The sequence below is a fragment of the Aethalodelphis obliquidens genome, unplaced genomic scaffold, assembly GCF_003676395.1.
Source record: "Aethalodelphis obliquidens isolate GAN/ISIS:26980383/991018 unplaced genomic scaffold, ASM367639v1 scaffold102, whole genome shotgun sequence".
In the NCBI taxonomy this organism is placed as follows: Eukaryota; Metazoa; Chordata; class Mammalia; order Artiodactyla; family Delphinidae; genus Aethalodelphis; species Aethalodelphis obliquidens.
In genome coordinates this window covers 49181-119981 of record NW_020838046.1, presented here as the reverse complement: position 1 = coordinate 119981, position 70801 = coordinate 49181, and the positions used below count along the sequence as shown (strand labels likewise).

The following is a 70801-nucleotide window of genomic DNA, read 5'->3' as shown; positions in this document are numbered from 1 at the left end:
GAGGAACTTCCTAACTGCTTTTCCAGAGGGCCTGGACTGTTTTCCAGAGGACCTGGACGGCTATATAAATATAGCAATGTATGAGGCTTCCAATTTTTCCACACCCTCACCAACACTTGTTATTTCTTGTTTTTTTTTTCTATTGTAGCCATCCTAATGTCTATGAAATGGTATTTTATTATAGTTTTAATTTGCATATCCCTAATGACTGGTGGCAAACATCATCTTTTCATGTTCTTATTGGCCATTTCTTTATCTTCTTTGGATAAATTTCTGTTTAAGTCCTTTGCACATTTTTAATTGGATTGTTTGTTTTTTGTTGTTGTTGTGAGTCTTAGAGTTCTTTATATTGATCAATTTTGATTGGTCACTGATCAATTTTAATTTTTTCTTTATTGGGCCGAGCTGCACAGCATGCAGAACTGCCCTGACCAGGGATCGAAACTGTGCCCCCGGCATTGGAAGCCTTAACCACTGGACCGCCAGGGATGTCTCATCACTGATCATTATTGAGTTAATGTTTTTTAATTTAATTTAATTTTATTTTTATAAGCAGGTTCTTATTATTTATTTTATACATATTAGTGTATATATGTCAATCCCAATATCCCAGTTCATCCCACCACCAGCACCAACACCAACACCCCTTCCCCACATTGGTGTCCCTACATTTGTTCTCTACATCTGTGTCTCTATTTCTGCCTTGCAAACCAGTTCATCTGCACCATTTTTCTAGATTCCACATATATGCATTAATATACGATATTTGTTTTTCTCTTTCTGACTTACTTCACTTTGTATGACAGTCTCTAGGTCCTTCCACATCTCTACAGATGACCCAATTTCATTCCATTTTATGTCTCAGTAATATTGCATTGTATGTCTGTATCAGATCTTCTTTATCCATTTGTCTGTCGATGGGCCTTTAGGTTATTCTGTGATCTGGCTATTGTAAATAGTGCTGCAATGAACATTGGGGTGCATGTGTCTTTTTGAATTATGGTTTTCTCTGGCTATATGATCAGTAGTGGGATTGCTGGGTCATATGGTAATTCTATTTTTAGGTTTTTAAGGAACCTCCATAATGTGCTCCATAGTGGCTGTATCAATGTACATTCCCACCAACAGTGCAAGAGGGTTCCCTTTTCTCCACAACCTCTCCAGCATGTTGTTTGTGGATTTTCTGATGATGCCCATTCTAACGGGTCTGGGGTGATAACTTACTGTAGTTTTGATTTGCATTTCTCTAATGATTAGTGATGTTGAGCAGCTTTTCATGTGCCTCTTGGCCATCTGTATGTCTTCTTTGAAGAAATGTCTATTTAGGTCTTCTGCCCATTTTTTGATTGGGTTGTTAGTTTTTTTAATATTGAGCTGAATGAAATGTTTATATATTTTGGAGATTAATCCTTTACCCATTGATTCATTTGCAAATATTTTCCCCCATTCTGAGGGTTGTCTTTTCATCTTGTTTATAGTTTCCTTTGCTGTGCAAAAGATTTTAAGTTTCATTAGGTCCTATTTGTTTATTTTTATTTCCATTACTCTAGGAGATGGGTCAAAAAAGATCTTGCTGTGATTTATGTCAAAGAGTGTTCTTCCTATGTTTTCCTCTAAGAGTTTTACAGTGTCTGGCCTTACATTTAGGTCTTTAATCCATTTTGAGTTTATCTTTATGTATGGTGCTGGGGAGTGTTCTAATTTCATTCTTTTACATGTAGCTGTCCAGTTTTCCCAGCACCACTTATCAAAGAGACTGCCTTTTCTCCACTGTATATTCTTGCCTCCTTTTTCATAGATTAGGTGACCATAGGTGCATGTGTTTATCGCTGGGCTTCCTATCCTGTTCCATTGATCTGTATTTCTGTTTTCCTGCCAGTACCATGATGTCTTGGAATACTGTAGCTTTGTAGTATAGTCTGAAGTCAGGGAGCCTGATTCCTCCAGCTCCGTTTTTCTTTCTCAAGATTGCTTTGGCTATTTGGGGTCTTTTGTGTTTCCATACAAATTGTAAATTTTTTTTTTCTCATGCTGTGGAAAATGCCATTGGTAATTTGTTAGGGATTGTATTGAATCTGTAGATTGCTTTGGGTAGTATAGTCATTTTCTCAATATTGATTCTTCCAATCCAAGAACATGGTATATCTCTCCATCTGTTTGTGTCATCTTTGATTTCTTTCATCAGTGTCTGATAGTTTTCTGAGTACAGGTCTTTTACCTCCTTAGGTAGGTTTATTTCTAGGTATTTTATTCTTTTTTTTGCAATGGTGATTGGATTGTTTCCTTAATTTCTCTTTCTGATCTTTTGTTGTTAGTGTATAGGAATGCAAGAGATTTCTGTGCATTAATTTTGTATCCTGCAACTTTATCAAATTCATTGATTAGCTCTAGTAGTTTTCTAGTGGCATCTTTAGGATTCTCTATGTATAGTATCATGTCATCTGCAAACAGTGACAGTTTTACTTTTTTTCAATTTGTGTTCCTTTTATTTCTTTTTCTTCTCTGATTTCCATGGCTAGTACTTCCATGACTATGTTGAATAATAGTGGCGAGAGTGGACATCCTTGTCTTGTTCCTGATCTTAGAGGAAATGCTTTCAATTTTTCACCAATGAAAATGAAAATTTTGCTGTGGGTTTGTTGTATATGGCCTTTATTATGTTGAGGTAGGTTCCCTCTATGGCCACTTTCTGGAGAGTTTTTATCATAAATTGGTGTTGAATTTTGTCAAAAGCTTTTTCTGCCTCTATTGAGGTGATCATATGGTTTTTATTCTTCAGTTTGTTAGTATGGTGTATCACATTGATTGATTTGTGTATACTGTAGAATTCTTGCATCACTGGGATAAATCCCACTTGATTATGGTGTATGATCCTTTTACTGTGTTGGTGGATTCTGTTTGCTAGTATTTTGTGGAGGATTTTTGCACCTATATTCATCAGAGATATTGGTCTGTAATTTTGTTTTTTGGGGTTTTTTTGTATTATCTTTGTCTGGTTTTGGTATCAGGGTGATGGTGACCTTGTAGAATGAGTTTGGGAGTGTTCCTTCCTCTGCAATTTTTGCAAGAGTTTGAGAAAGATGATGTTAGTTCTTGAAGTGTTTGATAGAATTCTCCTGTGAAACCACCTGGTCCTGGACTTTGTTGGAAGATTTTCAATTGCAGTTTCAATTTCATTACTTGTGATTGGTCTGTTCATATTTTTGTTTCTTCCTGGTTCAGTCTTGGAAGGTTATACTTTTCTAAGAATTTGTCCATTTCTTCCAGGTTGTCCATTTTATTGGCATAGAGTTGCTTGTAGTAGTCTCTTAGGATGCTTTGTTTTTCTGCAGTGTCCATTATAACTTCTCCTTTTTCATTTCTAATTTTATTGATTTGAATCCTCTCCCTCTTTTCTTGATGAGTCTGGCTAAAAGTTTGTCAATTTTGTTTATCTTCTCAAAGAACAAGCTTTTAGTTTTATTGATCTTTGTTATTGTTTTCTTTGTTTCTCTTTTATTTATTTCTGCTCTGATCTTTATGATTTCTTTCCTTCTACTAACTTTTGGTTTTGCTTGCTCTTCTTTCTCTAGCTCCTTTAGGTGCAAGTTTAGATTGTTTATTTGAGATTTTTCTTCTTTCTTGAGGAAGGATTGTATTGTTATGAACTTCCCTCTTAGAACTGCTTTTGCTGCATCCCATATGTTTTGGGTCATCGTGTTTTTGTTGTCATTTGTCTCTAGGTAGTTTTTGATGTCCTCCTTGATTTCGTCAATGATCTCTTGGTTATTTAGTAACGCATTGTTTAGCTTCCACGTGTTTGTGTCCTTTATGGTTTTTTCCCTGTTATTGATTTCTAATCTCATAGCGTTGTGGTTGGAAAAGATGTTGATATGATTTCAATTTTCTTAAATTTACCGAGGCTTGATTTGTGACATAAGATGTGATCTATTCTGGAGAATGTTACATGTGCACTTGAGAAGAAAGTGTAGTCTGCTGTTTACAGGTGGAATGTCCTATAAATATCAATTAAATATATCTGGTCTATTGTGTCATTTAAAGATTGTGTTTATTTATTAATTTTCTGTCTGGATTATCTGTCCATTGGTGTAAGTGAGGTTTTAAAGTCCCCCACTATTATTGTCTTACTGTCAATTTCCTGTTTTATAGTTGTTAGGATTTGCCTTATGTATTGAGGTGGTCCTATGTTGGTGTATATATATTTATAATTGTTATATCTTCTTCTTGGATTGCTCTTGTAACATTATTTATTTTAAAGTCTATTTTATCTGATATGAGTATTGCTACTCCAGCTTTCTTTTGATTTCCATTTGCATGGAAAATCTTTTTCCATCCCCTCACTTTCAGTCTGTATGTGTCCCTAGGTCTGAAGTGGGTCTCTTGTAGACAGTGGGTCTTGTTTTTGTATCCATTCAGTGAGTCTGTGTCTTTTGGTTGGAGTATTTAATCCATTCACACTTAAGGTAATTATCGATATGTATGTTCCTATTACCATTTTCTTAATTGTTTTGGTTATTATTTTAAATAAATTTATTTATTTTATTTATTCACTTTTGGCTGCATTGGGTCTTCATTGCTGCACGGGCTTTCTCTAGTTGTGGAGAGTAGGGGCTACTCTTCGTTGCAGTGCATGGGCTACTCATTGCAGTGGCTTCTCTTGTTGTGGAGCATGGGCTCTAGGCACATGAGTTTCAGTAGTTGTATCAAGTGGCTCAGGAGGTGTAGCTGGGGCTCCAGAGCACAGGCTCAGTAGTTGTGGTGCATGGGCTTAGTTGCTCTGTGGCATGTGGAATCTTCCTGGACCAGGGCTCGAACCCGTGTCTCCTGCATTGGCAGGTGGATTCTTAACCACTGTGCCACCAGGGAAGCCCTGGGTTTGTTTTTGTAGGTCCTTTTCTTCTCTTGTGTTTCCCACTTAGAGAAGTTTCTTTTTTTTGTTTTTTTTTTTACTTCTAAAAGAGTGTTTTTATTTTTTTATTTTTTTACATCTTTATTGGAATATAATTGCTTTACACTGGGGTGCTAGTTTCTGCTTTATAACAAAGTGAATCAGTTATACATATACATATGTTCCCATATCCCTTTCCTCTAGCGTCTCCCTCCCTCCCACCCTCCCTATCCCACCCCTCCAGGCGGTCACAAAGCACCGAGCTGATCTCCCTGTGCTATGCGGCTGCTTCCCACTAGTTATCTACCTTACGTTTGGTACTGTATATATGTCCATGCCTCTCTCTCGCTTTGTCACAGCTTACCCTTCCCCCTCCCCATATCCTCAAGTCCATTCTCTAGTAGGTCTGTGTCTTTATTCCTGTCTTTCCCCTAGGTTCTTCATGACATTTTTTTTCTTAAATTCCATATATATGTGTTAGCATACGGTATTTGTCTTTCTCTTTCTGACTTACTTCACTCTGTAGGACAGACTCTAGGTCTACCCACCTCATTACAAATAGCTCAATTTCGTTTCTTTTTATGGCTGAGTAATATTCCATTGTATATATGTGCCACATCTTCTTTATCCATTCATCCAATGATGGACATTTAGGTTGTTTCCATCTCCGGGCTATTGTAAATAGAGCTGCAATGAACATTTTGGTACATGACTCTTTTTGAATTATGGTTTTCTAAGGGTATATGCCCAGTAGTGGGATTGCTGGGTCATAAGATAGTTCTATTTGTAGTTTTTTAAGGAACCTCCATACTGTTCTCCACAGTGGCTGTATCAATTTACATTCCCACCAACAGTGCAAGAGGGTTCCCTTTTCTCCACACCCTCTCCAGCATTTATTGTTTCTAGATTTTTTGATGATGGCCATTCTGACTGGTGTAGTTTTGATTTGCATTTCTCTAATGATTAATGATGTTGAGCATTCTTTCATCTGTTTGTTGGCAGTCTGTATATCTTCTTTGGAGAAATGTCTATTTAGGTCTTCTGCCCATTTTTGGATTGGGTTGTTTGTTTTTTTGTTATTGAACTGCATGAGCTGCTTATAAATTTTGGAGATTAATCCTTTGTCAGTTGCTTCATTTGCAAATATTTTCTCCCATTCTGAGGGTTGTCTTTTAGTCTTGTTTATGGTTTCCTTTGCTGTGCAAAAGCTTTGAAGTTTCACTAGGTCCCATTTGTTTATTTTTGGTTTTATTTCCATTTTTCTAGGAGGTGGGTCAAAAAGAATCTTGCTGTGATTTATGTCATAGAGTGTTCTGCCTATGTTTTCCTCTAAGAGTTTGATAGTTTCTGGCCTTACATTTAGGTCTTTAATCCATTTTGAGCTTATTTTTGTGTATGGTGTTAGGGAGTGATCTAATCTCATACTTTTACATGTACCTGTCCAGTTTTCCCAACACCACTTATTGAAGAGGCTGTCCTTTCTCCACTGTACATTCCTGCCTCCTTTATCAAAGATAAGGTGACCATATGTGCGTGGGTTTATCTCTGGCCTTTCTATCCTGTTCCATTGATCTATCTTTCTGTTTTTGTGCCAGTACCATACTGTCTTGATTACTGTAGCTTTGTAGTATAGTCTGAAGTCAGGGAGCCTGATTCCTCCAGCTCCATTTTTTGTTTAGAGAAGTTTCTTTAGCATTTGTTTTAGAGCTGGTTTGATGTTGCTGAATTCTCTTAGATTTTGCTTGTCTGTAAAGCTTTTGATTTCTCCATCAAATCTGAATGAGATCCTTGCCGGGTAGAGTAATGTTGGTTGTAGGTTCTTCCCTTTCATCACTTTAAATATATCCTGTCACTCCCTTCTGGCTTGTAGAGTTTCTGCTGAGAAATCAGCTGTTCACCTTATGGGAATGCCCTTGTATGTTGTCATTTTTCCCTTGTTGCTTTTAATAATTTTTCTTTGTCTTTAATTTTTGTCAATTTGATTACTGTCTTGGCGTGTTTCTCCTTGGGTTTATCCTGCCTGGGACTCTCTGCACTTCCTGGACTTGGGTGGCTATTTCCTTTCCCATATTTGGGAAGTTTTCAACTATTATCTCTTCTTCAAATATTTTCTCGGTCCTTTCTCTCTCTCTTCTCCTTATGGGACCCCTCTAATGTGAATGTTGGTGCACTTAATGTTCCAGAGGTCTCTTAGGTTGTCTTCATTTCTTTTCATTCTTTTTTCTTTATTCTGTTCTGTTGCAGTGAATTCCACCATTCTGTCCTCCAGGTCACTTATCCGTTCTTCTGCCTCAGTTATTCTTCTATTGATTCCTTCTAGTGTATTTTTCATTTTAGTTATTTGTATTGTTCATCTCTGTTTGTTCTTTAGTTCTTCTAGGTGTTTGTTCTTTGATTCTTCTAGATCTTTGTTAAACATTTCTTGCATCTTCTCGATTTTTGCCTCCATTCTTTTTCCGACGTCCTGGATTATCTTCACTATCATCACTCTGAATTCTTTTTCTGGAAGTTTGCCCATCTCCACTTCATTTAATTGTTTTTCTGGTGATTTATCTTGTTCCTTCATCTGGTACATAGTCTTCTGTCTTTTCACTTTGTCTATCTTTCTGTGAATGTGGTTTTCACTGCACTCGCTGCAGGATTATAGTTCTTGCTTCTGTTGTCTGCCCTCTGGTGGATGAGGCTCTCTAAGAGGCTTGTGCCAGGTTCCTGATGGGAGGGACTGGTGGTGGGTAGAGCTGGGTGGTGCTCTGGTGGACAGAGCTCAGTAAAACTTTAATCCACTTGTTTGCTGATGAGTGGGGCTGAGTTCCCTTACTGTTGGTTGTTTTGCCTGAAGCGACCCAGCACTGGAGCCTACAGGCTCTTTGGTAGGGCTAATGGCAGACTCTGGGAGGGCTCATGTCAAGGAGTACTTCCCAGAACTTCTGCTGCCAGTGTCCTTGTCCCCATGGTGAGCCACAGCCACCCCCCACCTCTGCAGAAGACCCTCTAACACTAGCTGGTAGGTCTGGTTCAGTCTCCTACAGGGTCACTGCTCCTTCACCCTGGCTCCCAATGTGCACACTACTTTGTGTTTGCCCTCCAGGAATGGAGTCTCTGTTTCCCCCAGTCCTGTTGAAGTCCTGCAATCAAATCTGGCTAGCCTTCAAAGTCTGATTCTCTGGGAATTCCTCCTCCTGTGCTGGACCCCCAGGTTGGGAAGCCTGATGTGGGACTCAGAACCTTCACTCCAGTGGGTGGACTTCAGTGGTATAATTGTTCTCCAGTTTGTGAGGCACCCACCCAGTAGTTATGGGATTTGATTTTATTCTCATTGTGCCCCTCATATCATCTCATTGCAGCTTCTCCATTGTCTTTGGAGGTGGGGTATCTTTTTTGGTGAGTTCCAGTGTCTTCCTGTCAATTATCATTCAGCAGTTAGTTGTGATTCTGGTGCTCTCGCAAGAGAGAGTGAGCACACGTCCGTATGTGTCCAACTTCATTCTTTTGCATGTGTATAATCAGTTCAGTTGAAGAGACCTCTATCCACTTTTTATCTTTCAAGAATTTGTTGGCATGTTTTGTCACTGTTTTATCTCCAATTTTCTTTGCCCTTGTGGATTTACAACTTAAAACAATTATTGTTAAGTCCATTTTCTGTAGAAATTTGGGAGAGAGTAAAGTGAATACATGTGTTGAATTTACTATGCTTAATGGGAAATGACAAGAATTAAATTTGAAAATGTCTCTGGTGTCTCCCTAGCAGCTCCATTCTCCTGCTCTCCTCACACTGATGGGAGCAAAGCTTTTCACTTCTAATGACCACTGTCAAATCAAGCACAGATAAAGCAAGACCCACGTTTTCCCAAACAAGTAATGACTAAAGTTGTTCTGAAATTTTCAATGATTTATTGATAGAAGACAAGAGAAGACTTTAGGGGAAAAAATTGCCAGTGTTTACAAAGGCCTGCAGACAATAGAAATCCCTCTTGAGATTTGAAGAGACCTCAGGGATCTAGACTCTTCAAATTCGGACCTCATTACTCTCCCTCTGTGCAAATCTAATTCAAGAAATTAGTCCTACAAATATAAGCAGACATGCCAACAAAAATACCCTATGGGAACGTCCATGACAATTTTTTTTAATTCATTTATTTTTATTTATTTTTGGCTGTGTTGGGTCTTCGCTGCTGCACGTGGGCTTTCTCTAGTTGTGGCGATTGGGGGCTACTCTTCATTGCGATGCATGGGCTTCTCATTGTGGTTGCCTCTTTTGTTGCAGAGCAACAGGAGCTCTAGGTGCATGGGCTTCAGTAGTTGTGGCACACAGGCTTCAGTAGTTGTGGCTCATGGGCTCTAGAGCACAGGTTCAGTAGTTGTGGCGCACTGGCTTAGTTGCTCCATGGCATGTGGGATCTTCCAGGACCAGGGCTTGAACTTGTGTCCCCTGCATTGGCAGGTGGATTCTTAACTACTGCACCACCAGGGAAGCCCCCGTGACAATTACTTATAAGAGGAGGAAGGCCTGCATTGTGCCTTTTGTGGGCCCCGGGCACTTTTGCCTTAGTAAGTGGGTGTCTTCCTCCATAAAAACTGTTTAAAAAATACAGTTTATGACTGTGTTAGCATAAAGATGAATATAATCCAGGATGATTGTGGAAAACAGTATGAAGTTTCCTCAGAAAACTAAAAATAGAATTGCCATATGATCCAGCAATCCCACTCCTGGGCATATATCTGGGCAAAACTATAATTCAAAAAGATATATGAACCCCTATGTTCATAGCAGCACTATTCACAATAACCAAGACATGGAAACAACATAAATGTCCATCTACAGATGAATGGATAAAGAAGATGTGGTACATATATACAATGGAATACTACTCAGCCATAAAAAAGAGTGAAATAATGCCATTTACAGCAACATGGATAGACATAGAGATTATCATACTAAGTGAGGTCAGAAAGAAAAAGACAGATACCATATGTTATCACTTATATGTGGAATCTAAAATATGACATAAATGAACCTGTCTATGAAATAGAAACAGAATCACAGACATAGAGAACAGACTTGTGGTTGCCAAGGGGAAGGGGATTGGGGGAGGGATGGAGTGGGAGGTTGGGGTTAGCAGATGTCAGCTTTTATATATAGAGTGGATAAGCAACAAGTTTCTACTGTATACCTCAGAGAACTGTATTCAATATCCTATGATAAACCATAATGGAAAAGAATATTTGAAAAATAACGTATATATATGTATAACTGAATCACTTTGCTATACAGCAGTAATTAGCACAGCATTGTAAATCAACTGTGCTTCAATTAAAAAAATATAATCCAGGCTGGATCCATTATTTTATATACATGTATTCATTACTCTGACATTTTTTTGATTTAAAGAGAAATTAAAATGAAAACCTTTCCATGGTCCTAAGTACATCGCTGGTCCTCAGCTCTGGGCCTCATGTATCTCACAGAGAAGCCATCAACCCTGAGTAGAAGTAACTGGAGAACACCTAGCACATTGTCACAGAGGCTCTATGGGCCTCTCCCAGCTTCTGGTGGCTGCCAGCATTCCTTGGCTTGTGGCCACACCACTCCAATCTCTGCCTCATGGTCACATTGCCTCCTCCTTTTATATGTGTGTGTGTGAAATCTCTGCCTCCCTCTTATAAGATTTCGTGTGATTGCATTCAGGGTTCACTGGATAATCCAGGATAATCTCCTCATCTCAAGCTAATTAACTTCAGCACATCTGCTAAGACTATCTTTCCATATAAGGTAACATTCAAAGGTTCAGGAATTAAGAGCTGGATAGTTTGAGGGTACTTCTCAAGCCACCACATCCTCCAAGATCTGCATGACTTCCTCCCCTCCAGGTCAGTAGAGGGTGCCCAGAGGGATGTTGGAGCCCACTTGGCCCAGGGCGAGGGTGCAGAGGCGAGCAGAAGCCAGCAGCATCTGCCTGGGCCTCCCCTGTGGCTCTGACTTCAGCAAACACCTGGGGAGGGTGTCTGGCAGTTGTTGCTGTGCTGTGCCACAGGCAGCAAGGCCAGCAGCCCCTTCACATTGGGCTGGGGCCACCTTGCAAGGCACCCACTTCCCGTGAGGTCCCAGGAGCTCTCTTATTCTCTTCTCATTCTCTTTCTGCCAGACCAGCATCTGTGTTTCTGAGCCCTGTCTGAGAACCTGGCTAAGTAAATTATTAAGAAAAATGGAAAGGACTGTGGGCACCAATTCCACCTCTCAGTGAGGAGTATGGACACTCTGGGTCGGCGGACCCAGCTGCGCCTTTCACACCAGTGGGCAGCTGGTGCCTTGGTTAGTGCACATCGTTGGAGGGTCTTTAATGCCCACTTTTTTTTTTTTTACGATAACTCACTATGGTGTACTCTCCTTGTACCTGTGATATTCCTCAAGTATAAACTTCTCCTCTGTCAATATCTGAAGCCAGTGCACACACAAGCCTGGAAACAGCCCTCATGGTGCCCTTCCTCATTCCTCTGTGCTCCTTTCCCACGGAGGCTGGGCATGGATGGGCAGTCCTCAGGGGCTTCCCAGGATCCTGGGGCCCCTTTGCCATAGCCTGGTCTCAGAGACTCCCCCTGCCCATATGGCCACCCTGTCCCCTCCCAGAGAAGTCCTCCTGGGCCAGGACTGCCACACCAACCAACCAGGAGACCCCTCCCTCTCCTGTTCTGAGCAGTCACCATGACTCAGGTCGACATATCCAGGGCTCTCCTGGGAGCCCAGATGAGGCCATCCCAGCAAGGTTTTGGGGCTTTCTCTTATACAAGTTGGAATTGCTGAAGATAAGAAGGCTGGGGGCAGGGCCAGAGCAGGAGGGTTGTGGGGCTCAGAGCTGTGGTGTCCTGCCCATGGTCATGCCATGAATCTATCCCAATAACCCACTGTGGGCTCCTTTCTCTTCCTCATAGCTCAGTCATCTGGGCCCTGGTGCTCTGAACTGTGTTACCAACATGTCTATTCCTGTCTCCATGGGCAGCTTCCCTTGGGTCAATACTGATCGGGCTCCCTCAACTACTTCCTTCTTCCTCTTTCCTGTCCACGGCACTCCTCCCCGCAAAACCCTGCTGTGGGTAGGGTGGACAGGGTCAGCTGCCATCCACATGGTTTTGCTGTGTGGGTTCCCGGCATTGGTGAAAGTGATGGCTTAAGCAAAGACTGAAATTCTGGTTTTTCAGATAGGTGTCTCCCCTGGGGTGACAAGCTGGCAGCCAGCAGTACCAAACCTCAGACACTGTTTCAGGCTTGGGGGACAAGCCACTATCCCCAGAGATCTCCCATGAGGTTCCTCCAGGTTGCACTGCTCTAAGTGGCTGTGCTGACTGCAGTGGCTGTGGCCAAGTTGTGTCCTGTATAATTAAGTCCAGTCCACCTGTTTCAGCCTGGGCTAGAGTGAGGCCCTACAATCCATGGACTGAAGGTGTAGCCAGCAGTCATTCCTTAAATGGAATGGTATCACCCTTACGAGTCAGAAGAAAGGCAGCTCAGAGAAAGTCAGTGACCTGCCAGGGGTCCCCAGGCCAGTTCCAGGTGTGTCTGCACACCTGGCTCTCTTCCCATGCCTTCTACTGCCCCTCAGGACTGGAAGGTCCCCCACTGACCAGCACCTTGTGCTGCCTCCACACACTGGGACTGGGAGCAGCTGCCTGCCAGGTGAGGAATGGGAGCTTGTGGATCAAACCCCAGGGGATGTCCCAGCCCAGACTGCAGATCAAAGCCCAACCCACAGACAGAAATGTTCCCTGCCATCCCAAAGTGAGGACTCTTTGAAGCTGATTCAACAGGTTAAAACCCAAGGGTTTAATAGCAATCCCTTCTGTTACTCCCATCTCTCCAGGCCATGGAGGAAACCATGATACCTATCTGTGCCCAAGGGGGCCAGGCCTTCCATTCTGGGGAGAGGGAGCAGCCTCCTTCCAGGTGGTCCACACCTGGCTGTCTTGCTGCATGCAAACCAGCTCTGATGGACTTCTGGCAGTAGCCCAGAGCAGCCCAGAGATATCACCCTGGGAGCCATTCTGACCTGCCTAACTGGACCCCGTGTCCCATGGAGGGTGACCGAGGCCTTCAAAGATGCTGCCCCACCACCTTCCAAAGCCCTCAATTCTCTCTCCCCAACTTCTCTGTGTTCCTCCCTCAGCCCCTCCATTATCCCTCCTGCCCCCCACATTTGGCTTATGACAAACTTTGCCGCCTATGGCTCCAGCTGGGAAGTAAAGAGGTTTCTATCTGGCTTTGAAGAGACAGAGGTGCACCCACTCCACTGCGGTCCAGGACAGGAACGACTCACTTGCCCTGCAGTGGTACCTGCAGCCAGTTGCTCCAGCAGATCCTCAGAGGCTGCTCACTGACTTCTTGAACTCCCCAGTTTGGTCTCATACAAGGGATACATTTTCTTCTTTTAACAACAGGTTGACCCTAATCCTTCTAAAAACAGGCTTTCCACCTCCCCTGTCTGTTCTCCTCACTGAAGCCCTCACTGATTAGCTGAGAATCGCTCTGTCCCCATCCTCCCTGGCCGAAGCCCCAAAAGGTCTCTGGGATTCCTGAAAGCGGCATTTGTGGGTGGGTTGAGTTCCCGTTTATTCAGCCACAGATGAATGGATGGGTGGGGAAATGGATGGATGTATGGATGTATGGATGGATACATGGATGGATGCATGGGTGGGTGGATGGATGGACAGGTCGGTGGATGGATGGGTGGGTGGATTGAGCAGTGGGTATCTGGGGGATGGGTAGGTGGGTGAGTCCATGGAGAGGAGGTGTTGGGGTTGGATACCACTGCAGACAGTGTCTTTCCCAGTTGACTTTTAATGTTGCTTTTGAAGGACATGACTTGGTGAGGGCAGGGCTTCCTCCTTAGTGTGGTCACTCCTAGGGGCATTTCAATTGTTATCTCATCATCAAGGTGGCAAGTCACAAATGAGAAACTAAGGCCCTAAGGGGCAGTGGCTGGTCCAGGGCCACCCAGCCTCAGGGTGCCACATTCTCCACTCTCAGCAGTGAACAGCCTTCAGAGCACAGCCTGGCCCAGGCTCTCTACCTGGAGTCTCATGGCACCCAGGTCTTGCTCAGGGGTCCACAGGGCAGGCTTCCTTCTTGGTGATGCTGAAGTTCCCTCTCTGAACTTGCATGTGGACATCTGGTGGGGTGGACCCCATGACATGGGCACTGGCCAGCACCTTGGACACTCTCTGTAGCTGATTATCTGGGCTGAGGTGCCCAGCCTCAAGAGTTGGCCCAGGCCTCCTAGGGACAAGTGGCCTGGAGGATCCACCATGGGGGTGGGGGAGGCCAGTGTCTGTGCTGGAAGCTGTTTCCTGGGTTCCACCTACTGACAGTGAACATCAAGGTCAGGGACTCTGTAGCCCAGCTTGACAGGGCTGGAGTCCTGACCTACCCACTCTGGGTGTCCCTCTGTCTTCCCCCAGGACATCAGCACTACCACCTCATCCAGAAGATCCTGGGTGCTTCCAGTGCTGGCTCTCTCCTCTCTTTTCAACTATTTCTTCTTCCATTTGGACTTCCATTTTGACTTCCCAGTCCTGAGGAAGCCAGGAAGACCCTTCCTTGGGTGTGGGTCAGGCTCTGTGTCCCCATCCTCTGCTCATCCTCTGGGCTCTTCACTTGGTACTTAGGCGCCTAGACCCTCCTCCTGGACTGAGAACACCCTGGGCCTCAGGCAATGTGGGTGGAGCAGGTCTTAGGACTGGCTCTTGTAGAAGACCATTTAGGAAAAGGGATTTTTGCACGTATCTAACCTGGATAAGGACCCAACTAAGAACAGAATTCCTCTGCCCTTCTGGCGTCTTCCAAAGCTGTCCTCTTCTGCCCCTCACAGCCCAGACTCTCCCCACCCAGGCCTCACCCAGCTCCCAGGAGGTCCTGTTCTGCTCCTTCAAGAGGTGTGTTTCTCAGAGCATAAATGTAAGTCAGAGCTCATCACCACTTTCTCTAAACTTCACCTTAAAACAAGAAACCAACTCCTAATTTTGGGCTCCCAGGACCCATAGGATGGGGTCTTGCCAGCCTCTCCTCTTTACCTCCACCCATCCCCCCAGGTCCCTCCTTCCTTCTGACCCAAGGCCTTCCACACCAATCTTTCTCCTGTGCAGAGCTCCACCCACATGTCACTACTTACAATGGGAACTGTGGACAGGGACTCTGCCATGTCCCAGGGCCTAGGACAATGCGTGGCTCAGAGCAGGGCCCGATGCCAAGGAGCAGTGGTGACATTAGGACAGAATCAAGGGACACTCAAGTGTTCCCTTGGCCTGATTCCTTCTAAAGGAGGTAACTCATGGCTCTCTGGTAGAAATGAATAGGAGTGTGAGACTGGGGAGGAGGGGAGGTGGGACAAGGGGGTGGGTGGGCATCCTGTGAAGGGCTGGGGCCTGAGAGGAGGAAAGAAGAGAAGCTTCCTGGGATGTGGGAGGGGCTGAGGGACCCTGAGGTGGGAATACACTGCTGCCTGGTAAGATGCTCCTGGATGGTGCCCTTGCTGGCCGAGTTCCTATTCACACCTGAAGTCTCTGGTGCTCTGGGGAGTGAGGGCAGGTGGGGACATTCAGTGCAGCCCTGAGTATCCAGCCCAGGCAGGACCAGAGTAGCCCAGAAGGGCAGAACTGGAACTGAGGGCACTGGTTCCCACAACATGTGGGTGCACTTTGGGCTGGGTGAACAGGCAGGCATCCGGATGGCTGACACCTGGGTTGAGACATTTGCCAAGGGAAAGTGGTTAAATTCAACCAATGATATTGTAAAGTTAAAATGTCCAAACTCAGTGGGGGTCTTTTCCGTATTCACATTTAGAATTATTATAGAGGTAAAAATAACAGCAAACCCACTACTGCCAAAAGCTGCCTTTGTCGGGAGGGACTTTGCCTATGAAAATTGAAAATGAGGCTGGGACAGTGGGCATTGCAGCCACGGGGTATAGGCAACACAGCAGGTGCCCGAGGAGTGAGAGAGGCCTGAACAGGGTAGGCACAGGGCCTGGCCACAAAGTGGCCTCTGGCTCCTGACCTTTGCTGGGCTTCTGTCTGCTCACTTGGGTGAGGTGCCCGCTGTGCTGTGCTGACAGCTGGGTCCATGTGACATGGCCCGTTTTCCTTCCTGAGTCCCTGGGACTACTCCTGGGCTAGCTCTTTTGGGAAGTCTGCTGAGGCCGTGTCCAGAGGGCCAGTGTCACACCCCAATCTAAAGCTACCTCTATGCCAGCCACTCACTTGTGAAGGGAAGGCATACAAACATCCCAGGGCAGGGCCCTGCCACACTCTCCGGGCTGGAGCTCATCTCTCTGGGTCGGGATTGAAGTAAGGGTCCTAGCTCAGAATCCCCTGATATTGGAGTCCAGGAGTGCACTCAGTCATGGAGGTGACCCTGGGTGCACGCTGAACCCCTCTTTTCCTGTCCCCGTCTGTGGTCTGTGATGGAGGTGGTCATAGGCTCTTTCTGGGGTGGAGGGTGAGACTTGGGGAGCTGATGGCAGGGACCCAGCCTGGGCTGTGCTCTCAGGCCCATGGGCCACCGGTGCTTAGGGCCTGAGGCAGCATTTGGTTCTAGTAGGTGGGGACAAAGCACTGTCACTTTATTCATAAAGTAAACATTAGGGGAATGCGTTCCTGGCTCTCTCGGGAGCCAAGCTGGGCGCTTCCCAGCTCAGAGTGGAACCCCGCGTCCTGGTGCTTCCAGCACCCTCTGCTGGTGGCTTTGGGAGACTCCACAGCCTACTGGGCAGAGAAGGGGGGCTGAGCTGCCTCTGCTGCCCTTTCCTTTGCGTGGCCAGTCCTGTGACCTTGTGGGGCTGATGATCAGCAGGAGGAAGGCTGATCACAGAGACCTGGGATTTAGCTGCGAACCCATTCACTGTAACTCAGGACTGGCATCAAATTTATTATTATCTTTTGTTAAATATTTTATATTTTCAGAGCATATGTTCTACAAGGGGGGTGGGGCTAGATTTTCTTCCCAGTACATTTTTGTGTGTGCAGTTATGTGACAGGAGAATAAGTGACACAAACAGGTGGTACACATGTGAGAGGGGTCTCAGGCCTGGGCCCCTGCACGCAAATCATGAGTTGCTCCTCTGATTGAAAACAGCCTCTGGACTTCCACCAGGTAAACCTGAGACCCAAATCTCACAGGCAGATGACATCAGAGGAGGTCCACTGGGGACAGTCATACCTGCATTCACCATATCTTAAAGGAACAATACACAACGTGGGGGGGTTCCTGCCGGGCAAGCCCCTGCTCGCTGCACGGCCGCCTGTCCTGCAAGCGTCTCATGGGGTGGGGGTGGGGTGTCAAACATTGTGGTGCTAACTGGGATGAGGGTCTTTCTCCTGCTAGGGGTGTGGGTAGCTAGGGAGTGTGAACTGGGCTGTGGGGGTGGGCCCTGGGCAGAATGGCTCCAGCCTCCAGATGGTCCTCTGCTGTTCTGTGAGAGTAGAGGCTCGACCTGCCTGACTCACTCCCCAGGGCACTGATGTCAGGTACAGATCAGGGGGCAGAAGACAGGACCTTCCTGGGGCCACAGGGACATCCACTGATTGCCTCCTGGTACAGAGCTATGCCGGTGGGTCCTCTGGGCCAGCCCCAAAGCCTTCCTTGGTGGAACCCACAGTGTTTGCCTCTCATAAGGATGTTCACAGCTTGGACGGTGCCTTGGGTGGCAGATCTAGGTCCCAGAGGGAAGAACCAGGTGATTCTCAAATGGGGCAGCTCTAGACCATCGGGTGATTCTTCCAGTTCTGGGGTAGGCAGGTGAGGCTGGGGACTTTCTCCAGAAAGAGGTGGCCACAGTGGGGTCTGTTATGACAGCACTTGACTGGGTGTCAGAGGCAAGGATCATCCAGATTCAGAAAAACCTTCCCTGGGATCCCTTCAGACTGAAGTTTTAAAAAGTAAATTCTTCACAGCAGCTCAAATAGTCTCTGAAGTTCTAAGGAAGAAAACAATGTTGAATAGTACTTCTCAACACGCAGGAGAAGAAGGCTTGCTGTAACTGGCTCAGCACTGCAGAGATGGCTACTCTGAGCTGTTTGGCCAGGCTCAGGAGAGGACACCCCCATTCCCCCCACAAATTTCTCATTTGTTGCTTTGAGGTGGAATGCATCTTTGAGCCATATGCATCTTCTCCTGAGCCTTGGAGTGGCAAGTGAAGAAAGCCATTCCCACGGGAAGAGAGGCTGCATGGAGGGGGCAGCATTTTGGGTGGGTGCTGGGAGACCACAGCTGAACCTTGATTACTATGTGATTCTCAGACCCTCATATTCCTCATCAGAAATCAGGGCTCACACCACCCACCATGCTAAGAGGAAGCACCCAAAGAGATATTTCCCATGAGAGTGCCTGACCCAGGGCTGGCCCCTGTGGATGTTGAGCTAAGTGGAATCTGAATCTGAAGGGGAGAAGGGCCCCAGGGATCAGCAGGGTGCTCCTGGGCAGGCATGGTGATGGAGTTCAAGAGAGCCCTGAAGCCTGGGTTTTGCTCTTCCCCAGACTGAATGAGATGAGTTCCTGGCCTGGGCCTCCAGCCTTCTGCTCGCTGGCCAGGCATGGTCCCCATCAACTGTTGGAGCCCAGGGTCCAGTGGACCTTGCCCGAAGCTGCTTTAGTAGCTGCTGTCTGTGAAGAAGGGCACTTGGGCAGATGGGATGCCATCGCTCTCCTCTGGTGGCCCTGCCAGCTCCCCGTACTCGCTGTTGTAGAACACCTGGCCCTGGGTCCCTGGGTCTGGCCTCTGCCGCCTCCCTGGGGGGTCAGGGTGTGCCATGGTCACATCCATATTCCTGCCTGGTCCTTTACAGCTGCTGAGACAGGGAAGGTGATGTCAGTAAGAAAAGAAGAGAAGAGTGATTGAAACCATGTTGGGTCTTATAGGAATCACCAGACACAACTGGAGCAATAAGAAAAGCCAATGGAAGCACACACAGACTTGACTTAAATACAAAAACAAACCGATGTGACTGTTGGCAAACACCAGAGCTTTCTTTGTCCCAAGCCTGGGTGTGGGACAATGGAGAAAGCCCAACTTCATCCCCCCAAACCTGCTTCTCTCCCAGTCTTGCCCATCTCTGTAAATGACACCAACGCTGATTCAATGACTCAAGCACCTGGATGTCATCCTTTCTTCCTCCCTTTCCCTCATCCCTTATATCCAGCCCACCCAGAAGTCCTGTCCTGTCTATTCCAAAATGCATCCATGCCCCTCAATCCATGCTCTTCCCCTACTTTAGAGTGAGCTGCCATCACTGCATGCTCTGGGCTGCCCTAGCACATCTCTCTTCTCTCACTCATGCCACCCTATAGGCCAGTCTTCAGAGATCCTTCAAGTTAGATGGTGTCCTCCTCTTGATACACCCTTCAGTGGCTTCCCATCACCCTCAGAATAAAATCCAAGCTTCTCCCCCTGGCCCAGGAGGCCTTGCTGCTTCCAGTCCCCACCTGCCTCACTGATGGCCCTATGATTCTCCCTCCTTAGCACTCATTTTCTTTGAGATTTTTGAAAATTTGTTTCTTTGCTTTTGCTTCTGTTTTTGCTTTGCATGGTGCTATTGAAAAACCTGATGCCAATCTCTCTCTCTCTCTCTCTTTTTTTAAGTGACTTGGCCTTTTTGCCTGAATTCCCAGAATGTTTATCTCTAAAGTCTAATAGTTCAACTAGGATATGCCTCAGAGTTTACTCTTCTTGGGCCAGTTTTCCCAGGTACCCTTCCAATATGTAGATTCAGGTCTCCTTTTATTTAAGAGTTATCTTGAATTACATATTTAAAATATTAGTTCTATTTCACTGTTGGCATTCTTCCTCAGAGACACCCATTGTACATATTTTGGATCTTTTCTATTCAACTTCTAAATTTTTCACGTTCCTTCTGACACTTTTTTACCTCTTTACTTATTTCAGTTTTAATTTCTTGACTTCTTTTCGTGTCTATCAAATGTGCCCTCCACTGTAAGTCTGATCATATCTAATTGTCCCTTGGGCACTCTCCTCTTCATTTTTGAGAGGATTTGTGTTTTATTTCAATTTCTTCCATGAATTTAGTCAGCTCCCATTTGATATCTTCACACTGTTCATCCATTTCTATTCTGAATTTTTGAATTTATGATTCATTGTGCAGCTGCTTATTTAATTATAAATTAATTCATGTTGATGTGTTGTATCACAGTTTTTCCATGCTTTTTTTTTTTGGAGTGTTTACAGCTACTGAAAACTTTTAATTCTAATTTTCTTTTTTATTCTTATATGGATAGTGCTTATTTTTTCACCCTGACACCCTGACAGACACAGGTGTCAAAGGTGGAAGTGAACGGTCTGAACACAAGGATCTGAAGAAAAGAGCACAGCTTTATATAGGTAGGTAGGTATAGACAGGTAGGTCCTGTCATTTAAACAGCTATGAGCAAGTCAACTAGTAAAGTGGATAAGTAGACGTTTAACTACTTTATATATACCCTTAAAAGTTTAAATATTCAGTTTTTTCGATTTGTTTGTTTGTTTTTTTAGAGATGGGGGCTATTTTCTTGGGCAAATGGAGGTCACTGTTTTATGCAGGTCACCCCCCCCCCCCCACCATGCAAGCACACAGGAGGATTTCTCTGTAACCATATTCTTATCAAGGTAGGACACCAGCCAGCTCTAGGTCACATGATCTGTGGCCTCCCCTGGCTGGGGGAAGGGTGTTACACGCATTGGGCATGGTGGATCTTTCCTGGTTTCACAAAGAGATATTGTCTGAGCATCTGTCGAATGGCAGGGAGGTTTGGGGACCAGCACCAGGCGTACTGGGTCAGGACAGTGATCAGGGAGAGGGGGCCTTTGGTAAGGCTGGTGGACACAGGCCTCAAGTCCCAGAGTGGCCTGCCTTGAACACACAGAAAAGCACTATGGAGCCATGAAAGGATTCAGGTAAGAGAGTGACAGGCACATGCCGGCCTGGCCTCCCTTCCCTGGCCCCTTCCAGTAGAGGAGGCTCCAGAAGCCCTACCTGAGCCCACTTTCTTGTCTGTGCCTGCTCTCCAGCCGCTCAAATTCTTCGGAGGCCAGCACCATCCCACTGTCCGTCTGGCTATCCTGTGCAGAGAAAACAAGCTAAGGCTGTGGGCCCCAAGGACCTGCCCCGCTGCCAACCTGACACTCATCCTGCGCCAAGTGTGTGGGAAACAGGCATCCGTTCCATCACCAGGGCCTGTAGGTTAGGGTCACGTGCCCCCACCACAGAGGGAGAAACTGAGGCCTGGCGGGGCCATGCCTCACTACTCAGGAGGGTGGCAAAACTGGAACACCCCACTGGGAGACATAAAAGGTGGCTATACACATGCTCAAGGCACAGGCAGAGCAGGAGCACGGGGAGAAACAAGGAAGTATCGAAAGGATCTGGCAGCTCATAGTATAGAAGAATGATCCTTAGACACATTCCAGGTTTAGGGGGCCTAGGTCACCTTTAACCTGACTTGGCGTGGTTTTCATTTTGATTTCCGTGGAGGGGAACTGCACTCTTGTCAAAGATGGGGGTCCCCCAGCATTTTCATCTGGCCCTGGGAATGGGAGCCCAGGTCTGCATGGCTCTGGTCCAGGGCACCCACTGCCACCTCTGCACCCAGCCTCCCCTGGGCCTGCGCTCACTCACCAACCCCATCTGGAGGGAGGCTGGGAGGCTGTCTGTGCCTTCAGCCTCACGGAGCTGTAAGAGGTCTACTCTGCTTGACCACATCTGAGAACACAGGTGGTTTTCCATGCCCCTTACCCCAGCCTCCTCCTCTAGTGACACAATCTCCTCCTCTCTGGCCATGCGGCTTGATGACCAACAAAGGGGGGTCCTGACTCAGGCCGATCCCAGGAGAACCATCTAGAAGGAGTCATCTTTCCACTGGGTTCCTACTGGGGTTTCTACCTTGCTGGGAGAGAAAGGGGGTGCTAGGGAGGTGAGCCCCTCTGTGAGGGAGGTGAAAGTACAGGTGAAAGCAGCAGAGACATGGTGGCACTGCATGGGTGCCCAGACCCCACCATGCCTGAGGCACAACCTGGACTTGACATTTTCAAGCTGGTTTCTGCTGCTGGCCTCAGGACTTCCTGACATCTGACTCCCTGTGGAAAGAGCCCAGTGGGCCTGACCTGGGGTGCACAGGTGCACCCACCCCACTTACCACTGAGGCCTTGTAGGTTGTCAGGGTCATGGGAAATTCTTCGAACGTTTTCATCCTGAAGGGACCCTGGGTCTGAGTCCCCCTGGCAAGGCATCCCGGAAAGGACACACAATTATAATATCTGTGGGGAGAAAACGTTAAGTGCTGAGAAACGCACTCCAGCACCCTTCCTGAAAGCTCTTTCCACCTCTCATTCTGCACCCCTCTCCAGTGGGGAGGGTGTGGAAGGTGAGTGGAGGGCACCCAGCTTATGTGTGACATGGAACTTGAGAGAGACTGGAGGAGGACTTCACCCCAGGATGGGCCACCCTGTACAAGGCAGTCAGTCCCGGTGCTGCAAGCTACTGCCTGACCTGCACGTGCGTGTATGTGTGTGAACATTCGAGTGCCTGTTCGGGGGCTGGTGGAAGGAGCCTGGCAAGAACCAGCTGGGTGTTCCTGTCCTCCAGGCCTGGCTTTGCTCTATGCTGGGGAAGATGGGGTGGGGAGTCTCAGAGTCCTTCTCCCAGCAATGTCAATGGGAATGTGGATACACGACTTTCTTGGACTGTAGACATACACTGGCAAGAGACTTCTGACCCCAAACTCTGGGAACTTAGGCTGCATTCTAAATCCTAAATACAGGTTAATGAGTGACCTGCCCTGTTCCCAGGGTCCCTACCAGTGGCTCTTGAGACTCACCCCTCTCCCCACCAGCTCCACTTTCTTTCCCTGCAGTGTGGAGCTGGCCAGGGCATTGTGCCTGAGATGGGCACTTCCTTGAAATTGTCAGTGGGAGGGCCTCTCAGGGGCTAAGAGTGCGGGCAAGCAGAGGATGGCAGAGGGAAGAACTGAGGAGGTGTGGAGAAAAGCAAAGTCGCAAGGCTGCATGGCCTTGCGGGGGCCCCGAGACTGACCAGGTCCACCAGGGCGTCACCGACACTGGCACTGTCATTTAATGTCACTTTGTTGAGCTGGTATACACAATGGCCTCTCAAGTCCTTGTAGTTCACTTTTCCTGATGACTGATGAGGATAAAACATACTATGTCCCCCTTGCCTGGGGGACCCCTGGACCTGGAGAGGGTGGCTAACCTGGCAGCCAGGCTGTGCCGGTGCAGGCTTGGTGGGCTGTCCTCCATGTCAGCATCAGTCTCCATGACATGCAGGGCCGTGGTGGACGCCTGCAAGAAGCTTCCCTCCTCTGAGCTCTGAGAGCCACAGGAAACCACGCAGTCCTCCTCTTCCTGGCAGGAATGGCACAAATGGCCAGGGTCAGAGGCCCCTGTGCCCCCTTAGCCCCACACCTGCACTCAGGACTGCTGGAGTTCCTCACCCTTCAAGTGCTGTGCTCAAGGGCACCAAGGACTAAAGGAGCAGGCAAATTCTCTCCACAGCCCTCCCAGGTGCCCCATCAAAGGAGGAGGTAGGCACAACAAGAGCATCCTCACTCCAGAGCCCCAGCTGCTCCACAGCCTCAAGAACCAGCACTAGTGCTTCCCACCCTCTTCCTGGGCAGAAGTGGACCCAAGTGCCAGTCTCCAGCCCCTGAGGCTGGGGCAGCAGCAGCTCCCTGCTCCCTCCTCCAGGTCCCAGGGCACTTGCTGAGGCCCTGAGCTGCCCTGAGCCAGCCCTGAGCTGCCTTTGTTCCCCACCCCTGTGGGGGGAGATACAAGTCAAAGGCAGGTGAAGGGGGCAGAGGGACAGAGAGGGAGGTAGAGGAACACATCACTATTCTGCTGGGAGACAGGGCTCCTTGTAGGCTCCCTGAGGACCAGCCTGGGGCTCTTCATGGGCAAAGTTGGGCTCTGACCATCCATGTGATGGTCCCTGGGTTGGAGCCAGAGGTTGCTGTAGCAGGACAGGGAGAGTGGGGGCTCACCTGATGACCCCTGCCCTGAAGCAGGTCCCCCAGGATCTCCACCAGATCTGAGAATGCAGGCCTCTCTTTGGGGTCTCCGGCCCAGCAGCTCAGCATGATGCGGCGTCTGCGGGTACAGCCGGATGCTGGATTGTGTTCTGAGTGCACCCCTCACCCTACCCCAGCAAACCCCAAGCCCCCTGCCTAACGATCCCTCACACCTGCTCTGCCTCCCTCCCTCCCCAGGGCCTAGGTAGGGCTGTCCCTCCTGCCTGCAGGGAGGAGAGTTGTCAATGGACCAGTGGTGGAGTGAGAGACTGTGTCTGCAGGCCTCCACCCCCACCCCTGTGACTGAACAACCTCCCACCTCCCACCCTTGCCTGCATACCGCCCTTCCCGTGCCCGTACACAACCCCTCTTCCCCTTTCCTAATGCCCACCCACCCCTCTGGCCCCCCAGTGCCTCACGGCTTCCCAAGAGACTCACATGGCAGGAGTGGCCAGCTCTGGGGCCCTCATCCGGGTGCCTTCTTTCAGCCGTTGGCAGAACTCCTCATTGATCTGCACCCCAGGGTATGGGGAGGCCCCTGAGGGCAGGAACAGGATGGGTGGGTGTGTGAGGAGCAGGCTACTACTGTTCAGCCCAGACCCCAAATCGCCTCTGTCCTGGTCCTCCATGGCAGAGGGCTTGGCCTGCTGCTCCCCTCCCCCACTGCTAGTTCTTCATCTGGTTAAGAGGACGGTGGCACCCGCTTGCTAGAGCTGCCATGAGCATCACCGCTTATTACAGGCACATTAGCGAAAACATGTCCCATCCTGGGATCATCAGGGTCAGTAGAGCTTCGACAAGCCAGTTGAGCTGTCTTGTCACAATGACCCCTCTTAGGAGAAGCTTTCTCTAATTCTTCCTTAAGTCCTGTGGCTGTACCAGCAAACAGGACCTAACCCTGCCTAGCTCCCTCCTTGCCTCTCCTGACCACGGGAAAAACAGCTCCTGCAAGCCATACAGCAGTGGAACAACCCTTTTAAGACAAGAGTCAGACTGCTCTATCCCTCCCCCAAAACCCTGCATGGCTCCCAGTAGACTTAAATTTCAGGTCCTCAGCCCAGCAGGCCTGCAGAGGCTGCATGAGCCACCTCTCCTAGCTCTCACTGCATCTCCCGATGCCACCTGCTTATACCATGTCCACCTCCAACACGCGGGGACCATGGCCATGGCTAACCCCTCACCCTGGACTGCTATCCTCCCAGGCCCACCTGCCTCTACTCCACCCACCTTCATCAGCCTGGGCCCTCCTGGCCCCTCTGGCTCACACACAGTGCTGTCCTTCCTGCACTCTTCCATGCTCTTTTATTTTTAGTAACAGCATCAGTCACGGCTGCCATTCAGTGTTTTCACTTTCCCACTTGTTTACCGCCTCACCCCTACCCTGGTGCGGGGGGGCTTCACCTTGGTCCCAGCAGGGCCCAGGTTCCCATGTGAGGTTCTTGCAGGTGTGGTCATTGAGTGAGCACCCTGTCTCCTCCCAGCTGCTCCCAGTCCTGCAAAAGCAGGAGCAGCATCCCTAATGGCAGGTGAGGAAGGGGCTCAGCCAGGGAGGGAGAGATCTGGGGGAACTCGTATGGTGTTACCCTCTGTGACCTGTGTTGACCCCAGGGGCTGCACCCAGGGGCTGCTGACCCCAGGGGCTGAGTGAACACAGGGTTCTGCCCTGGCATAGGCTGGAGGTGAAGGGGAGAGGCAGGGGGCTCTCCAACCACCTGCCTCAGAATGCCCTGGGCTGCTCGCTCCAGGTTTGCACAGCCCCCTGTGCAGAGGGGCTGGTGGAGTGACCTGGAACCTGTGATCCTGCCTCCCCCCTCCCCTGCACCCTGCCCTGCACTCACCCAGGGAGAAGATCTCCCAGAGCAGCACCCCAAAGGACCACACATCGCTCTGTGTGGTGTACACCTTGTCGAAGATGCTCTCAGGGGCCATCCACTTCAGGGGCAGTCGGGCCTGTGGGAGGAACATGTGTCCCCAGTGGGGGAGGGAAGAGAGGGAAGAGGCCAAACCCTTGGGCAGCCCTCCTCCTGCCCCCAGTCTCCCCAGGACTCTGTGGAGTCACATCCCAAGAAAGTCTTTTTGGTTACATCCACCTTGTGTGTATTCAGATGGCTCTTGCAATTTGCCCCTCCCCATCCTGCAGGTAGGATGCAGAAGCCTTCATTCCTCCCTTGAAGGCTTCTGCCCTGCTACTGTTCTCCTGGGTCCATCTGGGCCCCTCTCTTCCTCTGTGCTCTCCCAGGGAAAACTTGCAGCCCTCCTCCAGCTCTAGACCCTTCGGCCCAGCATCCTGAGGAACACCTGTATCCCTGCACACCCTCACCAGCTCCACCTTTCTCCACTCACTTGGTCCCCAAGCTGGAAGCATGACATCATTCCTGACCTGTGGCTTCTGATGTGCTTTTCCTCCTATGGCTTCTACCTGGGAGCCCTGAGGGCCATGGCCCTTCCAGAATTGCCTCTGCCTCCACCCCAGCACCCCCACTCCCCTCTCCTCACAGCCTGCAGAAGGGGGTGCTTCTGGACGGCACACCTGACTCTTACCTCCACACCCCTGCCAGTTAGAATGAAGGACAAAAGCCTTCACGGTGGGCCTCTCATAGCCTGGACCCATTTTGCCTGTTGACCTCCCTCTAAGCCTCTTCTTTCCTCCCCTGGGGCAAGACTCTAATCAGCGATGGATGCTCAGATGCCTGCCTCTGAGCACCACCAATGAGACACAAGTTGCACCTAGCACCCATGTACTTTGTTGTGACCCTGCTACACCAGGTCTGTCCACCTCCAAGACAGACACCATGTAGGGTCCACCTCTGCATGTCCAGCCCCTCGTGGGCAGGCATGGGGAGTCAGTGCCCACCTAATGGACCAAGGTACGGGGCCAAACACAAGCTCCAGTTGGAGCGCTGTGGTCCCTGTTTGTCAGCTCCTGTCTCCACTCACCTGCTCCAGGTGCCTCAGCAAGGTCACCAGAATCCCCGTAGGCGCAGGCCCTCAGACCTTCCATGTGGATGGCAGTGAGTCCACCACCCTGCTCCATGGCCCCCAACCCCCATCCTTCCTCTGTGGTCTGCACTCACACTGCCCTTGCGCACGTAGTCAGGGTCTTTGTAGATGTCCCGGGCCAGGCCGAAGTCACAGATCTTCACCACATCACTTTCTGACAGCAAGATGTTCCGAGCAGCCAGGTCTCTGTGGATGCACTAGGGGTGCAGTGAGGTGCAATGCAGTGATCAGTGCAGGCCCCTGGGGCCACACCCACACCTAGAGCTCCAGGGTGCCCCAACTGAGCCCTGCTCTTTGAGAACAGATTTCTGTGTGCCCCCAGGACTTGCCATGGAGAGAGCTTGTGGAACCGTGTGGACAGCAGAAGAGGCTATGCAGCGGGACAGACTGATTCTATATCTAGCTCTGCCTCTGACTAGCTGGAGACCTTGGGAAGTCAATTCCACCCTTTGGGCTCAGTTTATAACTCTGTGAAGTGGGAGAGATGCGCCTTGATCATAGCTGTGCTGTGGGGTGAGCTGGGACCAAGCTTGACATGCTGGTGAGTTTTGGCCTTTCTCCCCTCTGAAGAGCCTGCTGGGGCAGTCACCTTGCGAGAGGCCAGGAACTCCATCCCTCGGGCCACCTGGAAGCTGTAGCAGACAAGGTCTTCCATGGTCAGTGGGCTCAGCCACAGGTCCTCAGCTGCACAAAGAAGCGAGGTTGGCTCAGGAGGGTCCTTATCCATGACTCCCATCTTCCACCCGGCCCCAAAGGGAGCATTTGTTCACTGAACCTGGCTGCATCCCTCCTGGCCAGGCTTAACAAGCATGTTGGCCCCCTCTCCTTCCCCTCAGCTTCCATTCTCTCTGTGACACCCACTAACCACTTTCCAGAGCAATGAATACTGTTGCCACACTAGACCTCTGTTCCTGCTACTTCTGCCTGGACTGCTCCCCACCATGTTTGCAGGGCAAACTCCTGTTCATGTCTAGATGTCCAAATCAAACATCAAAAGTCTCTGTGAAAACTGTTCCTGAGGTGTCCTCCCTTCCTAAGGCAGAGTGCATTACATGCTCTCCCACATAATTCTCTCCAGGAGGGCCCCAGGCTGGCTTATCCCAGGGTCCCTGATCATGAGGTATGAGTGTGCCAGCCAACTCAGGCAAGGGGAAGTCAGACTCTTACCTTCTTGGACCGGAGGGGCTCGTCCTGCCCCACCCTTGCCCATCAGGAGCCTTGTGAGGAGGGCCCTGTCGCTGCTCCCTGGCCTCCTCCGGTCAGCCTTGGCACCCTCCACCATGGAGCAGAAGCGCCTTCGCTGCTCAAGGGACTTCTCCTGCGATGCACGAAGCAGGTCCGAGGGGGAGGAGGCTGGCCATCTACTGCAAAATCACTCCCCACACCTTCTCCCCAGCCTATCTAAGAGCCTTGCTTGCTCACCAGCAGAGCTCTGGCCCCTGGTGGGGCGCCTACCTACCGCGTAGGGGTTGAAGGCCTCCCGCTTGGCACGCAAGAAATTGGAGAGGTTGCCGTACTTGCAAAACTCCACGATCACCATGAGGGGGCCTGGGGCAGGGCAGGAGCCAGGAGCTTGTTGACTGAGGGTACGCTGGAGGGCAAGCACCACAGCCACGGCCCTGCCCCAAAGCCCTCCTGCGCCCCTCCTCATCCCCGCCCATTCCCAGCCCAGCTGGCCCTTTGCACCTACAAAGACAGAGCACCCTGGGGGACTCACCCTCCCGCCAGGGCACCCGAGCTCTTTACCGTTGGGCTTGGTGCACGCCCCCAGGAGGTTGACCACGTTGAGGTGGTTACCGATGTGGATTAGGATTTTGAGCTCTGACATCAGGGCACGGTGCTCGCTGGCTGTGGCGCCCTCTGGAGGGAACATGGGGGCTTCGCGTGGTGCCCAGCCCACCACCCAGCCCCTGCACGACCCTCTTTCTGCACCACTAGCTTAGCTGAGGCATGGCCAGTGCTCTTGCTGGTGTGGGCACAGCACATCCCACCTGCCTCTCTGAGGCAAAGGGTTTAGGTGGAACTGGTAAGTATTACTCAGAGATGAACCCCAGGCTCAGCTCTAATTCCCATGGACTCCCTGTAGAACCTAGGGTAAGAATCTGTTCTGAACCTCAGTTTCCCCTCCTGTACCACAGACCCACCAGCCCACCCAGAGCTGCTGATCCTCACCAGCTCAGCCACCCCTTCTACCAGCTGACCCCACACCTTTCAGCATTTTCACGGCCACAGTGTCACAGCTGCTGCCCTTGTTGATGCCAAAGGCCGAGGCTTCCACCACCTTCCCAAAGGCCCCATGGCCGAGGACTCTCCCTGTGGGGGCAGGGAGCCGGTTCCAGGTGAGCTGTATGGGGGTGAGGGTGGAGAGGATTGGGCAGAAGGGACAACCCCTGTGGAGGGCCAGGAAGGAAGGCCCAGGAGGCAGAGGAAAGTTGGGCTCCCCTCTGCCAAACAGGAAGTGCATGGGGAGTGGGAGTGGGAAGAGAGGGAGAGGAGAGGCAGACAGGAAGGCCTGCATCCTCTCCCAGCAGGTGTGATGGGCCCACCCTGCTTAGAGCAGCAGGAAGTGACCTTGGGGGCCTGGGAATTGAGAGCCCCAATCATTGTTCTGGGGATGCATGCCTAGATGGACAGGTCGGGCCAGGTGGGGGCTAGGTGGGACTTTCTGGCACGAGTTCTGAGAATGGAGGGATTTCAAGGCTCTAGCCTGCCCAGCCCCATAGCAGCTGAAGCTGTCTCTGCCCAGCAGTACAGGGTGGGTGAAGTAGGCTGGGTGCGGGGTCTCACCGAGGTGCAGCCGTTCCCTGGGGAACTCCCACTGACTGGCATCATAGGACAGGTATTCACACTGCTCCTCCAAAGGCACTTCCCCAGGGTCCATGATGATGGACAAGTAGCCGGTCTTGATGTCTGCATGGGTTGGCTGGGGGTGCGGATGGGGACAGCTCATTGACTTGGCCATACCACCCTGGCTTGGGTAAAACTTTGTCTGGGACAGATGGGAGCTCCTTAGGGACTTTCAATATAGGAGGGGACAGATGGACAGACAACCTCTGGTCCTGTAAGAGCCCAGCATGGAGGGGACAGGGAGGCCTCCCAGGATACAAGGCTTCCACGTGGAACAATATTCCTTAACTTAAGGGCTAGCCAGGGTGGAGAGAGACCACATGAGGAGCTGGGGAGAGACTCAGCTGGGGGAGGAGTGCTCACCCTCCTCATGTTACAGAAGATGAGGAGGAGGAGGACCCAGAAGAAGACGGCGATGACCCCGGTGCCAATAAGGATCACGATCTCCATGTTGCCTTTATCCTCGGAGCCTGAGTGGGCAGAAAGAGGCTAGTGTGTGCGTGTTGTGAGGAGGGAGAGGGTGCACCTTGCGGGAAGTGCCCCTTCTGGTGGGCACAACTAGCAGTGAGGTGGCCACGAGAAGACGGCGCCAAGGGCAGGCGGAGGGTGGGTGGAGGGGCGTGAAGGGGAGGCCGGACCTTCCACAGCCACGCTGGCAGAGGAGTTGACGCAGCCCTTGGCGTTGCACACACTGCACAGATAGCGCCCAGCATCCTCCTCGCGTACGCGCTGGATGCTCAGCCTCTGGTTCGAGTCCGCCAGGTCGATTCCTGCAGCGAGTTGGTGCAGGTTCGAGTTCAGGTAGGTCTGGGGCCTGGCCTCACCAGCTTCCGGACCCCCTCCCTCCTTTACCCACGTCCATCCCCCTACCGGACTCTTCCTCCAGCAGCCTCTCATCTTTGTACCACACAATGCTGGGCATGTGCGCCCCGGCCACCGGGCACCTCATCTCCAAGGAATCGCTCACATTCACCAGGAGGTCAGTCAAGTTCTGCGTGAGCCGCGGGACTTCCAGGGCTGGGGGCGGGGTGGAGACGGAGCTAATTGGAGCTTCAGAAAGCGGGAGGGCCCTCCAGGAAAGGGCCCTCCAGGGCTGGGAACTCTCGAAGCTGAAGGGTCAGGATTTGAGTTCGGGGGTGGGCCGGGCTGCGCACCTCCACAGAAGGGCTGGGGAGGGTGACGCTCTTGCAGGCTCGGGCTCGGGAATGGACCCCCCAGGCGCATGCTGGGCTGGGGGTGAAGGCTCCTTGGGAAGCGCCGCCCTGCCCTGCCCTCAGGCCCTGCCTGCCTCACCCTGCACTGACAGGTACTTCTTGTGGCAGTGCTTGTCGTGGCTGCGCCGGTCCTGCACCTCGCACACGTAGTCGCCTTCATGTTCTGGTGCCACGCTGGGGATGGTCAGGCTGAGCGTGGCGTGGCGCACCCCGGGCGCCGCCTCCTCCAGACTGGCGGCCAGCGGCGTGGCGAATAGGTGCACGTTCTTGCAGTCGAGCAGCAGTGGGTTCCCGTGAGCGTCATGCAACGTGGACAGGTTGAGGCGGTACCAGCGCAAATGCTGATAAGTGTAATTGTCAGCCCGGCAACTCAGGCGCACGGCCTGTCCCTCTAGAGGATCTTCTGATGGCTCCGATTCTATGCTGAAGCCATCGGGGATGGCTGGGGAGGGAGGAGGAACTACTATGAAGCTGTGTCACAGTGTTGGCTCACTTACCCCCCTGCCCAGGGGCTCTCTCTCCCTTTTTCATTGGCCTTTGGACTCACTCAGCTCTCAACTAAGGGTGTACATCACATGTATCTGGGGCAGGGACACCACTCTGGAGCCCTCTTTTCCCTCTCACTTACAAGAGACCAGCTCTCTGAAGTCATTTCCACCAGGGTCTCCTCCGGCCTTGCCTCCTTCTAGCTTTTTCCTAGACAAGCCCCAACTGGCTGCTGCCCCTACCTCTCCCAGGATCCCAGATCATCATTGAGTTCCTTGCTACCAGGCTCAGCAGGGGCCTAAGTCCCCATTCTCCCTCACTGCTGACCACACTCCCCACCACTGTCCTCTCCTTGAAACAATCGGGTTTCATTAGCTTTTGGCAATGCCTCCCAATTTCCTTTTGTCCCTCTGGCCATTCATTGTCAAGCTCCTACGGGCTCCTCTCCCCTCCAAAGTGTTCTCTTTGGATCCATCTTTCTTCCACATGCCCTCGTCTACACCTCTGGGCCCAGTGACTGTCCTTCCATGATCTTTTTAGCTTTTCTGAGGTCACTAACAAGTTTGAAAATCTGAGGAAACTATGGACCTTCCCCCCAGGGCAAAATGCACATAGGAACCAGCTGCTGTGCAGGATCCAGGGCTTAGTAAGAGGGTGGGAGGGAAGTGGAGTTAGGCGGAGCTGTGGGGAACAAGAGGGCACCCGTAGGGGAGGCACTCCAGGTCTGGGGGCAGATGGTGCCAATCCATCCCAGTGGATTACCACCCCAGTCCATATGCCTATGACCTCCAACTCTATCCCTCCTGCCCAGACCCAGGGGCCCAGTGGACACTGGATATCTCTCCTGGGTGCCTCAAGGTCACCAGAACTCAATGGGCCCCAATCTAGGCATATCATCTTCTCCCAGGCCTGTTCTCCTCCTGTGCCCACCTGGCTCCTGACCTCCATCCAGGCCTGCCCAAGTCACTCACTGGTCACGTAGAAGTAGATGAGCCGCTCATCCTGGCCCACTTTGTTGAAGACCACGCACTTGTACATGGCAGACACATTGGCGTCCTGGATCACCAGCTTGCTCACCGTCTGGACAGGACATGTGTCAGGCATAAGGATCCCTTTCCTGCATGAGTTCCCCTACCCCAACCTCCTTTTCTGCATGGAGGTTGCTGTGCCCACCAGAGTAATGGGGAAAACTGAGGCTCTGAGCTGGAGATGACCAAAGCTCAGAGACAGTACCAGGAATGGTGAGGCAGGGAAAAGGTGGTGAGACCCTTGGGCAGCAGCAAGAGGTGGCTCCCCAGAAAACCCAACGAACAGCACTATGGACAGTTGGCCTCAACTGTGGCTGAGGTCAGAGGGCAGCATTAGGCAGGACCAGAGAGACCTCTGGCTGTGGATGGGCTCAGGCTGTGGCCATATCGAGGAGGGGACAGGGGCCTGGTAGCACTGGGATGGTCCAAGCCAGAGTTAGGATTCATGCTCTGGTCACATCAAGGGTCAGCCTGTGGTCCAAGGAGAGAAGCTGGTCACTGTGTGAGATCCTTGTGATGTGCCCATGAATGCCCCAGGGCTTTTGTGATGTGCCCACAAGTGCCCTGGGTAGTGGCAAGGGGAGGGGCTGGGTTCCAGGGCTCCAGAAGGACTCTGGCCTGGGGGAGTAGGAAGCTTGGAAGCAGAGGAGGAGAGAGGGCCATAGGCCCTGCCTACCATCCAAAGACCCCACCCCCCAACCCCAAGCCGGGCACTTCCTGGCCAGCCTGGAACAGGAAGAGGCTCTGGAGGTGTGTAGGAAAACAGGAAGTGACTGTAGGAAGTGGGTGCCTTTGTTCAGTCCTTCCCCTGCCTGGCCTTTTCTAGGCATTGCCCCCAGCCTGAGCCAGCAGCTCAGCAGCCTTTGGTAAGGATGGAGCCAGACCCCAGCCCCAACCCTCCTAGCCCTGGGTGGCTTGGGCCCATGGCCTTGAATCTCAGCTTCCCTGTCTGGGAAGCAGTTGGAGGTTTGGCCCCCACAGTCTACATGCAGGCAGGGAAACTGATGCCCAGAGACACTGCAGAAAGGTTACTGACTCTCAGCTACTATCGCAAGAGTTCTGCAAGCCCAGTGGAAACCTAGAAGGCCAGGAGAGGGCCCCACCCCGCCTCCTTTCTTCTTCTCCCCCAGCCACTCAGTAGCCTGGTTGGCCCATACCTTATTTTTGCCCTCCACAAACTCAGTCCAGGTGTCCAAGCTCTCAATGGGGTTCACAGCATCCTGCATGGTCACCTCCCTCCAGTCCTGGCACTGTGGCATTTGGTCTCGCTGCTGCCGCCGCTGGCTGCGAAAGACAAGAAGGGGCAAGGGCAGGTCAGGGATACAGGCAGAGAGGGCCCACACTGGGGGTAGGGTCAAGCTTTTCTCCTACTCAGATTCATCTCACATCATGGTGGGTAAGGCTGGCCCTTGGGCTGAGGTAAGGTGGGGAGGCTTTGTTTCTGGGACACTGTTCAGGGCCTGGCGACCCATCCTGCATGAGCTGCCAGACACAGCCTTCCCCAGTAAGCCAGGACCTGCGCCTGCAGAACACCACAAGCCCGTGGCTCTGCGGTTATCCTCTAGTCTGCTGTGCCTCCTGCTTCTACCTGCATGTGTCCCTTCCTGCAAAGTCCACCCAGATCTCCTAGGGCAGCAAAGTCACCAATCCTGTTACAGGAAGCCCTCTCCCTCCCTACCCCTTCTAGAGCTGCAGCCCCTCCCTGGGCTGGCTGTGCATCCCAGCACCTTTGGTCTCCTGCTGGGATGGGGGTCTGGGGGGAAGGGGTGGCCCAAGGGAGGCTCTTGTCTGTCCCTAATGGAGCAGAGTTGGCCCCAGGGTTCTGTAATCATGCAGAGCATAATGGTAGAGCTTAAGAGGGAAGCACATTTGGAGGTGCCAGGGACCTGCAACCTCGTGGTCTAGAAGAATCTCTAATGAGCCTTGAATGTTGTGGACTGGCCACCCTGACTGAACCTTCCTAACTGGTCATGCCAGGGCCACAGCCCCTTTGCCGGTATAAGCCACCCTGTCTCCCTTGGGTTCCCAGCTCCCAGCCTGTGACCCTGCACCCTGCCCATTAGGATCTCTTGCTAAAAGGCAAATGTGACTAGTTACTCCCCTGCTCAACACCATTCACTGGTTCTCTAGTGCCTTCCAGACCACTGACCACCTTGGCCCCTCCATTCCAGGTCCTTGTTTGTCCAAGTTTTCTCTGTTCTCCCAGACTGTCCTGTTGGCGCCCAGTCAGGTAGGGCAGTGTGGCCCAGCAGTGGGGCAAGATCTGCTGCTTATTTTGCCATGACCTTAGGAAAGGTACATCCTTTCTCTGACCTTACTTTTCTCCTCTCTAAGGGGTCATGGTGAGCGCTGCACAGATGAGCTGATGAGCATTGGACATACTTAGTGTGCCTTGGGGCTTGGTACAAGTCTCACAAAACTAGCCTAGGTCTGCCTGTTTCGTGAGAGGTGTCCTCCCTGGTGCCCAGAGGTCCTCTCCAGATATGCAATTGTGTGTCAGGAGGGCTTTGCTTTCAAGGGAGGTGGGTGGGCTGGACCATCCCCAGTGTCCAGCCCGGCCTGACTGATATAAGTGAGCCTTGCTCAGGCGAGGTGAGGTCAGGGATTGGCTACAATCCCTGAATCGCGATAGGGTTCGGGTTTAGAGCAGGAGTCTGGGGAGGGCTGTGGACAGTAAGTGGGGGTTATGACTGAGGTTGGAGATTGGGCTGGGAAGTAAGGGGAGACAGGGTGGAGCCACACTCACAGGCTGCGCTGGGTGAAGGTCTTGCAGGGCGTCCACGGCCGCCAGTGCCACTGGATGCTGAGAGGAGGGGGCACTCCATAGGCAGTACAGGTGAGGGCCTGGCGACTATGGCGGGAGTAGATGCTGGGGGAGGAGGCTTCCTTCTCGTGGATGTGGGGAGGCACTGGGGACACAGGCAGACAGCCAATCAGTCAGCCTCCCCCACCACACCCGCCTATCCACCATCTCCTCTCCTGTCCTGCCCACACATACCATTTACCACCAGCTCCAGGCTGATGTTGCGCCTCAGGCCGGCCGCGGAGTTCCACAGGGCGAGGGTGTAGATGCCCGCACTGGCTTCCGTCACCTCCTTGAGCACCAGAACGTGTGGACTATGGCGCCCCGACACTGCCTTTCTGTCCTTGTACCTGGACCAGGAAGGGAGTTCAGGGGGCTTTGCGGACCCCACCCTGGCCCTGTCCTGGCACTCCTTCCATGAAGCACCCCAGCCCCTACACCTGAGATATACTGTCAGGAGGCAGGAGTGGCCAGGAGCAAGAGGCCCCTCCTGCACCAGACCAGGCTGCTGGGAAGAGTAGTAGGGGTGTGGGCTGCGGCAGCTGACTCTGGACTGGGGAACAGATGGCCTAAAGGCTATGGGGATGGTCTCCAGGCTCAACCTACCGGGTCTCACAACACCTATAGGCTCAGGGACAACTGCAGTCCCCAGGGGGCCTTGTCTGTCTCTCATAGGCTTCACCAGTGTGTGCTGTGAAGGGGTGGAGGTGCAGTCCCCAAGGGGCACAGCTCCTTACCACATGGGGGTCCAGGAGCCCTGACCCTGGCTCTGCCCTTTTTGGAGCTCTCCAGATATGGGGACTTCTTGTTGCCCTGCCCCCTCCCCAGGGCTATGCAACTCACTGTCCTGCCTTGCTTGGATGCTAGACACCTGCAAGTCTCCCTCTCTCCTATATTCATATCACCCACTCGTCAGAGAAGCTGTGTGAACCGGGAGCTGGCCCTCGGGCCTGTGCCTGCCCATCTGCATGCTAGTGTTCACACGTATGTCTGTTAACTGTCCGTCTCCCCTACTGAGCTGTACAGGGACTGTCCCCTCACTGCCATATCCCCTACACGTAGAGCAGCGCCCAGCACAAGTAGGTGCTCGACGCACATGTGAATGAATAAATAAACTCACATCCCAAAGGAGACTCCTCCCCAGTACTGTAGGCAGTGCTCCTGCAACCCAAGCTCTGGACTCTGCCTGGAAGCTGCCCTCCCTTAGGCAGGTGCCTTACCCTGGTTTACTAAGCCAGAGAATCACTAGGAGAAGCACAGCCCTCGGGGCAGAGAGTAACAGTGAGGGGGATGCGGGGGTCTGACCCTCAGCTGCAACACCACAGCCCAGTCAGAAGAGACGTGACTTGCCAAGAGTCACACAACAGGGCAGAGCAGGACCAAGGCTGTGAGGCCTGCTGGTCTCTGGTGCAGAATCCTGGTTGCCACCTGCCCCATTTGTGATCCTAGGTGAACTGCTTCACTGACCCAAGCCCCTGTGTCCTCATCTGAAAACCAGGGAAACCAAATGAACCTTCTTGCAGGTGTCGTCAGGCCTACCCAAGATATGGCCTTTAGGGTCAGCCCGATGCCGGCCACACAGAGGCTGCTTTGGGAACCAGGACCAGCCTGTCTGTCTGTCCACTAGATATCCATCCATTCACTTACTCATAATCATCACACGATTACCTGGAAGAGTTGGCCCCTGTGGAGCTATGGTCACCGTTAGTGCCCTGGGGCAGGTGTCTCTGTGAACAGTGGGCCCAGCTGAGCACTTCTTGGAGGAAGGTATTGGCCAAGTAAGAAAAGAAAGGCCAGATGTGGTGGGAATGGTGAGAGGCAGTCAGCTGCCAGAGGATCAGGCCTGGGCCAGATCTCTGATGCAACAGAGCTGGCCACCCTCCTAGACAGGGTCAGTACTACTGGCCTTGAAGGGCAGGGTACTGGGCCCTAGGCGTCTCCAAGAGACCGCACCTGTGAGGGAGGCTCCAGACTGCATCAGCGCCCTTCTGGACCCTGTCTCAAGGGTCCCGGTCCTGCACCAGATGCCCCTGATGGACCCCAAAGCCTGTGGCCTCAGAGGTAGGGTCACAGAAGGCGCAGGCCCAGGGCATCTGGGGGCTCTCCCAGGAGAAGCCTGTTTCCAGCCTATGGCCAATGAAGTGGGATGCTGGCTGAGAATGTCTGGGCTTCTGCTTGCCCAGCTCCAGGCTTTCAGCAAATGTCATCCTGCCTGGTGGGAGGTGCTCCTGGCTGGGAAGGCAAGGCTGCTCTGGCCAACTGTGAAAGAATGGAGCAGACTCCTCCCAGGAGGCTCAGGGCTTGGGCAGGAATGCCATTCCCCTTTCCTGGCCTGTTTTCCTCATGTGTACGATAAGGGTCAGGCTAGAGTGTGACCTCCCAGGGTCAGGCCAAGTGGACTGCTCAGATGGCCGAAGGGTGCATGGTGGGGTGCTATGCCTTCCTGAGCTCTCTGGGAGCTCTCTGGGAGTGCCCGGTGAGGGTGAAGCCACCAGTGAGGGACTCCTCACTGACACTTGGCATACCCTGCAAGGGAGACCATACTCTCAGGTCACACACCAGAACTGGGGATCTGGAGCCTGAAGGCCTTCCGGAAGTTCTAGCCCACTGCCACACACATCAGCCCAGGGCCCAGCACCATAATAATTTGTGAAACCCCTGTGACATCTCCAAAATTCTGGTTAGAAGGATCCTGGGTGTGGCAACCTGTTTGGAGAGGGGCCTAGGAAACCTGAAGTCATCCCTCTATGACACCCTCCAGCGGGGGCCCTCAGAGAGGCTGAGTGGGTGCAGGAAACAGTTAGATAAAGCCCTATGCTGTGCCCACACACACCCACACATAACAGGAGACCGGTATTTACACTCTTTCACAGTTTAGCGGCAATTCAGGCCAACCTTTCCTCTAGCCAAAATATCGCATTATGCGCATATTCCTTAGAATCTTCATAAGGGTTCCCTGCCCAGGGTGCAGGCTCTGATAGTGGGGACAGTTCCCCATCCAAGTCTCAAGGAGTAGGCCGTGGTGGGGAGAATGCTGCCCTTCCCTCCCTGTGGTTCTTTTCTGCATTGGACCTGGTGGGTAGTGAGGGGCAGGAGCGAGGGAGGTACCATTGGAACTCCGGCGGGGGGTATGCTGCCAGCTTCACGGGCAGTTTCACCAGCTCGTCTCCTGCCGTGGCCTCCAGGATGGGACCCTTGAGCCACTCGACGCTGATGAAGGGCTTTTCTGCCAGACGGGAGGCATCAGGGTAAAGCTGGGTCCAGCATCGCTGACCCACCACCACCCAGGGATTCACAGCCACCCCCAGTGGCCAGATGCCCTGCTTTCTGTGGTGTGGGAACCGGGCAGTCCGTCCACTCACGGCCCTCCCTTCCCTCTGGCTGGACGCCACACTGCTCAGGTGCACCATGACCTATGACCCTGGGCCCACACTGCACAAGAACCCTTGTTCCCCAGGCTTGACAACTGACCTAGCCCAGGCCATGCTGGGCACAATGACCTGACAGGCCGTACCATGCACAATGACCTCAGTGCTCTCCTGGAATTGCTGGATGCCATTGTTGGCCAGACACACATATGGGCCCAAGTCGTGCTGGCTGACGTTGTGGATGGTGAGGATGCTGGAGAGCTCTGTGTGAGTCTGCTGGGATCGCCGCTCCGGCACCCACTTACCCCGCTCTGCCTGCCCAGGACCAGGGGAAGCATAGGGTCAGAGCAGGCTGGCTCTGAGAGAACTAACCCCCATAGGCACACACCCCAGCCCAGCCAGCAATAGCTCCAGAAGCCTTGGACCCAGACCCAGAGTTTTCCTCAGGACAGGAAAACTTCTGTATCAGACAGGGGCTCCTGGGGCAGGACTGAGCCTGCACCTCTTCTACACAGAGGTAAGTGTGTGCCTGACCAGGGTGAGTGTGGGTAGTGATGGGGATTCCTGGGGATGATTCAGTCACAGCCCCTGGCAGGGCTGCTGACCTCACCTGCTTCCCTGGATAGTCCCAGTCGAAGGTGACACCCGAATTGAACTCAGCCCACACAGTGCAGTTCAGGACCAGCTTTTCCCCAACCAGCAGCTCCAGTGATTTCTTGGGGAACAGCTGGATGTCATAGAGCTCATTTCCTGGTGACACACACACAGTGACCCCCATGTCCCTCACAGGACAACGTGCACAGAGTACAGGGCACCCACTGAGACCAGCCAAACCATGGCACCTACAGCTTCATTACTGTGAAATGGGGGGTCCCTGTCCTCTTCCTGCAGTTCTCCTCCCAAGACATGGGGAGTGGTTGCTGGGTGAGGGCCCTACAGCCCTAGGCAGCCCCTACCTGTGATATGCACGAGGAAGGGGTTGGATAGGAAGGCCTGGCCACCCCAAGTGGTCTCACACTGCAGGTACAGGGCATCGCGCAGCAGGGGAGTGGGCACACGCATGCCCCGGCGGTCGTCCCACACCACTTCCTGCCCATCAGGCCACAGTGCTGAGCTTTGCTGTAGAGACATGGTGGCTGTCAGCGCCCAGCTGCCCCCTTCCTCTTGGCCAGAGAAGCAGCAGTTTTCCCAGGGACAGGACTGGAGGGCCAGATCCAGGGTGGGTGTTGGCGTGGGGTTGTACCGAGCGCAGCGTGACGTTGAGGCCGGGGATGGACACCAGGCAGGGCACCCACATGGAGTCCTTCCTGTTGACCAGCAGTGTGTCCGGCTTGTTGATGAATGGCTGCTCCAAGTCTGAGGAGAGGGGGCATGTTGTGGGAGGGGAAGGCGGGGCTCAGGGGGTCTCTGCCCAGGTCTGAGGCTGCAGGGCAGCCCCATGGGGTTCAAAGGCTGGGGGTGGGGGTGCAGGTGCCAGCCACCCCTCCAGGACCCAGGACCCTGCCTGTGGCTCCTGAGTGGCCGCATGGGTGAGTGCTGGACCCCTCTCACCTCTCACAAATACGTAGGTGCTGGCTGCAGTGGTGCCCTCAATGCGAGCCTTGATATACTTGTAGTAGCAGCGGTAGCTGCCCGTGTCATTGGCGTGGGCCTGCTGCAGCAGCAGAACCTTGCAGTAGGGCCGGGCATCTGTGCCCTCACAGTCTCGCACGATCCCCATGTCCTCGCCGTCCTTCTCCCCTGTGACTGGTGCATCCTGAGCCCCTGGCCAGGCCCACTCCAGGGGGTGCTGCCCCCTGGCAGAGGATGCAGGACATCAAGAGGGGCCCAGGCTGCAGCCCTGGGGGACAGTCCCTGTGGAACCTCCTCAGGAGCCAAGCCTGGCCCATAGCTTATCTCACCCAGAGGTCAGGGCAGACCAGCGTTTGGGCACATACCATGAACCTGGGGCAGGGTGCTCCCTGAGACCCTTGGGGCCTCTGCCTGGCTCCTGGGCCTGCATGTGGCAGGCTGTCCTGCAGAGAAGCCTGAGCCTCAGATTATAGCTGGGGCTGCAGGGAAGATAACAGGTCTGGGGTCTGTGTGGGTGGGCCTGGGGCCAGTGAAGGGTGGCTGAGGGTGGGTGCAGGCAACCTGGGGTCCATGCAGGATGACCTGGGCATGGGCATGGGGTGGCCTGGGGTCAGTGTGGGGTGACCCAAGGGTGGATGCAGGGTGACTGATCTGTGGTCCATATGAAATTAAGAGGGGTGGGTATGGGTGAAATGGGGGTGGGTGCAGGGTGCCTGTGTCTGCAGAGCAGGGGATGGTCTATGCCTCCAGGCACCTACAACTCAAGCCACTTGGAAGCAACCCTAAGCCTCGAGGCCTCTACCCTGGGGAGAGGCTGCCTTCTGGGTGCTCCGCCACCATCTGCTTGGCCTTCTGTAGTCTCCTTGGCCTGCCAGGTAGGAGGGACCCAGTCCCCTGCCCTCCTGGCTGAGGGCTGAATACCTGCAGGAGATGGACAGGCTGTCACTGGAGTCGATGACGTGTGTCTCCTCCGTGATGTTCAGGGTTGGGGGGGTCATGGAGTAGCCACTCGCCAGGCCTGGGGTGGGAGATAGGGTTAGCATGGGACTGGGTCATGAGTTCACATGATGACATCCATCCGGTGCTGATGGGCCCCTCCCCGGGCAGGGGCTGCCTAGGCTCTCAGCCCTGAGCAGTACCTATAAGGCCCCAAGACAACTGGTAACCTCCACCTCAGGTTGCCCCCTGGCTGCAGACTGGGCCCAGCCCCAAGTGAGCCCTGATTGAGCCCTGGACTGAACCTCTAGCCCCGCATGAGCAGAGCTGTCAACATGAAGTCAATAGGGGAGACCACAGGCCTCATCCTACATTGGGTGAGGCCTGGAGCACATCTCCTCGGCATTGTGACCCCCACATTTCTGCCTGAAGGCTCCTCCCCCCAGATGCACAGCTACTGTTTGTGAGGGAGACCTGCACAGTGCAGACTCCCAAACATGCACAGAACTCAGGCCTCGGTTTCTCCCTGGAATTCTGCCTGTGACCTCGCCCTCTCCCATGTCCCATGGAGTCCAGCTCACATGTCCTTGGTTCCATCAGTTTCTCTTCACCCCCAAGACGCCCTCTGGCTGCCCCAGCTCTCCTCTCCCTGCTCTCCCTGCCTCAGCCCCCCATTCCTCCAAAAGGGCTAATCCCCAAACAGGTAACTGCCTCGCCTGGTTAAACACCGTCCTGTGGCCCTCCAGGACCTTGGCCCTGCTGCCCACGCAGCTCCTTACTCCCCATCCTCCTCCCAGCAGGATAGTGTGTGTAGTGTTTGCATGTGTGTGTGCACATGCACGCGTGTGTGTTGTCTCTGTGTGTGCATAGATCTGTGTTTATAGGACTGATATGTGAGTGTTGTGTGTGACTTTGTGTGTGTGTCATTGACATGTCTGCGTGTGCACGCATGTGAATTTGTGTGTGTGTGTGTGATCCTGGGGGAGGGTGGGAGCAGGCCCCAGGGGAGGTCTGGACCTGGAACTCTAGCAGATGCATCCTGCCAGGACCATCCTGAGACAACAGGAAGAGAGGACTGTGTGGCCGGAGGCCCAGGGCTGCGTCCTGTCCCTCCCCCAAGTCCCTGTCCTCCTGGGGGGCACAGCCCACTATCCTGCCCCAGCCCCCAGTCCTACAGGTTCAGCTCCTCTGCCCTTTCCAGCCCAGCTCCCTGAGGCTTGGGGTCTTGCCCTGGCAGCTAATTGTGGGAGGCAGAGGCTGGGGGAATCCCCACCATACTTGGTTCTACACCACCCTGACCCCAAGCTGCCCTAGGAAGAGGCACCAGGACGGCACACTCTGCACCCCAAGGTCTTATTTCAGCATCACCTGGACAAGTTGGCTGCCAGGGCCTGGCTGGCCTCTCCCTCTGTGCCTCCTGCTGGCCAAACTTTTCTAGGTACCCCACCACCGTAGGTCAGAGGCAGAAGGCCCTCATCCAGCATCTAATCCCACTAGTATCTAGTACAGCCAGGGAAACTGAGACCCTCCAGCTGGACTACACCACAGCCCTAAGAAGGCAGCCCTTCATCTAGCCGGATGCTGTGAACACTGAAGTCTCTCCTTAACTCGAATCCAGTGCACCCACTCCTGGCACTCAGGACAGTGGCCCCACCCTGGGGCCCCGAGATGGGAAAGTAGCCCTGGGCTCTGCCACCAGGTCCACTCCTCCCCAGGGTGGTACCAGCCCCCGCATCACATCTCCCCACCATGTACCCCCAGGGCTGCTGGTGTGTAGGAGCCCCACAGTGGGTAGGCTCTGCTCTGGTGTTGAGGGGCCAGGAAGGAATCCGAGGCGGACACCACTAAGATGGGCTTTGAAAGAGAAGTAGGATTTTCCAGGCAGTGGAAAGTGAATAAAGCCATGCCAGGCAAACTGGCCTCTGAGCTACATAAGTGGGGGGAGAGGGGAATGATGGACTTGGGTTTGGACTTGTGAGGGGATGAAAGAACTGGCTGTCCCTGTGGACCAGTCAGGAGTCAGGCCTGAGGCTGGCATGTGGGCACCAGAGGAGAGGTGCAGCGGCCAGGACCCACCTGCCCTGGGTTATGTATGCCTGCATGGTGAGGCCTGCAGCATTGCCCTGGGGCCCCTGGGGAGGCCAAGCAAGGGTCCCCTTCTCTGGGGTGCTCCTCCAGGGCACACACCTGGCACCCTGGCAACAGAGCTATGGCATTTGTCAGCCCAGCTTCCTTGGGCAACTCCTCTTTGCTTCTAAGATAAAGTGGGGGACCCCAGCCCTCTCCCTTCTGCCTACTCCCCTTCTCTCCAGCTTCAACTCCTGACACATCTGAGAGGAACAGACCTCTCACCATTGTCCCAAAGTGCCAGGTTTTTCATATCTTGAAGTCTCTGTCTGCTAATTTTTTTTGCCCTGGACATTTGTACTTCCTTCCCTCCTGTGGAGCTCCCTCTTTAGGGTCTAGTTCATGAGTCCCTTCTCTATGGGGCAGTCACTGTTACTCAGGCAGTGTTGGCCTCCTAGGCTCATGGTGTTAGAACACTTATTGGACTGAACTGTGGTTTTCTGGTCACATCCGAACAGAGGCTGTATGTTATTCATCTTTCTAACCTTAATACAAAAGAGGTGCACACCAAAGATTGAGTGTATGGATAGAAGGATGGTAGGATGGAAGATGGATGATCAGATGAATAAATGGATGGATATGTGGGAGGGTGGGTGGGTTGAGTGGATGGATGGGGGATGGAGCCTATAGGAGTTTCCTCCCTAGAGGCCACCATACCACCAAAGGAAGCATCTCCATCAGTGTGCTAAACGGGAAGATCCATAGTGTTTGCCAACCATTTCACCCATCTGAGAGAGCCTTTCCTTTGTTGCCACGTGCCCTGAATTTCCCCAGTGCTTCTCTTTCTTCAGTCACTTCCACTGGACCCTGTGTGATCAGTAGTCTTCACTGCAGACATCACTGTCCTCCTCCATCCTTCCTGCCTTAACTGAAACCTGGCTTTCTGAGGACACCACTGCCCCTGGGGTGATTATTGCTCCCATTGCACACATCAGAGAACTCCTTGCAGTCACTTCCCCTTTTCCAGCAGCACCAGCCACTCCCCACTAAAGCTGTCATCAGCTGCTGTCCTGGTCACTTCCCCTCATTCTCTGCTCCGAGCTCTTCAGGCCCCTCCACCCCAACTCAGGCCATTCCTCATAACTTCGACATCCACACGGGTGAGTCACCAGCACCCTGGCCTTTACAGTCCTCATCTCCATCGTCCTCCCTCCTCCCTTCAGCCCCTCACTTCCTGGGCATACCCTGGACTTGGTCCCCACCAGAAGCTGTGCCATCACTGAGTGCCTATCTTCTTGCACTTCTCTCCTTGCCTCCTCTGCCTCCTGCCAGGTGCCACTGTCCCACCACTGCTAAGTTCTTCAACCTCATCAAAACTCTGAGGCCAAGGACCCCTCTGCATTGCTACCTCCTCCTGGCCTCACCTCTCTTTTGGCACTGCATGTCCCATGGCCCATCATTCTGAATGCTCCCTTGCCCCTGCTCTCCACCGCAACCCTGCAGCACCCATGTCCCTCAGTGGCTCGGCTTGCAGCACAAAGCCAGAGCCCCATGCTGCTGCCTCCCCTTTCTTTTCCTTTTGGCAGACCCTAAATGACCCCCGGGCTGCAGTTCAGGGTGTTCCCGTCTCTCTCACTCTCAGCACTAATGAAGTAGAGCCATCAGATGGAGACACCTCATCTTCCCACATCTAAATCCCACACCCTTGCCCTAGGCCCTGGAAACTCTCTGACATTCCTGCTCCCAAGGCAAAGCCCTCCATTGAGCTAGGGATCCCAACCCCCCAGATCTGACCACTGTAGATAATTTCTTTCTTTCCTGATTACCGATTTTTCTCTATGGAATCATCCCGCATCTTATAAACAAACAAAAACTCCTCAATTCCTTGATCCTATATTCCCTTCCTCTTTTCTATTCCCATTCCTAGCAAAAACTCTGCTCGCTGACTCCTTGCTCTCACATTTGCTCAACTTCCCACAGGGTGCAGCCCCCTCCCCTGCTTCATGGAGCCACTGGTCAAGGTATCCTGTGACTTCCATGCTGCTGTGGAAGGCCCTCCAGGGCAGAGAGCAGAGCTGTTCCCTCTTCTGCTAGCTTCTGTGAGCTCACTCTCCCCTCGTCCTCCGTCCCCTCTGTCCAACACCAAGTGCTGCAGCTCCTCACTTTCTCTTCTGTACCAGTCTCTCTCCTAAGCGTCCATATACTTGCGAAATCTCTACCTCTAGCCCAGACCCCTTTGCTCAACTCCAGCCTTAAGTATCCAGCTGCCACTTCACTTGGCCATCCCACAGACACCTTGAGTTCCACATTTCTGTTGCTGAACTGCAGACTCACATCCTCTCCACCCCTGCCAAAGCTATCTCCTTGATAGCTCCCATCTCCCCAGATGGGAGCTCCTGTGGATGCCCACCTCTCCCACCCTGGCCCATTCACCCACCACCAAAGCATCCCAGAGCCAGCCCCCACTCTCCTGCTGGAGCCTAACCAACTGCACTCACCCCCACAGTAGCCCCTGGCCCACTCTTGCCCTCCTCCAATCCTTCACACAGTTGACAGTGATAGTTAACGCAAAGGAGACAAATCATGCTCCTGCTTAAATTTCGTCAGTGACTTTCCACTACACTTTAAAGAAAATCCAAACTTCTGACCGTGGCCTGGCCCCCGCCCCCCCTCCACACCCTCTTGGTCCACTCTCAGGTCCTATTCTTGTCCTCCAGCCACCATGGCCTCCAGGCTGTGGGGACCCAAACAGTCCTCTTTTCTACCCCACTCCATGCCTAGCACTGACAGAGAGTCAAGGCTCCATAGATCCTTGTTGAATGAATAAACGAATGGACAGATGGACGAATGGATGGATGGATGGATGAGTGGGTGAATGGAAGGTTGAGTGGATGGATGGATGGGTGGAAATATGGAAGGAAAGATGGTTAGCTGAATGGACAGACGGATGGATGGATGGAAGGATGGAAAGGTGGAAAAAAGAAAGAATGGCTAGATGGAAGGACAGATGGACAGATAGATGGATGGACAGGCAGATGGATAGATGGATGAATGGATGGATGGATGGAAGAATGGGTGGATGGAAGGAGGGATGAATGGCTGACTGGTTGGCCTAACAAACCTCTGAGGTCTTTCTTTGGGTTGGAGCTTTGTCAAACCTTGTTGTTCCTTTGGAAAAGATGTTTCTGGTTTTAAAGGCCAGGCTCCCTGGTGACCATCTGTACAGGCTGCTCAGCAGCTGGGGCAGATTCAGGCCTAGTTTGCCATGCCCAGAGGCTCCGTGCTGCCCAGCCCCCACCTGAAACCCCAAAGAAGGCGCATCCTTCCTGCCTGGCTGTTGTCTGTCCCCGTTGTCCTTCCCTTCCCGAAGCAGGAAGCACTGTCATCCTGGCTTCTGCCGCACTCCCCCTGCCTTCCTGTTCCTGACCCAGGAACTGGCTTCTTCCTTCCCCTGGCCAGCAGCCCTGGCCCCCTAGCCTGAGCAGAGCAATCCGGGCAGGCGCCAGGCCGAGGTCAGGGAGGCCAGAGAGCATACCTCCTCTTCTCTGTGCTGTCAGCAGCCTTGGGCAGTGGGACCCTGGGGTCAGCCACAGGCGCTGGCTGTGGAAGCAGCACACCAGGATCCTGGGTGAGGGGCAGGCAGGAGGGGTGGGAAGTCCTGTGGGTTAGGCACTGAACCACAGCCCAGCAGTCACTGCCTCATTTGATCCTCACGTAGCCTGGGAGGGAGGGAGGGATCACGAGTCCAGTCAGCAATGAGGAAACTGAGGCTCCAGGCTCCACATCAGTGATAACCAGCAGCTGTGCAGGAGCCCAAGTCTGACCAAGTCCAGGCCCATCCCTGCCTGGGACTCAGCCCTCACATCTCTCCATCTCCTTCTCTCCCACTGCCACCCCGAGTGCCAGTCTCCCTACCTCTCTGCTCCCTAGCAGTCTTCTTCCTGGCCTCCAATTTGTTGCTCAGCCCAGCGGACACCTTCACTGGCTCCTTGTGGCCCTCTGGAGCTGTGAATGCCCTTGGCCCGGCCTCCAGGGTGATGCCCTGCCCAACAGGCACCCCCTTCTAACCAGCTACACCTCCCAATTCTTCTGCCACACAGTCAAGACACCAGCCACACCCAGTATCCACCTGCTGAGCACACCAGGCCCTCACCCACCACATGGGGAAGGTTTGTACCTTTGTGTGGCTCCTGGGGGCCAGGATGTCATTGGCCCATGGCTCTGTCCTCAGGTTCAGCACAACCAACCCAGGGATGATGTCAGGATGGTGTGTAAGCTCAGGGGTGCCCCTACATACTCTGGCAGAGTGTAGCAGTAGTGGTTTTTGCATTTGCAATTCCTTATTTCAAGGAAATGTCATGGTCACCTGGTGGGTGACAGGCGCTGTACTGCAGTCCTGCTAGTCTGGTCCACACTCTCCTTAGCATCTGTGCCCTGGAGGACAGAGGCAGCCAGGGCCAGGCCCATGGCTGCAGATTGAAGGCAAGCTGAGGGGAAAGCACTGGGGGCAGGTGAGGCCAGGTTGGGGTCTCCATGCATCAGTCCCAGGGGTGGGCCGAGTTGGAGAGCCGGCTCTAAGGCCCTCTCCCTTCATTCTTGGGGCCAGGCTTGTGCATAGACCTTGGAAGAAGGCTCAGGGGTGTTCTGTCTTGGAGTCCCCCCACCACCACCTGGATGGCAGCCTCTGTGCCTCCAGAGGTCAAGGGTGAGGTCAATAGTCCATCAGTCCTCCTACCTCCCACCCTGCAGGGCTGAGATGGGAGGGGCTGTACTGAGAGAGAGTGCCCGAAGCCCCGTGAGCCCAGCTGCACACCCTACAATGTCATTCTGACTATGACCTCAGGCAAGTCACTTCCCCTGCTCCAAACTTATGAAATGAGAATTGTCCCCAAGATTATTGGGAACCACAGACCACCATAATACCACACTAAGAACCATTGTAAGGATAAACTGTTGCTGGCTCAGGCACACTGAGACCTTCACTGTCACTGTCTGTCCACTGTTTTGTATGTCACAGCAGTTGCATCTCACTGTGACTCTGTGCTTTGGTCAAAGTGCCAAGGTGGGGGACGGTCAGAGAAAGCCTTGCCAGTGGGAGGGAGTGCTCCTGTGAGTTGAAATAGGCTTTGTAGACTGAACAGGAGCTTGCTGGCCCAGGAGGAGGGCACAGAGGGCAGAGGGACATGTGCAAAGACCAGAGTGCAGGTGACCTTGGACTGTCAGGTAGGTGGAACAGATGGAGCATGGTGTGGAGGAATGAGGCCCCAGAGAAAGGCCCCGGGTTACAGGCCCAGCCTTAGGCTCTTGGTGGCTCATTTAACTGGAGCTGCTCAAGGTGTGCTCCTTCCTCCTGGAGGTGGCACAACCCCAGGGCTTCAAGCCTACCTCTGAGCCCCCCACCCTCCCTGGCAGCTCTCCTGAGCTCCAGCCCCAGAGGACTGTGCTTCCCAGATGTCTCCTGCCAGGCGCCCCCAGCCCTCATACCACACCACCCACTGAGGAGAACAATGAGCCACAGGGCACAGAAGTACCCCCAACCCAGATGAGCAAGTATTAAAAGTATAGAGGATTCCCAGTGTTGGCAAGGATGTGGACAAACAGGCACTCACAGTAATAAAAAAAAAATGCTCATATACTTTGACCCCCAAATTCTGCTTACCTCAATATACCCTGTTACAACAACAGACAACAAGAGCAAACATTTTCTGTATGCCAGCACAGCCTATGCACTTGTGCATACCACACCCCTCTATTGCCCCCCTGGGTACTATTCTTACCATTTTGCGGATGAGAAAACGAAGGCACAGAGGTTAACTTGCTAGTCAGAGGTTATCTTTGGGGGACAGGATTATGGGAAGCTGCTATTTACTCTATACTTCCTCAGAACCAGCACCAACAGCAGCGTGGCTGGAAGCACCAGGCCTGCCCCTCTCCTCTCCCTGCCACTTGGCAAAGTGCTTTGCACTCGCAGAGCTCAGACGCTTAGCAGTAGATGCCTTCCAGCCCGAGTGCCACCCCTAGACATTCTGGGGCTGCCTTTTCCAGTCCCCTTCTTTGCCACCCCACTGCCTGGCCAGCCTCAAAATCCCTCCTCTGGCTCACCACACCAGTGTCTCCCCACTGGTCCAGGCCTTTCCCAGTGGTCAAAGGAGTCTTCTAGAACACAAATCACTCTTCTGCCTAAAACAATTTCCTGCCTCTCCGCTACTTAGGGATGGAATCTGATCTTCTCAAGGGACTCACCAGTCACTCTCGTCACCTGCCTGGTGCCTGCTCTAGCCCCAGGGTCGCAATTTTAGGTCCCCTCCTGGGGGTTTCTCTGCATGTTTCCACAGCTTCATGCAGCGGCTTGACTCACTGCACTTGACAGTTCCTCAGTGCAAGGATGAGAGCCTTTCCAGGGTGGCATCCCCAGCATGGACTTGACCCTGGACTGTTCTTGACTGGCTTTGAGGATCCAGGGAACAAAGCAACAGCACACAGTGTGTGGGCAGGTGTGGAGGCGAGGGATGGAGGTGCAGATGTAGGTGTGCCTGAAGTAGGCACATCTGCCAGGGGTAGGCCTGGGGGAAAGCAATGTGTCTAGTGGCATGCTGCTTTTGAAAGCTGTACAGGACATCAAGGTGAAAATGTCCATGAGGTGGTCAGAAATTTAGGACCCCACATGCCCACCTCTCTAGTGCTTTCCCTGGAGAATGTGGACAACACCTGCCATGCCTGCCCCTTCTTGCCCCTCAGCCCCTATGCCATCTGGCACCAGGCACCAGACACTTGTCACTTCCCTCAAAGCTGCTCTAGCATCTAATGAGCCATTTCATTCCTCTGGCCTTAATTTTCTAATCTTTAAAATGGGCACAATAGCCTATGTCACAAGGTTAAAATCTTCACACACGCTAGTGTGAAGAAATTTGATTAACCATTTCACTGGTAGACATTCCAAGTGTGTGTGCGTGTATGTGTGCACATAAGTGCTGCTTCATACAAACGAAACTCCATTTGGTAGAATTCAGGATAGCTTTGAGGATGGTGCTTTAGGTTGGATAAGGATAAGAGCTTCCCCTGAACCTACCTGAAAGCCTAGATTCTGTGCTCCTGGGGCACACAGGGAGTGGGAATGAAGCCCCCCTCCCGCCCTAGTAGACCCCTCCCACTTGGAGCGGCATCACCTTCTGCCTGGAATTCTCAGTAGCCTTCTGCATGTATCTGGAGCAGGAGAAAGGTCATGTGCTGAGGCTGGGGTATGTGATGGGTGCAGGCTAGGTGGATGTCAGGCTACATACGGCTGCCCTTGGGACCCTAGCAGGAGGGCCTGTACTATCAGCCCAAGAGGGGCCGGCGGGGGCGGGTGGCCCGAGGAAGGCTCAGATCTTTGTTTTAGAGTGGTCCTGCTGAAGCAGCCTAGAGGCAATTTTGGGAAGCAGGGAGTGTTGGAGAGGCTGAGTGGGACCGTGGGCTGCCTGAGTACCCCCTGGGGGTGAGATGGGGAGGAAGGGCACCCTGGTAGATGTGGAGCTCCCAGTGCAGCACAGCTGTGGGTGCAGCCAACTGTGCCAGGCAGTTGCCCTGGCCTTTCTGGGATCAGGGCTCTGCTCTGTGGCAGCGGGACGGGTGGTGTTATCAGACAGCCCAGCTGGCTCAGAGGTGGCCCCCCAGCGCTGCTAAATCTGGGCCATGGGCTCCTGCTGCAGGAAGAGGGAAATGCAGGCAGGATGTCCTCTCCTGTGGCTGACAAGTCCTTTCCCATGAACCCATGCTGACCTCGCTGGCCACGTGGCGGGGCTCCCCCACTTGCCACCCTGAAACCTGTGCCTGCTCACTGGGCCACCCACACCCCAGCCAGGCCTCGGGGATGGGGGTGGCCTGGGGCACCAGAGCCAGGCAGCAGCGTGCCTGCTGTCAGCCACACCCAGCCTCAGCGGCAGCCAGCGCCAAAGCCCGCATCTTCCTGCTCCCAGGCTTCTCCCTTTGGCGTGACCGGAAAACCGAGATCCCAGAGGAAGCCAGTGTCTGAAAAGGATCGAAACTCAGGAATCCCTGGCTCCAGCTGGACACGTCGGCTGTGTCTTGCTCAGAGGTCGGTGCAAGGAGTGTGAGAGGCTCTCCGGACCCCTCTCCCTACGCATCCCCCCTCTCTGAGGGGTATCTCAGGGCTGTGGGGCACAGGCTAGGCCCTAGTGGAGAGAAATCTACAATGGCGGGGCGGTGGGGGCACACCCAAGCGGCAGCAGGAGGGGTGTTAGCTAGACATAGAGAAGAACTTCCCCTAATGGCTGAGACCCCACTTAATTTCCCTGGGTTCCCCGACTCCCCTCTGCCTCATCACACTCAAGTGCTCCCAACTTTCCTCCTCCCTGCCTTCCACTTGACTCCCTGCCTCCCTAGTGGAGTGTCTCATCTTTCCCCACATTTCCTCCTCTTCTCAGGGTCCCCATCTGGTAAACAATTTCATGACCTGTTCTGTTGCTTAAGCCAGAGACTGGCACTTGTCCCTTTCTCTCCACCATCCCCTGCTACCTCCTTCCCTGGCGTATCTCCTGGGTTCACCCACAGCCTCCTTGCTGTGGGCTTGCATCTGGTTTTACCCCTCCGGTGATGCCTTCAGGGGAATCTGACCAGGTGACTCCCTGCTCAGACCTCCCCTTTCCAGGTGTGCTGCTGGCTCCTGCCACCTCCACTTGCCTGTCTCCTCCATCTCATCTCTCCGCCCCTAGGAGTCTAGCTTCATCTGATCACCATCTGACTCTTCTGCCTCTGGGCCTTTGAGGGGGTCTTTGCCCTACCTGGAATCCCTTTCCCTGGAGTCTGCAGACCCCTCCAGGAAGCCCCAAGCTAGAAGCAGCCCACAGCCACCAGCTGGGCCCCACTGGGTCACTGAGCACTTTCGCCCCTGGGCTACGATACCATGTTTGTGTTCCTGCTAGTCTGGCGCTCAGGAAACCCCTGCAGGATGTGCTTGGTCCAATCCTCCCTAGACTGCCTAGAGCAGACACTATACCTTTCAACTTGCACAGAACTGCAGTCCCCTTCCCCAGGTTGGGGTGCCACTGCCTGGGGGTCAGGGTGGGGATGGCACAGCAAGGAGCTGGCCAGACAGTCCCCTTGTTATACCTCATGCCCAGTCTGGTGCCTGGCCATGTGGGCACTGGGCTCTGGGGAGGCAGAGAGCCTTCAGCCACACTGACCTGGTGCCTCCGGCATGCTGGGGATGTGAGCAGCACCTACACTTAAGTCCCCAGAGCACTGAGCCACTGATCCACAGGCACCAAGTAAGATGGGCCCAGCCCCCACATTCTGCCTGCACTGACTTGCATCCACAACCCCCACCCCCACACCTGGGTCTGGCTCAGGGCTGAGGAGCAGGGACAGCGAAGAGCTGGGATGGTCATGTGTGCCTCAGCCCATGGCAGGAGCCAGCAGCCTCAGGCTGGGCCAACCAAGCTTCCCAGCAGTTGCCTCCTTCCCCACCATGTCCCTGAGCTGACTGCCCACTGTTCAGAGGCACAAATAGCCTCACTCTAGACTAAGCTCCAAGAGACAAAGTCTGTTGGAGGTGACCTCTGCCACCTACCTTCTCTACAGGGACACTACTGGGGCAAAAAGCCCAACCCCAAGCACAGCCCCTCAGTGCTTGCCAGCTTCTTGCACTCCTATGCATGGGGAAACTGACGCACAAGGAAAGGAAGAGAGGAGCCCAGGTGATATAGCAAGGAATTTAGGGGTAGAGTTAGGACAAGAGTCTCGTTCTGGGACCAACATCACACCTTTGAAGTCAGCTTCACGGCCAGGCTGCTCACCTGCCAGCACTTGGCCTCCTACTCTGGCTGCACTGACACTTGGCTGCACTGGAGTGTTTATGCTTCGGCTCCAGTATCCCCCATCAGGCTGGCAGCTCTTAGGGCCCTCCTCAGCCCAGAAATGGGTGGTGCAAATGCAAGGCTCAGGGACAGCGGCAATGGTCTGTTTTCCATGGGACATCTCCCCACGAGCCATGACCTAGTCCACCCCCCTTCCAAGGGCCACTTAGCTTCATTCTCTCTCTTCCCCTTCATTGCCCAACTTTGGTAAGAATCACCTGCACTCACTGCAAGACTGACCTCATCCCCGCTCCCTCCTCCACCTTCCACTCTGCTCCACTCAGGAGCACCAGGACACAAGCCTCTCCTGGTTTTCCTCAAACCCTGCATGCCGAATGTTTCCCGTCTCCCTGGAAGCCTCTCCCTCTCTGGTCCCCTCCTTGGGGGAGAGGTTCCCATCCTAGACCCTTTGGTCTGCTTCCTCTCCAGCTCTCCAGCCCAGCCTCTCTCCTGAGCCTTGGACACTACACCCAGTGCTTGCTGGATGTCACCTCAAGGTGGGATCTCCCACTCCTCTGCCCCAAAGCCCAGCCATGGCGCCATTCAACTCTTTCCCCACACTCAATTCAGTCACTTAACACATGCTGAGCACCTGTGAGAGCCTGGTCCTGGGCAGGGTGCAGGGAAGCGAGGAAGGGCCAAGTGGCAGCCCCTCTGCTCAGACCTGCCCTGACTTGGAGGCCAGATAGATGTCTTCCTCCCTCCTCCTCCCCCTAGGTTCACCCACGCCTTCCTCACCTCCACTATCCTCAGCTCTTCAGCCCATATAGGCACAGAGAACAGAGCTCTGTTATTCCAAAGACCTGGGTTGACAATTTCCCTTACTACTAGCTTCCCGGGGACTTTGGGGGAAGTTATAAGTGTCCTTCGTCTAAGTGTTCCCATCTGTAAAACGGGTCTAACACTCCCTTGTGAGGATTAAAAGAAATGAAGCATGTAAAGCCACTATTCAATGCCCATGGTGTTTAAAAATAGCGAGGTCCCCATCTTTCCCTTCAGACCTCCCAGAACTCCTCCCTCAACCACTGGGGACCCATTACCCCTCCTCCACCCTCTGATTTCCACGGTCACCAGATCTTGCATGGGCTTCCAGCTCATCCTCCCCTTATTCCTGCTGCTTTATCCTGACATCTCCGAACAACCATACCCCTCTGCTCCCTCCGTCATCCCCCACACTCTCTTCCCTCCAATCCCTCAGCAGCAACCTCCAGTCATGTTCCCATCACAAACCAGACCTTGCCTCTCCTGTGTTTAAGACCCGTCCTTGTTGGCCCCTGCCTTATGATCCAAGATCCTTAGATTGGCCTTCCGGGGTCCTACCCCTCAAACACGGCGAGGGCCGGCCTTCTGCCTCTTCTGCCATGCTGATCACTTACGAGCTGCCGACTCAAGATTCTCCTCAAGTTCCAACAGGCACCTGCGCCCAATCCGCCACACAGCGCCTATCTCCCACGATCCCGAGCCCCTGCCCCCGCAGTCCTTGGCCTGGGGAAGGTAGACACCAACCAGAGTTCCCTCTGGAGGACCAATCTCGAGCGCAGACTAGAGGTGTCGGGAAGTGCGCACCCAGGTCTACGACTCGGCGGGGATTGCAGCCTCTGCGCGGGGGTACAATCCCCAGTGCTCTCGGGTTCGAGGACAGAACAGTACGGTGCCTGGACTTCGCGGGAAAGCGTGTAAGCAAGCGAAGGATCCAGGCTGAGGGTGCAGCGCGAAGGGGCCCAGGTCCAAGGGAGCTAAGCCACAGACTGTGGAGCGCAGTCGGGGACTGAGCACCACCTCTAAGCTGCGGTGCAGCCCCGCGCCCCGTCCCCGCCCTTTCCTCATCCCGGCAAGCCCGGCCCGACTCGCCGTGCTCCTTCCGGTGTCTGAATCCCTGGCTCCCGACCCTGTCTCGTGCCGGAGGGTCCCGCGGGCCCTGTCCCCCGCCCGTCTCCCATCGGTGAGGTCCCACCATTTGCCCAGGGAAAATGTCCCCCCTCGTGGCCAGCTGTACACTGGGGCAGGCGGAGGGCTCACCACGCTCGCTGTCGAGCAGTCCGAGGCAGAGCCACAGGCGCAGGCACAGCGCGGCACCCCGCTGCATCTCCGGCCGCTGTGGCTCGGGTCAGATGAGCGACCGCGGCTCGGGCTCTGAGTGTGGGCGCGGGGCAAGGCGCGGGCGGGGCCGGGGCGGGGCTGCGGCCGGGCCTGGGCGGGGCCTGGGCGGGGCTCCCGGGAAAGGGCCTGGCATCTACAGCAGCCCTCGCACCTCTCAGTCCCGCCCTGCAGCCTAGGGAGAATCCCGCCTAGACAGGAGGGTTGCTGGCTTTGCACTGTGGAGGGAAGGCTGGTCCGTGCCCCACTTCCAAATCAACCGCAGCCCTTCATGCCGGCCCTGGGGCTGCTCCGACCAGTCCTAAATTGTGCGCTAAAAAGGGAATGAATCCCGCTGTCAAGGTTGGACAAGATGTGGCACTACGTATTTTTCTGTGATTTTCTTCCATCAATAAATGCTATGTTTACCACTAGCTATCTATTTTACGTGTGGTAGTGTATATATGTCCATGCCACTCGCAGCCGCATAGCACAGGGAGATCAGCGCCGTGCTTTGTGACCACCTGGAGGGGTGGGATGGGGAGGGTGGGACGGAGGGAGACGCAAGAGGGAAGAGATATGGGGACATATGTATATGTATAGCTGATTCACTTTGTTATAAAGCAGAAACTAACACACCACTGTAGGGCAATTATACTCCAATAAAGATGTTAAAAAATAAATACTATGTTTAAAGTAAGAAAAATGAGCAATAAACATATTTTAAAATAGCAATATATCAAATATTTGAGAACATTCAGCAAACTTTATGTTACCGTCTACGTGGTGTAGATGGAGGCTGTACCCTTGAGCCAGGCACCCAGTATAACCAACCTCCATCCTGCAGGCATGTCCTCTTTAGATTTCCTCCAAATAGTTTTGCTCTGAGCTCATTCATAAGTCCTTTTATCAGGTGACACTTTGCTCTCTGACTTGGCAAACCTCTCACAGACTTCCTCTCTCTTTTCGGTTCTGTCTCTAGAATTTTCCTATTTAAAAACAAATCCCATGAGGATGACTATCTCCCACTCCTGTTTTTTTATTTACACTTTTACTATCCCTCCCCTTTACCCACCCCTCGCAAAAGTCCATTCATCCTTGCCAAAAACTATTGTTGATAACAACAGTTACCAAATCTCAAGTGCAAGTAAGAATGGAATATATTAAGTTGTAATCACATATAGATGGTTTAATAAGTAATGTTGGGGAAAGTAGGCAACCAAATAAACGAAGTTAGATTTTTTTTCTCAACCATATATTGATTTTCTTTCAATTTTTGTCTAGTTTTAATATACCGAAAGTATATATCAATGTATTATAAATGTAAATTTTAAAGCAAACACCTATGTTTCAACCCTCCAGATCAAGGTATATAGAATGGCACTAGCTTTCCAGAAGCCCTCCCTAACCCCCAAATCCTGGCTTTATCTTTTCCCTGCTTTTCTTTATCATTTTATTGCCCAAATATGTTTTACTTGTTTTTTAACCTTACTTAAATGGATTCATCACACATATATTCTTTTGCTCAGCATCTTTTGTGAGATTAATGTGTACTGCTATGAAAACCTATACTTCACTCATTTTCATTGCTGCATAGTCTTCTGTGTGATACAGCATAGTTCACTTGTCCATCTACTGTTGATGGAAGTTTGAGTTGTTACCAGTTTCCAACTTTTGCTGCTACAAACATGCTTTTATATGTTTTTTGGTGTACATGTGCCCTCTTCTCTAAGTTATGTGTCTAGGAGTGACACTATTAGGTCGTAGTATATGTATCTTCAACTTTGTAGATGGTACCAACTATCTTTTTCATTATTTGTATCATTTTGCACTCCACAGCAGTATAACTAGCTCCCTGTGCTCCACATCTTTGCTGACACTTACTGTCAGTTTTAATTTTTAAATTTAGCCATTCTAGTTGGTTTGTAGTGGCATCTCTTTATGATTTTCGCTAGCTTTTCCTTAATTAATGTTGAGTTTGAGCACATTTTTATAATGGTCCATTTGGATTTCAAGTCTTTTGCTTCTTAGTACTACCTTTTTCTTATTTATTTGTAGTTCTTTATATATTCTGGATATGAGTCTTTTGCCACTTCTCATTATTATTGTTCTGGTTATCATTGCTGTGCATCTCTTTGTTTTCTGACTTTAGGGTTTATGGTATACATCTTTAACTCATAGTGGTCTACCTTAAACTGATAGATATACCACTTCATGTATAATATAAAAACCTTACAACAGTTTACCTCCATTCTTCCCTCTCAGCCCTTATGCTATTGTTGTCATTCATTTTATTTGTACAAACCCCACAATATAGTGTCATTACTTTTGTATAAGCTAGTCACTTATCTTTTAAAGACATTTAAATAAAAAGAAAAGTATTATATATTTATTATTTATGATCTTATATTTTCATCAGGTATCATCAGGTATCAATTTCCTTCTGCCTGGAGGACTTCTTTTAACATTTCTTTTACTCTGGGTTTGCTAGTGATGAATTCTTTCAGCTTTGGTATGTCTGAAAAGTATTTCTTCTTCTATATTCTGAGACTTTGATGATATGAATATTATGAATGTTAATAACTTGATATTATCCCATAGTTTCCTGAGAGTCTCTTCATTATTTTCTAACCATTTTATTTTTTTTAATTGTGGTAAAATACACTAAACAGAAAATTTAGAATTTTTTTCAATTTTTATTTAAAAATTTTTTTATTGAAATACAGTTGATTTACCATGTTGTGTTAGTTTCAGGTGTACAGCAAAGTGATCTATATTTTTTTTTTCTTTTTTAGATTCTTTTCCATTATAGGTTACTACAAGATATTGAGTATAGTTCCCTGTGTTGTACAGTAGGTCCTTGTTGGTTATTTATTTTATATATAGTAGTGTGTATATTTTAATCCTAAACTCCTAATTTATCCCTCCCCCCTTTCCCCTTGGTAACCTTAATATTGTTTTCTATGTCTGTGAGTCTATTTCTGTTTTGTAAATAAGTTCATTTGCGTCATTTTTTTAGATTCCCTTTATAAGCGATATCATATGATATTTGTCTTTCTCGGCCTGACTTACTTCACTTAGTATGATAACCTCTAGGTTCATCCATGTTGCTGAAAATGGAATTACTTTGTTCTTTTTTATGGCTGAGTAATATTTCACTGTATATATATACCACATCTTCTTTACCTGTTGCTACCATTCACCTGCTGATGCATACTTAGGTTGCTTCCATGTCTTGGCTGTTGTAAATAGTGCTGTTATGAACATTGGGGTGCATGTATCTTTTTGGATTATAGTTTTGTCCAGATATATGCCCAGGAGTGGGATCACTGGAACATATATATCAAAGATATATAATATATATATATATATATATATATAGATATAGATATAGATATATATATATATATATCTTTGAGTCCCTGTTTTAAATTCCTAAAGGAATTGCTAGATCCTATGATAATTCTATTTTTAATTTTTAAAGGAACCCTCATACTGTTTCCATAGCAGCTGCACCATTTTACACACCTACCAACAGTGTACAAGGCTTCCAATTTCTCTGCATCCTCGTCTATACTTATTATTTCTTTTTTTTTCCCCTGATAGTATCCATCCTTAACGGGTGTGAGATAGTTATCTTCTTGTCATTGTGATTTGCAGTTCCCTCATGGTTAGTGATGCTGAGCATCTTTTCTTGTACTTACTGGCCATTTGTACATCTTTGGAGAAATGTCTATTCAAGTCTTTTGCCCACCTTAAAAATTGGGGTTGTGTGTTTTTCCTTTAGCCTTTTTTTTCTAGAGTGTTTCAGTTGGATAGTTTCTATTGTTGTTTTTCAAGATCCCTGTTTTTTCCTTCTGCTAATTTTCTATTTAACCCTTCCAACGAATTTTTCATTTCTGATATTATAATTATTAGCTCCAGAATTCCAATTGATATTTTTATATATCTTCGAGTTCCATGCTCATTGTGTTTGTTTGTTTTTCTTTTAAAATTCTTCAACATATTTATAACTTTTTTTAAATTAATTTATTTTGTATATTTATTTTTTCACACACACACACTGTGTTTTATTTTTACAAGAGATAAATAAACTGACACCAAGCATTGTAAATGGATGACCACAACAAAAGCAACAATGATTGCAATTACCAATCATGAAACACGCTCACACTATGTCATAATATTGACATTCAGTCCAGTAATCCTCCACTGTAACAGCTCCTTTACTTTGCAGTGAAAATTGATTTGTATATTTTTTGCCTCATGAGTCCTTGTGGGATTTTTTTTTTTTTCAAACAGAAAGTCACAGGGCTTCCCTGGTGGCGCAGTGGTTGAGTGTCTGCCTGCTGATGCAGGGGACACAGGTTCCTGCCCCGGTCCAGGAAGATCCCATATGCCGCAGAGCGGCTAGGCCTGTGAGCCATGGTCACTGAGCCTGCGCGTCCAGAGCCTGTGCTCCGCAACGGGAGAGGCCACAAAAGTGAGAGGCCCACGTACCGCAAAAACAAAAACAAAAACAGAAAAACCCAGAAAGTCACAGAAATTGTAATCATCCTCATCAGTTCACTCAGTCCCATGTAATTAATTTCTTTTTCATCTTGATCTTTTGTTAGCACTTTTATGAATTCATCAGTTTTCCATTAGAGTTCTGAAAATGCTTATTCATGCAGTTCAGCAGTATAGTCAGTTAACAGACACCTGTACTTGTCAAGAGTCTTTTCCATGAATTCCTTGTCCCTTTTATAGGAACATTTTTGCAAAAGCATCAGAATACACCCAGAACTGTCTGTAAATGCCAAAAGACTTAAAAATGACCATGGTTAAAGAATTCATGAAAGTTATTAATAATGTAATGGTCAATATATCTTTCCTTGTCAAGGAAATTTAGTTATTTCTGAGATATGCATTTTAACATAATAACTAGAATTAAGACTTATAACATTATATCAGAACAAGTAAGATTTTTAGAAATTTCATGTAATGTCTGAAACATTTATATTAACATATTTCCATACAAATAACCCAAAGATACTTTAGTATTAGTTGTTTGTTTGTTTGTTTGTTTGTTTTTTCATACTGCAGGTTCTTATTAGTCATCAATTTTATACACATCAGGGTATACATGTCAATCCCAATGGCCCAATTCAGCACACCACCATCTCCACCCCACCACAGTTTTCCCCCCTTGGTGTCCATACATTTGTTCTCTACATCTGTGTCTCAACTTCTGCCCTGCAAACTGGTTCATCTGTACCATTTTTCTGGGTTCCACATACATGCATTAATATACGATATTTGTTTTTCTCTTTCTGACTTACTTCACTATGTATGACAGACTCTAGGTCCAACCACGTCTCAACAAATGACTCAATTTCGTTCCTTTTTATGGCTGAGAAATATTCCATTGTATATATGTACCACACCTTCTTTATCCATTTGTCTGTCGATGGGCATTAAGGTTGCTTCCATAACCTGGCTATTGTAAATTGTGCTGCAATGAACATTGGGGTGTATGTGTCTTTTTGAATTATGGTTTTCTCTGGGTATATGCCCAGTAGTGGGATTGCTGGATCATATGGTAATTCTATTTTTAGTTTTTTAAGGAACCTCCATATTGTTCTCCATAGTGGCTGTATCAATTTATATTCCCACCAACAGTGCAAGAGGGTTCCCTTTTCTCCACACCCTCTCCAGCATTTGTTGTTTGTAGATTTTCTGATGATGCCCATTCTAACTGGTGTGAGGTGATACCTCATTGTAGTTTTGATTTGCATTTCTCTAATGATTAGTGATGTTGAGCAGCTTTTCATTTGCTTCTTGGCCATCTGTATGTCTTCCTTAGAGAAATGTCTATTTAGGTCTTCTGCCCATTTTTGGATTTGTTTGTTTGTTTCTTTAATATTGAGCTGCATGAGCTGTTTATATATTTTGGAGATTAATCCTTTGTCTGTTGATTCATTTAAAAATATTTTCTCGGGCTTCCCTGGTGGCGCAGTGGTTGAGAGTCCGCCTGCCAGTGCAGGGGACACAGGTTCGTGCCCCCATCCGGGAGGATCCCACATGCTGCAGAGCGGCTGGGCCTGTGGGCCATGGACGCTGGGCCTGCACGTCCGGAGCCTGTGCTCCGGCCACAACAGTGAGAGGCCCAGGTACCGCAAAAAAATATATATACATAGATAGATACATAGATTTTCTCCCATTCTGAGGGTTGTCTTTTCATCTTGTTTATGGTTTCCTTTGCTGTGGAAAAGCTTTGAAGTTTCATTAGGTCCCGTTTGTTTATTTTTATTTTTATTTCCATTACTCTAGAGGTGGGTCTAAAAGATCTTGCTGTGATTTATGACAAAGAGTGTTCTTCCTATGTTTTCCTCTAACAGTTTTATAGTCTTACATTAGGTCTAGAATCCATTTTGAATTTATTTTTGTGTATGGTGTTAGGGAGTGTTCTAATTTCATTCTTTTACATGTAGCTGTCCAGTTTTCCCAGCACCACATATTGAAGAGACTGTCTTTTCTCCATTGTATATCTTTGCCTCCTTTGTCATAGATTAGTCGACCATAGGTGCATGAGTTAATCTCTGAGCTTTCTATCTTGTTCCATTGATCTATGTTTCTGTTTTTGCGCCAGTACCATATTTTCTTGATTACTGTAGCTTTATAGTATAGTCTGAAGTCAGGGAGTCTGATTCCTCCAGCTCCGTTTCTTCCCCTCAAGACTACATTGGCTATTCGGGGTCTTTTGTGTCTCCATACAAATTTTGAGATGATTTGTTCTAGTTCCTTTAGCATTTGTTGTAGAGCTGGTTTGGTGGTGCTGAATTCTCTTAGCTTTTGCTTGTCTGTAAAACTTTTGATTTCCCCATCAAATCTGAATGAGATCCTTGCTGGGTAGAGTAATCTTGGTTGTAAGTTCTTCCTTTTCATCACTTTAAGTATATCATGCCACTCCCTTCTGGCTTGTAGAGTTTCTGCTGAGAAATCAGCTGTTAACCTTATGGGAGTTCCCTTGTGTGTTATTTTTCGTTTTTCCCTTGTTGCTTTCAATAATTTTTCTTTGTCATTAATTTTTGCCAGTTGGATTACTATGTGTCTCGGCATGTTTCTCCTTGGTTTATTCTGTATGTGACTCGTTGCGCTTCCTGGAGTCGGGTGGCTATTTCCTTTCCCATCTTAGGGAAGTTTTCGACCATAATCTCTTCAAATATTTCCTCTGGTCCTTTCTCTCTCTCTTCTCCTCTGGGACCCCTATAATGCAAATGTTATTGAGTTTAATATTGTCCCAGAGGTCTCTTAGGCTGTCTTCATTTCTTTTCATTCTTTTTTCTTTATTCTTCTCCGCAGCAGTGAATTCCACCATTCTGTCTTCTAGGTCACTTATCCGTCCTTCTGCCTCAGTTATTATGCTATTGATTCCTTCTAGCATAGTTTTCATTTCAGTTATTGTATTGTTCATCTCTGTTTGTTTGTTCTTTAATTCTTCTAGGTCTTTGTTAATCATTTCTAACATCTTCTCGATCTTTGTCTCCATTCTTTTTCCGAGGTCCTGGATCATCTTCACTATCATTTTTCTGATTTCTTTTTCTGGAAGGTTGTCTATCTCCACTTCATTTAGTAGTTTTTCTGGGGTTTTATCTTGTTCCTTCATCTGGTACATAGCCCTCTGCCTTTTCATCTTGTCTGTCTTTCTGTGAATGTGGTTTTTGTTCCCTAGGCTGCAGGATTGTAGTTCTTCTTGCTTCTGCTGTGTATGTGCCCTCTGGTGGATGAGGCTATCTAAGAGGCTTGTGTAAGTTTCCTGATGGGAGGGACTCGTGGTGGATAGAGCTGACTGTTGCTCTGGAGGACAGAGCTCAGTAAAACTTTAATCCACTTGACTGTTGATGGGTGGGGCTGGGTTCCCTCCCTGTTGGTTGTTTTGCCTGAGGCAACCCAACACTGGAGCCTGCCTGGGCTCTTTGGTGGGGCTAATGACAGACTCTGGGAGGGCTCACGCCAAGGAGTACTTCCCAGAACTTCTGCTGCCAGTGTCCTTGTCCCCACGGTGAGCCACAGCCCCCCCGCCCCCCGCCTCTGCAGGAGACCCTCCAACACTAGCAGGTAGGTCTGGTTCAGTCTCCCCTGGGGTCACTGCTTCTTCCCCTGGGTCCCGATTCGCACACTACTTTGTGTGTGCCCTCCAAGCGTGGAGTCTCTGTTTCCCCCAGTCCTGTCAAAGTCCTGGGGGAAATCAATTCCCACTAGGCTTCAAAGTCTGATTCTCTAGGAATTCCTCCTCCCATTGCCAGTCCCCCAGGTTGGGAAGCCTGACGTGGGGCTCAGAACCTTCACTTTAGTGGGTGGACTTCTGCGGTATAATTGTTCTCCAGTTTTTGAGTCACCCACCCAGCAGTTATGGGATTTGATTTTACTGTGATTGCACCCCTCCTACCATCTCATTGTGGCTTCTCCTTTGTCTTTGGATGTCGGGTATCGGGTTTTTTTTGTTGTTGTTTGTGGTATGCGGGCCTCTCACTGTTGTGGCCTCTCTTGTTGCAGAGCACAGGCTCCAGACGCGCAGGCTCAGCATCCATGGCCCACGGGCCCAGCTGCTCCGCGGCACGTGGGATCTTCCCGGACCGGGGCACGAACCTGTGTCCCCTGCACCAGCAGGCAGACTCTCAACCACTGCACCACCAGGGAAGCCCTGGGGTATCTTTTTTGGTGAGTTCCGGTGTCTTCCTGTCGATGATTGTCCAGCAGCTAGTTGTGATTCAGGTGTTCTCGCAAGAGGGAGTGAGAGCACATCTTTCTACTCTGCCATCTTGGTTCCTCTCTATTTATAACTTTTAAAGCCACTGTCTGCTAATTCCATCATTGCTCTCATTTAAGAGTTTGTATTCTGTTGACTGTTTTTCTCTTGGTTTTGTGTCACATTTTTCTGCTTCTTTGCACGTCTAGTAATTTTTATTGGATGTTTTACATTTTATATATTATACTTATGAACGTCTGGGCTTGTTATGTTCCTTCTGAGGGTATTAATATTTGTTCTGGTAGACAGTCAAGTTATTTGTAGATCATCTTGTTTCTTTTGACACTTATTTTTAAGCTTTGTTATGGAGATGTAGTATTCTCTTACTAAGGCTTTATTATTTTCTGGTTTCTACTGAATGTCTCAAGTGTTCAAAAAGGTCTCTTCTGGCTGTTGCTTCCAGCCCTTTGTGTGTTCTTGGAAATGCTTGGCCCATAGCCCTCTTCCCAGCCTCTTGGATTTTTGCCTATGCAAAGGCAAAGGCAGCTTAACACTTAGCAAAAAACTTGAGGTGACTCATTTACAGATTTAAGGAGTACTTCTTATGCATAACTTAATCTTGTCCTGAACCCTGTACCACAAATTCAAGTTGCCTTGGCCTCCCTAATTCTAAGGTATGTTGTCTTAACTCAGCAGGTCTACTGTGCTTTATTTGGGTTTCTTCTCCTTGTGCCATGATCTAGAAAGTTGAAAATTTTGCATGACTCATCCAGTCAGACAGTTGGACTATTTGTAGAACTCACCTGGTTTGTTGTCCAATATTTGAAAAGCATTGTTTGATACATTTTGTATGGTTTTCTAATTGTTTATAGTCAGAGGGATAATTTGTCATGGTGGAATTGGAAGTCTTCTCATTTTAGCTGAATTTGCATTTATGTGTATATTGGTTATTTGGATACTCTCTGTTTTGAAGTTTCTGTTCAGTTCTTTGGAATATTTTCTTATGTAGTTGTCTTTTTGTTTTTAATCTGTAGAACTTCTTTATGTATTCTGGATACAAATGCTTTGTTAAGCATTTACATTGCAAATATCATCTACTCAGTGATTTGCCTTTGCATTACTTTAACATTACCTTTGGTAAATGGAAGTTATTATTAAATTAATTTTTATTGGCGTATGGAAGTTATTTTTAATGTAGTACATTTTAAAATTTTTTCTGTTGTGCACTTTTGTGTGTTCTATTCTAAAAATTTTCTGCTTACTCCAAACTCATAAAGGTATTTTCTTCAACTTTTTTCCTCAATGTGTTAGTTTTCTTTTTTTACATTTATATTGACAACTCATCTAGAATTGATTTGTGTATGGTGTAAGATTGGTATCAAGAGTTTTTTGTATTGCTATTTAGTTGATTTAGATTATTTTTTGGAAATAACCAGCCTTTTCTCACTGCATTGCAGATGCACATTTATTATAAACCATGTCACCTTATATGGATTAATCTGTTTCTGGATTGTTATGTTTCATTTGTCTGCTTACCTGTCTTGCCCAGTACCACACAGTTGTAATTACTGTGGTTTTATAATAACTTTTAATATGTAGTAGTGTTGGTCCTTGAAATACATGCTTTTTTTCCCAGAGTGTCTTACTTTTTATTGGCTTTTTGCATTTCTGTATTAACTATAGAATCACCTTGTCAATTTTAAAAAATGAAAAATATGCTAGAACTTTGATTGGAATTACATTGAGGAATTTTGAGGAATTGTCATCTTAACAGTTTTCACTTATGAATATGGTATGCCCATGCATTTATCTAGTTTTTCTTTTATTTATATCTATAATGTCTTGTAGTTTTCCTTTATTTTATTGTAAATCAGATCATACAATTTTCTAATTTCCAGTGTTATTTCTTCATTGAACTATGGGTTATGTAGAAGTATGTTGTTTAATTTACCAATACTTGGGGACTTTTTATTTCTAGTTTAATTTTATGTGATCAGAGAATGTATTCTCACTGAGTTCAATACTATGAAATTTGTTGAAACTTGCCTTTAGGCTCAGTATGTGGTGTATCTTGGTAAACTTACCAACCTTGAAAAGGTTGTTTGTGTAGCATGACACTATACACGTTCCTAGATCAAGTTGTTTAATCATGCTGTCCAAATCTTCTATCTCCTTAACTTTCTATTTGTTTTCTTGTTCTTTTCAATTACTGAAAGAGGTATGCTAAAATTCTAAGTATAATTAGGATTTGTCAATTTTCCTTTTAGTTTTGTTAATTTTTGCTTTACATAATTTCAATTTATATTATTACATGTTTATGTATTTGTTTTCTATGAGTTAATGAAGTTTTTTTGCTTTTTAATGGATTAATCAAGTATTTTTTATTATTTTTTTTTCTCTTCTATTAATGTGATAGATGGCAAGGGTGGTCACCATCCTCTACTTCTCTATCCATGCCCTTTACAATGTGACTTGGTAGCACCTATCGTCAATTTTACGTATTTTGAAAGAATATTATTAGAGACATACAAATTTAAGATTGTTTATATCTTCTTCTTATTGAATTTACCCTTTTAGCTGTGTATAATATTTGTAACTTTTAACTCTTGAAATACATCTTAACTAAGTATAATTTGTCTGACATTGTTATAGCCACACCTGCTTTCTGTTGGTTTTAATTTGTGTGGTTTATCTTTTACTTCCAACCCACAATCAACTCTGTTTTAATTCAACATATGGGTTCTTAAAATTCATCATTCCATACAAAAATTCCACAATTGAAACCATAGAGTGTATGGGGGAAATGGGACAGGGGCATAACACTCAAAAACTTCATCAGGGATACATACAAAAGATAGGAACCTAGTAAAAATGGTAGCACAGATTCCACTGTTATGGCAGTATGAGGAGCTCTATGGACACTATTGAAAATTATTTTAAAACAAATATTTAAATTCTTTAGAAATGGCCTGAAGCATACAGAAAAGGAAGAAATATTTATTCAAGAAAACCTGCTAAAATTTGGTAAAAACAGTGAGAGTCTATGGCAACTGAAGCACAACCTGCTCCCTCCCTCCCTTCCCCCAGCTCCCTTCCCCCAGTGGAAACTCCACTCCAGACAGTGCAGCCAAGAACACATGGCATCCTCTTCCTCATCCCCCAGTTGGAGGCCCGGGAGGGGCAGGGCATCAACATTTCTCTTCTTGCCCTTGGCTGTCCATTGTAGAAGCTAAGTTCCTGGTGAATGTGGTCAAGAGGTGGGGGCTCCCATATTCTGTTTAGTCTCTACTTGTACAAGAGGGGCTCTACCTTGAGTGTGGTCCACTGAGATTACAATGGCCCTAATGGCCCTCACCCCAGCTAGCATGTGAAGTGCAGATTCCATACCAGGAGAGGCAAACCAAGACCAGAGGCTGCAGCTTGCCCTCCTCTTCCACGGAGTACCCTCTTCTTAAAGCAGATGTTTTTCTCAGAGAAAAGCATGCCACTGTCCCCACTCCCAGCTCTAGAGCTGAGGCTCAAAGATTTTTCTCAGAGGGAGAGGTAGGTGTCAAACAGAATACTTTGAAGCTTGTCCAAAAGGAACTGAGCTTATTTGCAACAGAAAGTAGGATTATTCAAGCCTAAAGACTGTTTAGCATTATGCTAAAAAATAATAGAGCTTGTGGTGAAAAACAATAAAAGGGGACACTGCTAGATTTATTAGAACTATAAGCTAAGCCATAGGGTGCCTAGTTTAACAGAGACAACCAGGAAATGAGACCACTAAGAATAGCTCTCCTTAGGTTCTTTGTTGTCAGAACAAATCTCAAACACCGACTTCAAAATCTATCCCTGTTCAGGAGCCCAAATTTAATTTGATCAGACTGTGCAGCAATTTAAACCCCAGGGCATTATTAAAAACAACAGAGCAATCAGTCAGCAATTAGTGTAGCTCAACATCTGGGTATGGGCAGGGAGAGAGACAAAGAGGCTAAAATCATTATCTTCCCAGGGTGAGTCTGCACATGCCTAAGGCTGCACCCTCCAAGTCTTCACACTGAAGGGGAGAAATTTTCACTAAAATAATTGTGAGTCACTAAACAAATAAACAGCAAGTAATGACAACAAGTCCTGGGGACACGGAGGACAGAGATCAGTACCCAGAATTGCTATAATATATTACCTAAAATGTCTGGTTTCCAACAAAAAATATTTCATGAAATGGAAAAAAAAAACCAGGAAAATCTGACCATTACATGGAGAAAAATGCAGGCAACAGAAACTGCTTGGAGAAAGGACAGATGTCTGATTTAACAGACATATACTTCATAGTAGCCATTATAAATATCTTCAGAGAACTAAAGAAAACCATGCTTAAAGTAAAGGAGGTATGTTGACAATATCTCATCAAATAGAAAATATCAATAAGAGGTAGAAATGATTAAAAAGAATCAATGGAAATTCTAGAGCAAAGTATAATAACTGAAATGAAAAATTCACCATAGTAGGCTCAACAGCAGATCTGAACTATCAGAAGAAAAATTAGTGAGCTTGAAGATAGATCAACAGAAATTATATCAGCTGAAGAATAGAGATAAAAAAGAATAAAAATGAATAGAGCCCATAGAAATGTGGGACCACATTAAGTTCATCAACATATGTGTAATGAGAGTGCTGGAAGGATAGGAGATAGTGAAAGCAGAAAAAATATTTGAAGAAAAAATGGCTGAAAATTTCCCAGATTTGAGGAAAAACTTTACACATTTGAGAAGCTCAATGAATTGTTAGTAGGATAAACACAAAGAGATTCACAAGCAGACACATCATAGGAAAAATGCTGAAAGCCAAAGACAAAGAGAAAATCTTTAAATCAAGAAGAGAAAAATAAATCATCACTTACAAGGTAACCTCAGTAAGATTTCTTTACTTCTCAGCAGAAACAATGGATGCCAGAAGACATTTGGATAACATAGTCAAAGTGTTCAATTAAAAAAAAAATTGTCAACCAAGAATCATATACCCAAGAATGTTATGTTTCAAAAATGAAGACATAACAAAGACATTCTCATATAAACAAAATTGAGAGAATTTGTTTCCTGAAAACCCATCTTACAAGAAATACCAAAGGAATTTCCTCAGGCTGGAAGCAAGTAATCTCAGACAGTAATTTAATTCCACATGAAAAAACAAAGAACACCGGTAAAGGTAATTATATTGAAGATAGTATAAATGCATATTTCCTTTTCTTTCTACTCCTAGCAGAACTAAAAAACTTGTATAAAATAATGTGTATATATTTGTGTTTTGGTCCTTTAGCATATAGAAACAATAGCTCACAGGAGGAGTATGGGAACAAATCTGTGTTGGGCTAAGGAAATGACTGCAGATGTTAACTTGAAGCCACAGGAACAAATAAGAGAACCAGAAGTGGTAAATTAGAAGGCTAATATGACAAAAGCTATTAACTATATCTTTTTATTATTATTATTTTTAGAAGATGTTGGGGTAGGAGTTTATTAATTAATTTTATTATTTATTTTTGCTGTGTTGGGTCTTCGTTTCTGTGCGAGGGCTTTCTCTAGTTGTGGCAAGCAGGGGCCACTCTTCATCGCGGTGCACGGGTCTCTCGCTATCGCGGCCTCCCTTGTTGCGCAGCATGGGCTCCAGACGCGCAGGCTCAGTAGTTGTGGCTCATGGGCCTAGTTGCTCTGCGGCATGTGGGATCCTCCCAGACCAGGGCTCGAACCTGTGTCCCCTGCATTAGCAGGCAGATTCTCAACCACTGTGCCACCAGGGAAGCCCTATTAACTATATCTTTGATCTCCTTTCTTTTCTCAGCTTGTTTAAAAGACATAAAATTATATAAGGTAATAATTATACAATATATTGTTATATTTTTAATATTTATAGATGAAATTGTGTATAAAAATAATACCATAAAAAAGGGGAAAAGGAATAGAGCTATATAATAGTAACATTTCTATATCTCATTGGAATTAAGTTGCTATATATCTGAATAGATTCTGATTGACTAAGATGTATATGTAAGCCCAAGGGCAATCACTAAGGAAATAAAAATATAGTGTAAAAAATCATTAAAGAACTTAAAATGTTACATAATTATGTAACATATATAAGCATGTAACTTAAATATTACATAACGTAACATAGTCACGTAATGTAAGAGAAAGTAGAGGACGAATAGAAGAACAAAAAAGACATGAGACATATAGAAAAAAATAGATGGCAGACATGATCCAATTGTATAAATAATAATGTTAATTGTGAATGGATTAAATGATCCAGCCAAAAGCAGAGATTGTCAGGCTATATAAAAAGATAAGATTCACTTGTATGCTATCTATAGGAGACATGCTTTAAATTCAAAGATACAAATAGATTAAAAGTAAAGGATAGAAAAAGATATATCATGTAAATAGCAGCCATAAGAAAGCTGAACTGGCTATGCTAATAGACAAAACAGACTTTAAAATATCAATAAATAATGTCTCCAGAGATAAAGAGGAACATTTTTAAATGATTAAAGAATCAATCCAGGCACTTCCCTGGTGGTGTAGTGGTTCAGAGTCCTCCTGCCAATGCAGAGGACACAGGTTCGAGCCCTGGTCTGGGAGGATCCCACATGCTGCCGAGCAACTAAGCCTGGGCACCACAACTACTGAGCCCGCGTACCTAAAGCCCATGCTCTGCAACAAGAGAAGCCGCTGCAATGTGAAGCCTGCACACCGCAATGAAGAGTAACCCCCACTCGCCACAACTAGAGAAAGCCACAGCAATGAAGACCCAACACAGCCTAATTAATTAATTAATTAATTTTTAAAAAAAGAATCAATCCATCAGGAAGATATAGCAATCACAGACATAGATGCCCTTA

At 49.7% G+C, this 70801-nt stretch overlaps 1 protein-coding gene across 1 annotated transcript; it reads right to left on the bottom strand.

Annotated features, from left to right (window-relative positions):
• Positions 1 to 16786: 16786 nt before the first annotated feature.
• Positions 16787 to 41424, bottom strand: FLT4 (fms related receptor tyrosine kinase 4). Its single transcript, XM_027096420.1, has 29 exons — positions 41182 to 41424; positions 40240 to 40484; positions 39932 to 40044; positions 39645 to 39807; positions 39299 to 39438; positions 38835 to 39003; positions 38429 to 38546; positions 35516 to 35670; positions 35264 to 35426; positions 33675 to 33801; positions 32461 to 32569; positions 31083 to 31445; positions 30660 to 30806; positions 30428 to 30559; positions 30153 to 30259; positions 29730 to 29865; positions 29151 to 29255; positions 28689 to 28802; positions 28402 to 28490; positions 28110 to 28260; positions 27532 to 27626; positions 27017 to 27139; positions 25781 to 25892; positions 24381 to 24480; positions 23916 to 24021; positions 23129 to 23280; positions 22056 to 22176; positions 20897 to 20982; positions 16787 to 18715 (listed from the first exon to the last, which is right to left on the bottom strand). Exons 1-29 carry the CDS (start codon positions 41301 to 41303, stop codon positions 18520 to 18522), a joined length of 4059 nt encoding a protein of 1352 aa, XP_026952221.1. The 5' UTR covers positions 41304 to 41424; the 3' UTR covers positions 16787 to 18519.
• Positions 41425 to 70801: the final 29377 nt, after the last annotated feature.

Excerpts from the sequence above, each read along its gene's own strand:
- FLT4 (XM_027096420.1), bottom strand. The coding sequence starts at position 41,303 with ATGCTAACCCTATCTCCCACCCCAGGCCTGGCGAGTGGCTACTCCATG. Across the intron at positions 29,256-29,729 it reads CAGGGAACGGCTGCACCTCG|GGAGAGTCCTCGGCCATGGG; the intron begins GTGAGACCCCGC and ends CTGCCCCCACAG. Across the intron at positions 27,140-27,531 it reads AGTTCCTGGCCTCTCGCAAG|TGCATCCACAGAGACCTGGC; the intron begins GTGACTGCCCCA and ends CTGCACCCCTAG.